Source organism: Metopolophium dirhodum, chromosome 1 (genome assembly GCF_019925205.1).
Source record: "Metopolophium dirhodum isolate CAU chromosome 1, ASM1992520v1, whole genome shotgun sequence".
NCBI classification, from domain to species: Eukaryota; Metazoa; Arthropoda; class Insecta; order Hemiptera; family Aphididae; genus Metopolophium; species Metopolophium dirhodum.
Window position 1 is genome coordinate 2,501,343 of NC_083560.1, and position 72,089 is coordinate 2,573,431.

General features: G+C 28.5%; 2 protein-coding genes and 3 long non-coding RNA genes across 5 annotated transcripts; 3 read left to right on the forward strand and 2 right to left on the reverse strand.

The window, feature by feature from the left end:
- Positions 1–3,531: 3,531 nt before the first annotated feature.
- LOC132937231 (PHD finger protein 7-like) lies at positions 3,532–17,106 on the reverse strand. The gene is given in 7 exon segments (XM_061004045.1): positions 3,532–4,129; positions 4,197–4,305; positions 4,308–4,320; positions 5,039–5,140; positions 5,205–5,374; positions 7,197–7,433; positions 16,624–17,106. Coding segments are annotated over 6 exon segments (714 nt in total). The 5' UTR covers positions 7,219–7,433; positions 16,624–17,106; the 3' UTR covers positions 3,532–3,831.
- On the forward strand, positions 11,538–12,286 carry LOC132936942 (uncharacterized). The gene is made up of 2 exons (XR_009663558.1): positions 11,538–11,684; positions 11,809–12,286. It is a non-coding gene; the product is annotated as an uncharacterized LOC132936942 (long non-coding RNA).
- An 8,921-nt stretch (positions 17,107–26,027) lies between the features above and the next one.
- On the forward strand, positions 26,028–49,566 carry LOC132937279 (lysine-specific demethylase 3A-like). The gene is made up of 7 exons (XM_061004118.1): positions 26,028–26,390; positions 28,246–28,453; positions 45,655–46,844; positions 47,023–47,889; positions 48,030–48,225; positions 48,693–48,790; positions 49,303–49,566. The coding sequence occupies exons 1-7, from the start codon at positions 26,028–26,030 to the stop codon at positions 49,564–49,566; spliced, it is 3,186 nt and encodes a 1,061-aa protein (XP_060860101.1).
- Positions 49,567–50,155: 589 nt separating this feature from the next.
- Positions 50,156–54,882, reverse strand: LOC132936858 (uncharacterized). Its single transcript, XR_009663550.1, has 3 exons — positions 54,415–54,882; positions 50,438–50,778; positions 50,156–50,337 (listed from the first exon to the last, which is right to left on the reverse strand). It is a non-coding gene; the product is annotated as an uncharacterized LOC132936858 (long non-coding RNA).
- An 11,083-nt stretch (positions 54,883–65,965) lies between these two features.
- On the forward strand, positions 65,966–67,521 carry LOC132937474 (uncharacterized). Its single transcript, XR_009663679.1, has 3 exons — positions 65,966–66,178; positions 66,672–66,917; positions 67,073–67,521. It is a non-coding gene; the product is annotated as an uncharacterized LOC132937474 (long non-coding RNA).
- Positions 67,522–72,089: the final 4,568 nt, after the last annotated feature.

Below are 72,089 nucleotides of genomic sequence, written 5' to 3' on the forward strand. Positions count from 1 at the left end.
CTCGACATTAGTTTTATAATATTCGCTCCGACATTAAATCAAACGACACAACAACTACATATGAATGATTCTGCTAAACGTAACGCGTAACTCGGAAAGAGAAATAAAAAATTGTGCGGCCATATAATATTTTATATTCCTATCAAATATATAATACGTACCATCAATGAGGCTCAAGTTTAGAGCCAGTTAATGTTAAAGGGTTTTAGGTGTAAATGGGACTGGAACATTCGTGTGTGTAATTCGTAGTACCGATCATGTTGTATAGAGGCATCATAGTGACCGGACATTATAAGCCTCAAGTATAACTTAAAAATACTTCGAGGGCCATGATAAACATTTGAGTTATTAAGGCTCTACTGTATCTAAGAAAATCATGCAGATTTATTTACTTCATTAAATGACCATTAAATATACCTTTCGAAAGTTCATTAATTGGAAAGTTAAATAACCTATGTACGAGGTAACGTAAAGTATCTATACTCCATTCACAATAAGGAACAATCGGCAGCAACCAGTTTTAGTCGGGCAACACAATATGTAAAATATATACCATCTGGATACTGCAGAGTGCAGGACAGAAGCAACCTATGACAAACATCAACAGCCCTATCTACACAGGGAAGCTCAAACAACCAATACCCTATAGGCATAATATGTCAAGCCCGTATCATTGTCAACTGTATAAACTTATCGTAATTTTGTGACAATTTTGTTTTTAAACTTTGGCAGTTTCTATTCAAAAAACTAACAAACAATCAAGTAGTGATTAAAGAATAATAATCCTTTTATTTAATATTGAATTTTTGGAGAAAACAACTAAACAACTTGGAAAATAAAAAATAACCTTATTTTATAGTTTAGGAATTTAGAACTGAAAGTACTTAGTACAAACACAAAAAAGTATAAATAGGTAACAAAAAGTTATATACACAATAAAAAAAAATAGGTAAACAATGTCTGTTAGTTAACCATTGTTAGGCTAAAACTTCATAAAAATAATTAAATAGCAATAATACAAAAAAAAACTAAAACTAATAAAACAAAAGATTAAAGATGTTAATTCCTTACAAAATTATTTTTATCTATACGATATGTATACATTTTATCGGATCGTAATCTCCGATTTCTTTGTGTAAATCATTGTATCTACCCCATTGCTCTATATTATCGAAATATCGACGCATGGAACAGCAGTAGATTTCTTCCTCTGGTTCATATCTAGAAAAAAAAAAATAATAGTTATATTAATTAGGAATATTTTAATCCTATATAAACAGAAACACACACACATCAGAATCTAAAACACTATATTATTCAAATTTAAAGGTAATATGCAGGAAACTATAGAGGCTTTTTAATCATTGACTTTTCAATTAAAAATTATGAGCATTTTAAAACAAAATTCAAAACTATAATATCAATAAAAGTCTCAGAGATGCTCTAGACAATCTTACTATTAAATTGTATAATAGGTACCTAAATCCACTATAAGTTTTAAAATAATTGATTAAATGTATTATTTGGAACGTACATTTTGCTATGTTGTACATTTATAACAAAGAGCAAACACATAATGGGGAATGGAGTTCTCTTAACAAAATTATAATAAGAAGGTACTTACCAATTATTGGTGTCCACTTTGTCCAGGATGGCCATTATTTAGAAGTAAAGTGTTCATTCCACTGAACTCTCTAGACAAAACATAAAAATTCAGATATTTTAAGATAAAAATATTTTTTTTATATACAATACAATATTCAAACACATAATATTTATAATTATAGGGACTATTGGTGTAACATAATGCATTTGAGCAAATAGTATAATAATATTGTTATGTTTAGTTGGTTGTCCATAGTATGCTGCAATATACCAACAAAATTATCGATGAATTTTGAGTCTTGTGTTAACAGACTTGGAATCATTTGTGAATTGCTTTACCATTAATAAAAATGTTTTATATATATTTACAAAAATTTTATGACACTTTTTTTATCTTGAAATGTCAATGTACAACTATTGTAAAATTATGTTAAATAGTCTTTATCTATTAGTTAATAATTATTAATATCTTACCTATTACCATTTAACATAGCACTAAAGTTTCGTACACTTATAGTTCTAGGTATTGAACTAGAAAAACAAACATTGTGATTAAAATATTGTAAATTTAGACATAATATAAATTTCATATGTAATAAAATAATGTGTTTCTTATGATGGTAAAATGTCATGGTTTATTCCTGGAATGGTATATGTGCTTTTAAGAATGTCTAAATCATCAAAAGAATGGTAAAAATGCATAAAATTCTTTCTACATATTGATCAAGTGGGTTCAGATTAAATAACAAAAATATAAAACATAACTTTTGTGATAAGACACAAACTATTCAACATGTTTCTAATTAGTTATAATCAAAATAATTCTTATATTATCTGCATAAATCATTATAATTAGATTTTTTCAGTTGTACTAAATAAATACTTCAGACTACAAGTAATACAACATTTTTCTGAAGTTAAATTTAAGTTACATACATTTTTTATAATATGATATGGTTACGTTTAACAACAAATAACTATTATGTTTTATCTAAACTTACATTTGGGCGTAGTAATAAACATTCTTTTGACCACTGTTGTAAACATGTATAACAAAACAAATGTTTACACGCATTTGTATAACTTTTGTTGTCAATGTCACCTAAACAAATTGAACAATCTTGGGACATGTTGAAATTTTAGTCTAAAACAAAAAAAATAATTTAAAGAACATAATATTATTATAATAATTTAATGTTAATTTGAATACCACTGCAAAAATTTAATTCCCTTCCCCCTTAGTGCCATCATGTCAATAAGAACAGAATAGTAAAGAACACAATTAAAGATATATTTAATATCTGTGATAAAGCATAAATTCTGATCATGATTATATGCTCGGTTACATTTTAAATTTTACATTGTTTTATTTGGGTCTATTAGGTTGGCAACAAAGAATTCAGAAATGAAAAATATTAATTTTGTAAAAATTAAATATTAATCTATACTCTCATTACAATTTTACCTTATTAAAAAAAATTATAACTAAGCCAAAATTTTAACATATTTTAATTTAATTTTATATAATGTAAGTATGTGTATTATTATTATTATATCATTAAAATAAAATCATAACATCCCTAACCACTAGATATTGCACTGTAAATTACACATTAAAATTTAAGTTCAAAAAAAACGTTGGGTTTTAATGATAATTATTTTATTTGGTTGAATTGAAAATGATTGCCTGTACTAACTTTTTAAATATATATATTTTTTAAACTATTTCTATCAGTTTAATATTATGTCAACATTTCAAACAGTTTCGCGCCATTTCTTAAATATTATACATTTATTTTTCTATATTTTATATTTCTTTAAGTAATAATATAATAATAATAATGAAATTTAATGCAACAACAACATAAATAATACAAAAAAGAATAACATAAAATATCATAGGTTACATTTTGGCCATAAAAGCAAAGCTTGTGCTGGGGGAGCGAGTTTTCATCACCTTAAGAATACAAAAAAATATAATTGAAAAAACAATCTGTTATTTAAGTACAGTTTCTTATAACAGTCTTATTATAATGATATAATCTTTGAAAAATCCTTAGACTTAAGATGGGGTTTAAATGACATTAAATTATCAAACTGATTAATATAAATATTTAACAAACGACATAAATCAAGACCCGTATACAAGACACTTTTCTGATGACACCATAGTATTATTAAAAGGAAAATCAGATGACCTGTTATTTAAATTAGGTAATACATAGATTAAATTATAAAGGCGTAGTTTGATGGTATATATATGCCAAGAGTCAGCATTCTGCACTTCAATATTTCGACATTGTTGCATAATGGGCATTTAAAATAGTAGCCTGTATTTAAGGCCAAATCTTGAACACATTCTCGGTGAAACCAAGCATCACCTTTGTAACACGGTGCCCAAATAGAAGTTGGTACCGAAGACCGTACAACATCATTTTTACAAATAGCACATTGAGTAGAAGTAGACTTTTTTAACTCCGATAAATCTATAGTTGGCTTAATACGATGTTGTTGGCAAAACGATCTAAAGATATTTTTTTCAATAAGAATGATATAGAAATAGGTTTACAAATATAAAATTAAATACGTACTTAAATGACTGAAAGTATTGATGCATTGATCCGTTTTTCATGCCACAAGGTAGATGAAACACTTTTTGACATTTTCCTCGACAGCATAATATGGAAGCGCCTTTTTTTTGCAATAAAAGCAATTCTAAAACAACAATGATGATGTAACTATAATCATAACAGCAATTAGGTTGTAGCTTGGGGGGGGGGGGGGGGCTTAGCCCTCCCTGATTGAATTTAAGCCCCCCCCCCCATATTTACTCATATTATATTAAACCTTGTTTTAGTTGATCTAATATTAATTTATCATGTTTTATTGATAAATTGTGCTAAACAATTTTATTAAATGTTTGAATGTACTTTAAAATAATATTTGACATATACTTTTTTACTTTTTAAAATTAATTTGTAAAGAATAACTCTTAAGATTTATGAAGTGTTTGCAGGATTCCATAAGATCAGAAATTATTGTTACCAAAAATGTTTTAAAAGTTATTGATTTGGAAATTCTGCAAAACCCCTTAAGTTCATTGAAAAACTAACAAATTTTTCCAAATTATTATAAACTATTCATTATAGCAATATCTTTGCTACTTAATATGAAAAGTCATTTTCGGCCTATGCGAATATTGAAAACATTGATGAGATAAACAATTTATGCTACAAGAATGATTTAGTTGTGTTCTTCCACCCTTTCTCCCTTCTATTGCAAGTTTTTTTCAATTCTTTGTAAGTTCCTTTATCTAAATCTAACATGATTTGTTTCATATAAGACCGTCTTCCTGGTTTTCTTTCAATTTTCAAATATTTTCAACTATTGATGTCTATAATACTACACACTGTATAATATAGGAAGAACATACTTGCTTAGATGCTCGAGACAGTTCAGCTCTTATGTCTTTTAATAAAAATCCATATATTCCATCATTGTCTGCACCATTTTGAATGGACCTTGATGATAATAGCTGAAAACAAATTTATAGTTATATTTTACTAATAATATATTAATGTTTTATTAAATCCACTTACAATACAAAAATGATGAATAACAACATCATCCAATTTGAATAGTGGTCCATATAGCTGTTCACTTATCTCCTTACGTCCACACACCATACATGATTTCTTATCCCTTAAACTGAGCTCTACCTTCACAGGTCTGGGTGTGGGTTGACGAGCTGTTGGCTTCAACGCATTACCTGTTAAAATTATATCATTTCATTCAAATTCAGTTTTAAAAATTAACAATAGTTGTTATATTTTAAATAAGTAAATCAACATTTTCAAGCATTTAATTATGCAACTGTTGCACATTATCTATTTAGAGTAATCATTTTTCATCACCTTTTTTTTTTTAAATTGGTGTGACAGAAAACTTATTTTCTAAACTGATAAGAATACAACACCTTCTAGATATTGAGAAAATTATATAGGATACGATATGGAGACGACATAATGAGCTAAGAAATAAATTGAAATATCATCGGGACAAGGTGACTTAGAAATTTTAAGGAAACACACTCTATCGACCATCAGTAACTGAGTTAACTGAAATGCAACTATGAGAGGGTAGATACTGAGAGAGTGTTCATGCATTACAGGGTTGGATTGGGGAGGAATTTCTGTTAGAGGTTTAGTTTTATATACTGATGAAAAATATTTTATGATAAGGTCGAATATGTCCTCATCATTTCTGGCTATTTCCACATCTAAATGTAGAGACTTAGAAATAGTTTGAGAACGCGTATTGTAAGATACCCACTTCCAAAAATATTTAGGATCAGTCCCGTACGTTCTGAACAATGTATGAACTCATTAAACACTAATTTTTATTGAGATTTCTTTTGTGATCTTTTTTTTTTTAACTAAAAACCATGTATAAAAGAGAAGCTTTTAATAATAGAGCATCCTGTAATAGATGTGAGAAAATGTGTGCACTTAGGTATACCTGATTTTATCTTTAGCCCACAAAAGAGATGTAATAATATTATGTTCAGCAATACATACTATATACATATATACTTTTTAACTCAATATTCAATTATGTCCTCCATAGGTACCATATTAATTAATTAAAATGTATAATGATACTTAAACCAAGAATTAATAATGTTTATGCAAACTTAATTTAAAGTAATATATTTTTAACTTAACAATTTATTAATATGGATATTAATTTTAAGCTCAACACTGGTAGTAAAAATTAAGAATATTACATTGTATTTCTTTTTTTGACTTTTATTTTTATTAAATAATTACGAATAGTTAATTTGGTGTTCTTATTTTTTAACTAGTAAAATTAGTCATTTACCTATTAAATACTTTTAAATTCTCCAAAAAATCAATCCAAAACTCATAAATTTGTGTGACTTTGTAGATTAAACTTCATAAAGGGCATTGTTATACAGTACATGTTATTCATTTTTCCAAATAGAAGATACAAAATTAAACTGTAATTATTGTTACTTATATTGTTTAGTTGTATACATATTTTATCATAGTGGTTTAAACACTTAAAAATTTTTTATTATAGATATAGAAAGGGACATAGGTATGAATGAAATAATACTATTTTCTAAAATTATTGAGAAACATAATCTATAAATTATTAATTGAAATGTAATTGCATTTTATCATTAGTGGTGCCTACAAAATATAATATTTCAGACTGTTGTTTATGGGTGCTGCAGAACCATACTCTTGCCCCCACAGAAAAATTACCGTGGGTGCTAGTGTCCTCCCCTCTCAAATACAACCACTGGTTGTAATGACCCAATCTAATGATTTATGCATGGTTTTATACATGACAAATTATATAGCTGGAATAATAACAATAATAAGATAAATATGTTTTTCCACGACAAAACATTAATTGTACGTTCTATAGTTACTTAGCGACTAGCGACAGTTCCAGAAAAAAAAAATCAAAAATTGAACGTCCAAAATTCGCGAGTAAGCACCGAAATTCGAGAGCAATTTTTGAAAATAAAAATTCCGGCAAACCGGACGGTGGATACTCACTTGTTCTAGAAACCGGCGCCATGGATATAATGAATATTTGTCCTCGTGTGGATACCCGGTCGTCTCCTCTTCCGTTGCTCTGATGGTGACAACGAAGAAGAATGCAATTTGACTTGTAGTGGCTGATTCCGATTTTTGACTAGGTACTTGCTACACTAAAATTACGGCAGAGGTTACTGATGAGTGATGACGGACGATCACCGCTCGGAAGCACTGACACTTTGTTGTAGTGGAATTCTAAAATATTATTAAACATTCATTTATATTTTCATAAAAATTGTAATGTATGTCATCTACCAGTACGATATTATTATATTTTACGATTAAAATTAATATTTTATTCAGATTTTTTTCACGTGAATACCTACTTAATTTCTTCTATTTTGGAAACCTTTTTTCTAATATTATTCACTATATACGTAGGTGAGTACACTTAGCCAAATTAATTTTAATACGCAAATTATATAAATTATAACACATGTAAATTTACATGATTGTTGATTTTAATAACTTCTAAGTCTTGTACAAAATTAATATGCATTCACTGATACCATAGATTAAATAACACTTTAATATAATATGATATAGGCAACACCAATGCAGCCATTTGTCACTCATTATTCGGATTTTATAATAGTTTGTACTATCTATGGTGTTATTTAATCTACGCTTTAAATTATTTAATACTATAAAACGTTTCAACAAAAAATTTATTCACAGGGACCCCTCTTGGGAAACTGTACCCAATGCTTTTGCCAAGCTCTCAGAAAGGCGAAGAAAATGCAGTATAGAAACATGTCTATGTCCATACAACGAAGAGTATCAACTCCCATCGTAAGTAATTTTTTTTTATAACAATAATAGTTTTAATTATTAAGCAAAAAGAACTGGGAATTCAAATATTTTTTCCAAATTAAAATAGAACTTTTAGAAGTACAGTGTACTGTCGGTAACTCAAACATTAAAACTCGACACCTCAAACGAATAAAATTCACTACCAAACACCAATAACACAAGATTTTGATGACTTAAATTTTTTTTCTATGAGCTTCGAGTTACCGAGAGTTTACTGTACATATTTTTATCATCTACATATTGGATTAAATGCACAAAAAAGCAACCAGCTTTAAACTAACAGCATTAATTAATCCATATTATGTACGTAAATAACATACAAAATATTTGTGAAATTGACATATTAAAGTAAATTTAATTCTTATTCAAAAATATTCAACTTTTTGTTATAATATAGATAAACTTAAAATTTAAAAAAAAAAAGAAAAATTAAAATAAATATGAAAAAATAATAATACATGTTGCGTTAATATATATTATTTTTTATTTTCTAAGCAGCGGACCATGGGAAAACCTTTTGTGCAATTCATGTGGATCAAATGGAACACATAGGTTGTGCAGTTATCTTGAACAAGAGTGGTGCTGTTCAGTTTGCAAAGGAGTTTCAGGTATGATTTATTATTATTGCATTAATTTGTTATATATGCTAAATATATGAAACTCATTTAAAAAAATCAATAACCAACTGATTAATACATGTCTAACCTAACACAAATTCCTAAAATAAAGGAAGAGGGATTTCGGCCCAGGAGAATAAAAAAGTACTGGCCCACATACTAATTTACCATATATTACATTTTAGCCAAATGTATTACTATATACATTGATACTAGCTTTGAACAGCTAATGTTTACAATAGTTTACACATTGACAATATTGTCTAAGTACCAATATAACACAATACAAGTGGATAATTTGAATTATTAATGTTAAAATAATTTAATATTTCATTGGAAATCTTATTCAATAATAGTGTGCTTTTAGACATGAGTATTTTAATAATAATTATCTATTTCGTATAGAACATATTTTTACTTTCCATTCTTGCAATTTTATAAGTTAATATTTGAGCTAATTTTTATAAAAAAATTTACTAATCTATGTAGGTAATTGTATTAATTTACATTTGGACATTCTATTTGTAAACACGTTTTTCTAAATTTTATTTAATATTTATTATAATATAGTATACAGAAAATATGTAATTATACATGTCAACATAATTACTACAGCGCTTATAGATATTCAGATAACATAGCGTTTGGATATGTAAATACATGCTTTTAATTGCTTAAATTACCTACCAGTCTGTTAACCACCAAATAATATATTTTCATACTATAATAAATTGTTCAACTATTTTTAGTGTATATCTGACGATGAACAACAAGTTGAGCAAATGCCTCAAATACAGTTGCCAATAATATCTAGTTACGGATCAATTCAAGAAGGCTTTATGAGTGATTTTTTTAACAGGCATGGATATCCTGTTTTTGCAAACCATTCAATGAGTAAGTATTCTAATTAAAATATTATTAAATACTTATAATATATAGGTAATAAAATATTATGTATGATATATACGTGTGATAATTATAATTTAAATTGTATGTTATTATACTATACAACGTCTCATATAAGAGTCACTTCAGGAAGCGATCAATTTTTTTCCTGTTCCATCAGGCCCAGAATGTCATAAACAGTAATTGAATAGCCCCAGTTAATACTTTAAGATTGACATGCCATACTCTCAATTAAATCGGTTTTCATTTACGTTAGTTTTTGACAACTGTCCATGGACGGAAAATGGCATACTATTAGCTAGGCGATTGAAATAATGAAGTGAAGTTCAGTGCGCGTTAGCATTGCCAATTTCCATAACCTATTTCTGTGAGGTTACTCTTATAAAAGAAAAATATGGAAAATGCATTTTTTTTAATCTGTATGAATACTAGAATCTAGAAAATATAAACGCATATTTTTCAGAATATATCAAATTTATAATATTGATATTGCATATGATGTTTAAAATTTAAATAGATTGTGCGAATATTGTTTTTTATTTAGTATTGATAAGATTGAGTATATAATATATATATTTTGTCATTTTTCAGGTACCTATTGATTTAATTTCAGATGATGACGATGATTAAATATTGTGATAATGTTCAAGTTAAATGACGTTTACTATGTGGCAAGTTATACAATTGAAGACAATAGATAGATTTTTTTCACATCATTTTATTTTCTGCAATGTATATTATAATATAAGCTAGGTACCTAATTACTAATTTGATTCATCAATCAGAAATTAAATCTTATAGTTTCTACACAGTTTTATGTATTGTAGCTATTACTTATTCAGTTATAAAAATGTGTTTAATTTAATTGTTTATTTAAAATATAATAATGATTTCTCAGATTAATTAAGCATCAAATATTAATTACCTACCTATTGTTAAGCCTATATTTTATTTTCGTTAGGTGAATCATTTAGTTACTATTTATATTAATACTAATTGATACGCATCCAATTACAAAACCCGTTCTGTGTATACGCACTCGGCAGTAAAATATATATTATTTTCGCATGGACGTAGTTTAAAACATAATTGGTTTGTGCTCAAAATACGTGTTTTATTCGCTTTTGGGTAGTATTTGGGCCATATTTTGAGCGTATAACAGCTATTGAGCTATGTATAATTAAAGTACCTAGCGGTGTAGTTTGAACTTTTCACCAGGATGCTAGAATAAAATACATTTTATGTATCTACATGTCCACATTCAAATTTAATACCATACAATTACAGTGACCCACTTCTGACCTACTGTACAGCAAGCGACACCAACTTATCCACTTTTTTTAAAAATATTTATTAGCATTCAACAAAAAGTTATTAAAGCTTAACAATATTCACAGGTTTTATTAGGACATTTATTTGAAAAGAATATTTTTAAATTTTATTGTAGTTTACTAGTTTTGGGTAACGTATATTATTCATATAAATTGGATTCTTAATTTGTTAGGAATATTGGACGGACAGTTCAATAATGATCATAGGCGTGCGCACGGGGGATGCCGGGTATGCCATGGCATCCCCTGCGGAGGTCATCTTTATCATAGTTTATGGTTGTAAATATTTTGATCAAAATTTAAAACATTTTGGTTTTTGACCAAAATATTTTTATTTTTACTTACAAAAATGTTTAGAGTTTAAATGATATCTAATATCAATTAGATTGCGAATGATGCTCATATTTTCTATAGATAATAGCTGATAGTAGATACCATAACCATGATGTTGGCATAATAGCTTGATTATGTGAATTATTATTTTTACATTATCTTAAATCGTGTTCACAAACGACCACGGTTACCACGGTCCGCGATATAGGCATATACATGATAAAATAATGTTCTTTTATCATGGGCATATATTTAATCATATCTCATATTCTCATTGTCACTATTAACATTATCAACATTCTCATCATGACATTACACCACAGAATTTTATAAAAAAAACGTTATTCTGTCATTATTCTAACACACAATAATCATGGCAGCTAAAAGTAAAAAATTGAAAACTTTGCATGAGTTTTTTATGCCAAACACATCAAAACGAAATTCCGGTAAGTTTATATTAATTATATTAGTACTTTAATATAATATAATCCACATATCCACAGTCTATACATATTATGTAAGCTGTTTTATTTAACTTATGAATTAATAATATTCATTTTATTAATTTAGGTGACAATGATCTAGATGATCCAGTAACATTAGAACAGTGTAGTCAAACAGTTGTAGAATCCGAAAAAATTACTGTACATGAGCTGTTAGGTATTTATTTACAATTATTTTAATAATGTATTACCTAATGTTTATGTTCAGTTCTAGACTGTATTTATAGATGCATTGTCTCTAGTTAAATATTTAATTTATAACTTATAATATATTATGTAATATGTATATCCTAATTCCTAATGATTTTGTTTCATAAATGTCTTATATTGTGAAATACCCTGTGGCCTGTATGGCTGTATATTAACATATTAGTTAGTAGTAACTTAGTACCTGTCTATTGTCTAATATGTATTTATTTAATAACATTGATGTTAAATGTTGTAATTAAATATTTTGTATATAACTTAAAAAAATTGTGTTGTTTATTTTTTTTGTGTTGCTCTGTAAGAGTTAATATAATAAATAAATTATAGTTTATAAGGTATCTATTATTTAATCAGTGAAATTGCAAGACATACATTTTTTTTTGTAGGTGAGTAATTTTTACGCTTGAGTTTTAATATGACTTTAACCTGACATATTTTTGCTTATAGTAGGTAAGTTTTATTTGAACTTTTAACAAAGTTTAAAAGTTTTAATAATGTTAAACTTTTTTTGCATTTATCATGATGCATTTCAAATTTCAATATCATTACCTAACATAGTAACATGTACATATTTATCAAAATGAAATAAAGTAAACATTTTTATAAGTACCTAGTACCTACCTATTTGTGTTGCTGTCTTTTATTTAGCATAGTATATTTGACAAGGATGTTGCATGATTGTATTATATTAGGTACATATAAATTAACAAGTATTTTACTTTTCATCTTTTTCTATTTTAATATAATAATACAGTATTCTGTATCTTTAAATAATTATTAGACTCAGTATGTGACCATTATGATTGTGACCCTGAAGATCCAGCGAATACAGATAATACAGCACCAACTTATCGATTAGAGCGAAAACAGAGAATACATAAAGGGCCATTCCAGCCAAAATTAAAAATGTATCCCAGGACACAATTCGGTAATAGAGCTCGAAGTTTCCAAAGCGCCTGGTATGATGATTTTAGCTGGCTAGAATATAGTTTGAAACTTGATAGAGCATTTTGTTTTGTGTGCCGAATGTTTAACACAGCTTCTGGGTTAAATGTTGGGCAGATAGATTTAGCTTTTACAAAAAAAGGTTTTCAAAATTGGAGTTCTGCTACTACAAAATTTAAAAAACACCAAAATTCAAAAACCCATAATTTCACCATGACAGCGTATCACAATTTTTTGAGTTCAAAACCAATTGACGTCACCTTGGATGAATCTAGAGAGCTGGCCATAAGTGAAAGAGAAAAACAGAGGTTATACAATCGAAGCATCCTGCATAGATTGATAGACATAACATTGTGTTTAGCTAAAAGTGGCAAACCATTTCGTGGACACTTTGAAAATGATTCCCATGTGTGTAAAGGTTTATTTTTAGATATTGTGGACATATTGAAAAAATATGATTCAACATTACAAACACATTTACAAAAAGGGCCACAAAATGCCAAGTATATAAGCAATCATATACAAAATGATTTATTGGCTTCTATTAATAATGTAATGAAACGTTGTATTGAAAAAAAAGTAAGTAACCGTCTTGTTACGATAATGGCTGATGAGACTAGCGATGTGGGACATCACGAACAGATGTCTGTGGTTATACGCTACTTTGATGACGAAGCATGTAAACCTGTTGAACAGTTTATTGGCATCCAACGTTTGACTGCAGTAGATGCCAATACTATATTTAATAGTTTATCAAACAAAATTGCTCAGTTTAATATTAATTGGAAATCAGTCATAGCTGTATGTTTTGATGGAGCCTCAGCTATGTCTGGAAAATTTAACAGTGTACAGGCCAAAGTCAAGGAAATTAATCCATGCGCATTGTATGTTCACTGTTATGGCCATTGCTTAAATTTAACCTTGGTTGATAGCTTAGGGAATAAGAACCGGATTATATTTGATTTTTTTGGCTGTGTTCAACTTATATACAGTTTCATTGAAGGAAGTCCAACGAGGCACGCTGTTTTTGAAAAAATTGTTCAAGAAACAAATTCTAAATTGAAAACTCTTTCAACCAGGAAACTTTAAATATTATTAGTTCAATAGGCCGCTTAATACAACTGAAAGCTGAACAGTTTGATATTGATTTGCTATCTCAAACATTTTCACTCAATAATGATGAATTAGAAGGCGAGCAAAGTCTTCTACGTTCCATGCCAGATTTTATACCAGGCACATCAACTAAAACAATTTATCAATGGTTGGAAAACTTATCAACAAGTCAAAACTTTTTAAACATTCATAAGGCATTGAAACTTTTTGTAACAATTCCAGTTACCAGCTGCTCATGCGAAAGAGCTTTTTCTAAACTCAGTTTGGTAAAAACGAAATTAAGAAGCCGTATGAAGCAGGAGAGATTAGATGATATGATGATGATTTTCATTGAACAAGAATTAGCATCGCAGATAAATCCCGAAGATGTAATTGACGAGTTTAAGAATCTGCATCCTTTTGAGAGAAGATTAGAACTCTAATACTATTTAATTTCTTTATAAATATTGTTAAATATATAATTAAAAATAATAATTAAAAACTATGTTTTGTATATATATTTGTGATGATTCTGATTTTTGGATTCGATACATTATAAATCATGCTCTTTGACTATCACCTTTTTATTTATAATATACAGAGTTATTGGGGAGTGATTTTTTTTGTATTGGGTTAGGTACTTTTAAAAATATTGGCATCCCCTGCGAAAAAAGTCTGCGCACGCCTATGATAATGATTGCAATAAACATTAATATTATAGACTATAATATATATGTAATATAGTTATTGGTCATATCCCATAGACAAGGCCGTTTCTGATGGGGGGTCCAGGGGGTCTGGATTTTTCAAAAATTTACGATTTTACGTATTTACTAACGCACTTTGCTTTCCTAAGTTTTCGTATTGGATTGTCACCTCTTATTAATTATGTTATTTTATCTTGTTATAATATTCTCTAAAGTAGTTTTGATGAAAATGTAAATTAATATATCTGTGACCAGTGTGACCTATATGAGGTGGTTTTACATAGCACGTCGGGGGATATTTTTAATTTGTGGAGCGAAGCGACGAGTGCCGATACACGCGCAGTCACTGCCGAGGGATATTAATATCACATTGTGATATCAAGCTGTGATATTGTGTAAATTTTGGTTTCAATTTACGAGTTTTTAAACAGCTAATACGATTATTAAAATCTATTAGCATATTTCCATCCATCATAAAAAACATACAATTTTAAAAATAATCAAAAAGTTTTTTCGATGTTTTTATTGAGGATATCACGTATTTTTGAAAAATTTACTGTTTTATAGTTTTTTTGGTATAACTTTTTAAGTAAAAAAATGCGAGCATTTTGGAATTGGACTTTTGTATTCGGTGCTTTAAAACACACATTAAAAAAAAAAAAAATCGAAAAAATCACGTAGGAACTAAACTGCATTTGTTCCAATACAACAATTGTTATTATTTTTAGATTATAAGCATTATAAAATGCATTAACTTTTTAATCGTAAACAATGGGTTGCCAAAATATAATAACACGGCGTAAAAAAGCTCACCGACAAGTGACAATCATTTTACTGACTTGGACGAGCGACAACGGTGTCATATAATCAGCAAAACATAGATGTTTTAAATACCAATACCAAGGTATATTGTTTCACCCCCCTCCCCTACCACTCACTCGAGATCACTTACTTTTCGACGGTTCAATAATAATTGTTGGGTTTCATCTCATCGCAGATGTTTGTAGATCTGTTCACGAATTTTGTATACTTATTTAACGTTAATATTATTTTTATAATATTTACTATATGCTCGTTGGTAGGTACATATATCATTTAAAATGGTATAGACTTTAATGATCACTTACTACGCACACAATTTACACGACCTGCATGCACACAAGTAAATAATTGCCTATATTGAACACCTTAAAAACCGTCGGTATTCATACCCCTGAAGTCAACTAAACGAACTATTGTATAATAATATTAAGGGTAATATTATGTAAAGCCGAACCAATCCGACTAAAATTTACGAATTTATAATAATACCTATAGGTACTAAATATGCACCTACCATACGAGACTAATCCAAAAATTAGAAATATTTATTATTATAATAATATTAGAATTTAAGCCAATTGTAATTTATTATAATTGGATAAGCGATAGTAAATTAATAAATAAACATTTAGCTGTAATTTGTTTTATTATTATTTTTAATAAAAATAGTATGTATTTTAAATCCATGGATTTAGAGAGCTTATTTTACCGGAAATTTATTAATTTTAAGTGCGTGAACGCATATTTTAAGAACATAATATTCATGATTTGTTAGTTTATAATGTAAATCCGTGCCCAACTTAAATGTGTAAATTACTAACTTAAATTCCGTGCTCAGCGATGACATTTTTTTAAGTTTTTATACTTTCATATTATTCATAAAATACACATTTTGCCCCCCCCCCCCCCCCCATATATGAACCCTTAATGGGCTCCTGGGTAACCAATATATATATAAATAATAATACGCATTAAATGAATGACAATAATATACTAAGTAACACGACAAGTGTGCGAATGATGGCCGGTGAAGACGTTTCTTCCCGAGCGCAACTCCAAATAATAATAATTAATAATTAGTAATTACAATGATAATAATAATAAATTACCTGTCGGCACATGAGCCGCGGTGGGTGGTGGGGTGGTGTATCGGCGGCGGCGGCGCTGGACGACGGCGAAGGACCGGATTACGTAACGCGCCATGTTACGTAATCCTAGCGATATGAACGGCGTCGCACGAGATACGCGGAAACGCTAACTTCGACGGTGGGCGACGAACTACACACACAATACCTACTCGCCTAATTTGCCGTGGATTGCAGCGCGTCGGGCTCAGGTCTGTCGATAAACTGACCAAAACCACAGCGAACAACCACAGACGTGTATTGCGAGGCGAACACGCGAGACCCAATCATAATACTCGACGCAATTGGTGACGGATCGATGAGAGTCGGCACAACGTCGGCGACAATAACAACCGCGAAAAACCAGCAGGGTGGACACGTTCGTCGAAAACCAACAACGCACTTGAAACTTAATAGGTACGCGAGTACGCGACACGAGGTGAACGGTCGCTCGACTCGGGCGCAACAGAAAGACAATTTAGTGTCGCCGGCGGCGACTTGGCCGGAGCCCGACGTCCACGGGCCGCGCGATGCGCGGTCTCGCGGATCGGTTGCCACACGGCGTAATGAAAACGGCGGCAAGTTCGAATAAAGTCAGTAGGTACCATGATCTTTACCTACAAAAGTAATGAATTGTAATTTACCTAGCTAATTTTCCAGTATGATATCGAGTTGTCATCAGTTATTATAGATAATTAGGAAAAAAAAAAAAAGATAATTATATTATATTATATAGAATGACATATCGTATGATTCTGAAACCCTATTTTAGACTTATATTGACGTAGGAACTATCGCACTCGCAATTTGGTAATTAAGATAGGTGCATCACATAAACAACACTTGTCACCCTAACAACATAGTAGATACATTATATTACAAGTATACGACGACGATTAACGCGATAAAGTGATGCACGGTGAACTTAAGAGGACCCCACGGGAGAAAATACCGTACAAACATATACCAATTTCGTTCCAATAATACGGCTTACTGAATGGTTTTAGAGCAAAATATCTTGGTTAAAAGTTGTAGAGGAGATCTAATTTTATATAAAAATCTGTAACAACCCCTTCAAAAACATTTAAACATAATTTCTAAATATATATTATTTTTTGTGTTAAAAATATAAGAATTAAAACATATCTTATAAAATAATAATTATTAGTGTATTATGCCAGATATACTGCGTCAAATAAGTCTATTTGGTGTAAACGGATGTGGCGACATCCGACAAATAATAAAAAGTTGCATTTAAAAATATCATTGTTTGTATAAAATATAATAATATAGGTACTTAGAACTTTCATGTACCAATAAATAATATTTTTAAATTATAACAAAATATGAATTTCAGATTACAAAATAATTATAAAATGTTCACATTTTTCAGCGAAATTATCAAAATTCTAACTTCATACGCACATAAATTATTATTTTGGATTTACGCTCAACTTTTTTTTAATTTCCACTAACAACAACTATTATGAGTAACCGTTTATTAAATTTGAGATATTTTAATATTATTTATCGACAATAATTCAAAAAAATCGAATATTTGTCATGGTTAGCTAAAACCACTCAAAAAGAGGCAAAATATTTTGAATATCATGTATATTAAAGTGTCATATAAATATTTGGTGTACATTTAAGGTATCAACGATTATTATTATTTTTTGACTTAAATCAAAAAAAACCTTATAGTTTTTGTCAAAAACTGGTTTTTCTTTGTGACAATGTATTTTTAATATTTTTCAATTAATTGCCATGATAACAATTATTTTTTAATTGGTATATATGTTATATTTTTAGCTAAAGCTTATTATCTATGGATATCTTAGTAAATTTTAATTTGCATTCCAAGTTAGATATGGTTATATTAAACCACCATGTCTTGTAAGTTTGTGCACTAAAAAAAAAAGAATTCTTAAATAAGCCATAAAAGGTTTATATCTTGAATCTGATTTCCATATGACACTTATTTATAACTATATAAACAGCAATAAGTCCTGCTTATAACATAAACATAATATTACTATAAAATGACCTTAATAGTAACATATATTTTAAATTTATAAATAATCAGTATAAGGACATCAATAAATCATGTTGATATTTCATACTATAATCATATTCATAGTTGTTGTACATTATACTTACAATATTATAGATTCATTTGCTTAAAGCTCGAGAAATTACAAAAAAAAGTTTAACTAGAGCAGATATATCATCTTCCGAAGACTATGATAATGTAAAAACCAAGCGGAAGAGTAAGTCTACAACATTAAAACGACATTGGGAATAAAAGATGAACATTTTAGTACAACATTTGCCAATCTAATAGCTATATTTGGGCATTTACAAACATTTACCGCCTATGACGTCTTTGCCAATTATTGTCTTTCATTGTACATAATATAATATTAATATGGAACATTATATTATAATTTATAAACTATAGCCTAATTTACAGTTACAGAAATTATTACTAAATAACTATTAAACAATGACTATACAATTGGTAACGATTGGGACAGTGTTGGAAATAATAATGACTTTAATATGAAAGATTTTTACAAGTTGATAATAATATAACAAAACCTATTGAATCTCAACCAGGTAAATTAAACTAATTATTTCTAATTAGCAAAACTTATAATTACATAATATGAATTAATCATGACTAGGTATTCTAAAAAGTTACGAGCATTTAAAAAAAAAAAATGACAATTTTAATTCATCTGCTTCTCCAGTTAACCAAGCATTAACTAAAACAGTTTCATTTTAATCAGTAGGGAGTAAATTACATTATATGACATAAATTAATAAAAAAAAAAACAATCATAAAAATTTGGTTAGTCCGTTGGCACACCTATAGTTTGGCATTGTATTTACTATAGGTTCCCGGAACTTAATTCAACTGCAGTCGCAGTTTCATTGATTGAGTTGATTAGGTACTATTAGGCGTCGCCATAGTTTGCTGCGTATAAGCCTACGTATAAACCTACGTATATACAATTTTTTTTTAATACTTACTAAAAATAAATTATTCTATTCTTTCTTATTTCGTACTAGTTTTTGTATTGGTTTAGGAAATTACAGGTTTGCTAAAGTAATGTCAATTAAATTGCTTAATTAAAAATTATTTATTTGTATATTTTGCCATTTTGGTATATTTTGAATTTTTTTTACTTAAAATTATTATAAAAAAAAACTGTGCTTAATAGCTACAGTGGCGGTTTTAGAGGGTCGCTTCACCTGTAATATTCACATCTACAAATCTATTAATATATTCACGTCTAGCCATAACAATGTGTAGGTATTTACTTAATATTACCAAACATTTCGTACACAATAAAAATATAATGAAAATATAGGTACTGCACACAATAATAAAATATAATATCAGAGAGAGAGAAAGGAAACTCACAGAAAAATCAAGTTAGAACGCAGTTAGTTACCAATAGAAAAATAGTAATACATTGTACTTGAGATAAATTACTAAACACGTTTAATCTTAAGTTGGTTCCTAAGAAAATTGAAGACGAGTAAAGGATGCAACCTTAATTTGTTAAATCGTTGGTACCTACCATATTTAAGTTTTTACATTTTGTGACGACGAAATGGCACGGACCGGTCAAATTATAGATTTCCCAGGCCGAATAGTTGCGCCAGACCACCCCTGCTACGACGTTTTATGCCGTTTCAGTCGAACCGCTATCGATAAAATTGTTTTGCCTGCCGTTGATGAAATAAACATACTGTTTAATATAATAATATAAAATAGTATTACTAATATTTATAGATGAATTAGGTACAAAGTTTTAAAGAAACAATAATAATAAGTAGCTGGTCGTAGAAAAAAAAAAATATTAATTCGAAAAAACAGACAAAAATAATACGAAATTAATTAATTTCTGTTTTATTCCTAGAATACAACATTGATATTAGGCCCCTTTGCACTATATTGTGTACTATAAATTGACCAGAACTAATTTTGATCAAGATTGAATAATTAATTTAAAAGGTGAGTTGTTTTTCGTACCACCGTGCAGGAAATGTGGTTATTGAGTTGAGACATACGTTACTGCAGGTGGCTATTGGTGCGACATTATTATGATATCTGTATTATTAGTATTAATATCATAATATTATGTACAATAAATTTAAATACACACGGTGTCCGGAGAATCAAGTGCCGCCGTCCCCCACCCGGGCGTGGCAGATACCTACGGGTGCCCAATCAAAAATCTGCCAAACCCTACACACACGTGTTCCTCCCCCTACCGACAACAGTAAAGTACAAAACCCAACCAGGCTAATAACCTCAGCTGTTGAAGCCTTAAACTTAATAAAAAAAAAAAAAAAATTTAAATACAAGGTATTGTAGGTAGGTATATAATACATAATAATATACGGCCCAGTATACTTCGCGTTATTATTATAGTTGAGTAGGTTTGAGTTATGAAATAAAATATGACATACCTACATTTTTAATCAATTTACGTCTAAAATTATTTTCTTTTTAGAACCAACAAAGCTAGTTTTCTTCTTAGCCTACAAATATCGCAACCCAATTTTGTGTCGCCACCCTTAGGTTGAGTAATGCTGCCACACTCATATGGTGGGGGTGTGGTGACCTAACCTAGCAGGTATGGATATTTTTTATTCTATTAGGACTTATGCGAAGGTGCACGTAGTTTGTGGTTGTCGTGTCATTTGTTACATTAGTGACATCAGCGGAACTGCGGAACCACCATTTATTGATTAGTACACAAACAAATCCTTAAAATATTTATAATATATTTTGTGTTAAATATTAAATCATATTAAATCATTGTGTGTACTACTACCACGGTTATATCTCAGATTAGTATAATATCTAAGTCACTTAGACTAAGCGAACGTCGTACCACCGCATGTTGTTTCCGTCTAGTATACTACTATACTAACGCATAACTGCATAAGTGTTTGGAAAGAACGTCGTTCATGAACACGAATTCACGAGTGAACATCACTCGTTTTTTTCAAATAGAGCGTAAAGGTGAATGACGTTTATATATTTATTGAATTTTTAAGACGTTCATATTTATTTATTATTTATTATTTAATAATTATTGATTGATACTATTATGATATAATATATTACGAATTATAAAAATAAAATAAATGAAATTCCAGTGGACATGCCTGCACATAAAACAACAATAATATTATGATTTCCACGAATTTATATTCATGTTTAAACGATACATTAAAATAAAATAAAATAAATTAAATTAACGCATTCATATTTTCAAAGAACATAAACGTGAACGTGGGAAAATTCAATTTTTTAGTGAACGTTCCGAACACTGTAGGTAATGCATAATATACTAAAATGTACTAGCAGTTCAAATTTTGTGTTGATAGCTTAAATATTGGAGTGAACTGAAATCTAATAATCAAAACTTAAATGTAAGAACATTATTTGTGTTTTGTCAGTGGTTTCTTACAATATTTTAATATTTAAGTCAGTCGAGTTAACTAAAAATTAAATGTAATATTAATTTTTTATGAGTTTTTGAATTCAAAATCTTTATAGAAATTCACCGGTAAATTACTAGACTAATAATTACTATATTATACTAAAATATTTGATGTGTAGTATTTTTATTTTATTTTAATAACAATATAATTATAATAATACACATTGTATTTATTGCTGTCAACGATTATAAGATATAATCTTATAACATTACAAAAATATATTATATTAACATACAATAATGTTTGACAGTTCTTGAATTGGAGAAATAAACAAACTTTAAAAAAATAGCAATGTTAAGACTAATGTCATTAGATAATCTAATTCATGTTCTACTCTGTAGAATTTAATTTGTAAAAATTAATGTTTATACTAATGTTAATTGAAGTATATTGTACTTTATAGTTAATATAACTTTTTTATTTTAGAATTAAATTGTCAATATGGATAAATGTTCAATTTGTTTATCTGATTTAAACAATACATGTTATACAGAAAAATGTATGCATTTATTTTGTTTTAAATGTTTAAAAAGATGGTCTAAGAAATGTTGGAAATTACGCAAATTTAAAAGTTTAGTAAAAACTTAAAGGTTATTAATTATTAAACATACCCATATCATTTTGTATCAAAAATGTTTTAATTTTTTTTCTCATTAAAAATAAGAAAATTAAGTAAATTTTATTTGTTAAAACATTTAGGAATTTATTGAATAGTTTCATACTTACCTATATTTACTCCTTAAACAACAGTTATGTTTTTATATATTTTAGCGTGATCCAACTTGTCCAGTATGTAGGGTGGAATTCAACTTCATTTTCCATTCATTTAATGATGAGAACATCCCTCAAACATACACGGTTCCAGGTCACATATTGGACTTATACCAATAACCATCGTAAGAAACTCATTAATACAATATTATAATGATTAAATTTACAATGTTTTTTTTCTAGTCCAAGACCAATAATAATAATTTGTGGTCGCATCTCAGTTTATAGTTTATACATTTCAACATTTCTTTTAAATTTCAGGTCAAGCAATGAGAATACCTAATGCATGGCTGAACATTTACCTGATAGAACTGACAGTTTTAGAGAGTCAATTAAATGTCTGAAGCTTTTTGTTAGTCACTTTACCATAAAGTAGCTTCCCTTATGACAATTGACAATTCCGCAGATTGATTCACAGTTAACTATTTATCTTAATTTTTTTTTAAATTTTAGTTTATTCTTGTATTAATTAACTAATTAAAATAATATTAATAATTGTTTAATAACTAATTGGTTTTTTTTAATTTTGCCACAACAATTATTTAAAAAGTACATAATTTGTGTATTGCTTGGAATTTGTATTTTTTAAATTAGATATTAAGGTAACATTAAAGCATGACAAAAGATTGTGAAAAGTATAGGTAATATTTATCTCGAAATGAAAAAAAGCAAAATTAATATTGAATTTCTCATTGACATTGGTAATTATTTATCTGCTGTTGATTTAGAACATTGATAAAGAGTTGCTATGATCTACAGATTCTATTGCAGATAGTTAAAAACATAGATATATAGGTAATTGAAACTGAATTGTATAGTGTAATTGTATTCACCATACAATGAACTTTAACCTAACCTTATTTCAGAAATAATAAAAAAAAAGCCAAAAAGGTACTTCTATCACCTATTTAAGCTTTACAATAAATCTATAGTAAAATCTTGGTAATGTTTATAAAAATGTAGGTATGGCATTAAGATTTTGCTCACAGCTAACATTACCAGTTACTGAATTACAATAACAACAGCTTAGGGATAATATTATATATAGAAATATATAAAAACAATTACCCAGGGATTACATTTAATCAGTAAATAAAACCAATTTAGCAAATTTGAAATAGTTTTTTAATAATGATTTATGTACTTTATAAATACTATGAAAATATACAACAATTAATGAAAATAATAAATACATAATAATATTATGTGTATGATGCATTGGTGTAAAACGGTTGAGAGAGGTAGGTACCTACTAATACAGGTAAAAGGTAAAAATACCTTACTTATGTTTAAATTTTTTTTTGGAGTGAGGTTACGGGCATACCTTATAAAGGTGGGTGGTGCTGTAGCCCATGAACCGTGGTGGTCAGTGGCGGGTGTTACACTGGGGTAGATGGTAGTGACTAGTGCACACTATAGGCTATCTACTAAGTTTAAATATCCAGGGATAAAATAACCAATGGTATAGGACAAAATATCCAATTAAAAAATAAGTTAAAAAGGAATATTAATAAAAATACTTATTTAATTAGATACATTGCATATTTTTAAATCAAATTTTAAAAACATTTAATAATATAACAATAAAATAATAATAATATTATGTCGCATACAATATTTCATAAATTAATACATAATTATATCTTTAGTTAGTGTTACACTAAATCGTAATGACATGTGTCAGTTATATATACTATTTAAATATAAACAGTCAGTTCAAATTAATAATAACAATAGCAGCCAAATCTTGATAATATTATTTTTTATCCACAATGTCTTAAAATATGGATGAGATAAAAACAGCAGTAACCAAAAACTTATTTCCTTGTTCTTTTTTCGATTTCGAAAACGTGTTTCAAGTTTCAATGCTTGTTTTGATAATATTAACAAATGTTGCACAATAATTTAATATCTTTTTTATAAGCATAATATCATCATAATTTGATAACAATATAGAAATAGTAGGCAGTAATAAACTAAATACATGTCTTTTCACCCATAGAGGGCAACTGCCCCAAGTTCCATGATAGTTATATAATCTTCCATAAATTCAATATCTTTTTTTTTAAAACGCATAATACCAATTGAGTCACACAATCTTACACATTTTGAAAAATTCACTTTAATATGATTCAATAAAAAGGTAATGGAATCATAAGTGGAATTCCATCTAGTTTCATTTGGAGTCACTAGATACACACCAAAACATTCTTTAATACTTTCTGCAACTTGAGTGGAGCAGTTTTGTTGGTTCCACAGATTAATAGTCTTAGCAAAAGTAGCTATAATTTGCTGTTTGCAGCTTTATAGTGTTGAAAATTTACCTTTTACAGAAGCCAATTCTTTTTCTATGTCCTGAAAGTATAAGATAAATCATTCAGTTTAAATTGCTATTTGCTAGATAAAAGATATACGTTAATAAAAATGTTATTTCTTACATTATATCGTATTTCATTACCTTAGATCTTCTGTTTTATCAAATAAGTCTGCAATATTTACATAAGCTTAACCATTTGTATTTTCATCACTTATATCATCAATTAAATTTTCCAAATCTTCACTATCAGTTAAAATAGTGATATTATTTTCAATTGGCGTATCAACAATCAACATAATTTTTTGACCATAAACTCTGAAAAAGGATATAACAACTATAGTTTACTCTGATTAAGACCGTTATTACTATGAACCAAATATAATAAATAATAAATTACATATAAATTCAACTCAATCATACATACAACTATTAACAAAATATGATCCATTATCTGTAGTTGAGTACACTATTTTATCATTCATGTAAAAAGAGTATATACTGGTTCCATTGCTCTAGCCAGTACATCAAAGTATATTCACCTTTCGAAGGTTTTATGATTTCTCATGAAACAATTTTCTTATTTTATTGTAATTAAAAAACGAATAACTGTAGATACTTGAAAATTTCACTAAATGTTTATATTAGAATTTTCTATACACCATACAATTTTGAAAATATTTTGAATCTTTTTGAGCTGTTTACGGACATTGTCAGTTTTCAATTTTTTTAGTTTTTTTTTCTATAAATAATTGGATTGGCGCAAGCGAAAAAAATGAAATTATTCATAGAAAATCAATTTCCACCTCTAACAGTTGAAACTACAGTGAAAATTCCAGTGCTTTGTGTTGATAGAGGAAAAGTTGATGCGAATAATGTGTTAGGTGTTATATTAAGTATTACTGACAATGGATTCTGTAAAATAGGAACTAAAAATGGAGTTTTGTCATCACTATATGGCAGAAACCAAAAATTTCAGTGCCAGGAACAATTAATTACTAGCGATGATGTACCGAATATCGAAATACCATTGAGGACTGCTAGTATTCAAAATTCATTAACTGGAGGACAAGGATTTATTTTTTGTTTTTGCAAAACTAAGTGTACTGCGAGAAGATGCAAATGTAAACAACAAAAGGTGGATAAGTGGATGTCGCTCTGCTGTACAGTAGGTTACAAGTGGGTCACTGTAATGGATGGTGTTAAATTTGAATTCAATGATATAATATCATTGTATAAGAAAAACGATTCTGAGCGAAAACAGTCAGTCAGCCTATAATATTACCAAGTATATTTGATGATATTATTGTGAATAAAGTAATTTATATATAACCTATTTACTTGGAGCCTTGTTTTGTACCAACTAGATTCACTTTCCTTTCAGTAAATTTACTGTTGAAGAAAATCCAAGCATTTTTACTGTCATAAACGGTGATGACAGACACAAAAAAAAAAAAATAAAAAAAAAAAAAAAACACACATCATTGTAAAATCAATACATTCATCGCTTCGCTCAGAATATAAAAAAATTGTGTAGTTCTAAATGCCATAGATCTAATATGTGTAGCAACAAATAAACAAAAATATTATTTTTTTATTATTGTTTATGTGTATTCATTTATATTTCTACAATATTTTATGATTTTATTTTATTTTATTTATTTGTATTTAATATTAGTGATGTTATTTAAGACGCTGGTTTTGCCCAAATAAGGTCTATTATGTATTAATTTTTTTAATTATTAATTTTAACATTTTTAACATTAAAAGAGTACCTAATATTATTATTTGTTTATTTTTATATGAGTACTTAATAAATAACGTTTATAAGACACTACGGTTTTGCCATTACGATAAAAGTCAGTATACGGTTTTGCCCAAATGAGGTTGGTCATAACTAGGTTTGCCCGGTTAAAAGCCGAAATGTGACATTTTGCCCAAGGGTTATGGGCAGTTCGCGTTTTGTCCGGGCATTTTTGAGGTTTGACCGATTTCGACTTTTGCCCGTAACATATATATTACACGGAATTGATTTTTTTTGATTCCATTACGAAAGAATAGCTGAAATGACAATATTGAAATGTAACGTACCTACTTACTTAACGCATATTATACGCGTCTCACTCACTATAGTATAAATTAATATAATAATATTACGAGAAACGATTAGATACATTTACTTGGGTACCCACCGGCTACTATATACCCACCCCTTTATTAAGAAAAATCTCAGAAATAATTGCCTCTGAAATTACCGTTCTGCACCTGCACACCACTGACCCAATGTATCGCAATCGTATTGTTTATAACTAGGGCTGGGATTTGTATGTAAATACATATTTTTAGTGAAACACGATAAATTAATTATTGCAAATGATAAATTCGTTTCACGTGATTTGCAATAAAATAAGACATATTTTATTTTACATATTTTTACATATTTCGTCATAAATACATATTTTTACATACTTTGTAAAATTTTCGTTTTTATTTACATATTTCGTAAATTTTGACAATTTCAGTGGTTTAGTAATATTATAATAGTATTTCGATAACGGTATTCAGAAAATTGTAAGTGTATAATGCATATAGGAAATAAGTAGGTTAAAATAAATAATATTAATAACTTGATTTTAGTTTATCTTATCTGTTTCTGTTCGATAACCATACCTTAATGATGTTAGATTATACTTTATGTTATACAATTATTTGACAAAATATATTTACGAATTTACAACAGTACCTAACAGACTATCAGTTCTTGTGTTCGCGTGGTAGTGAAAACATTTTTGCATTTCGAGTTATAAATTATAATTTAAAACTAAAGACTTAATAATAAATTAGTAAATATAATGCCTAAAGTAGCTCGATCTATTTCAACTAAAATTTCAAATGTTATCCGTGATTTTCCTGACGAAACTTTTTCGAGTGATAATAATGTACTTTACTGCAATGCGTGTGATATAAGTGTTTCAACTACTCAAAAATTTCAGATAACTCAACATATCTCAACATCAAAACATAAATCTAACAAAGAACGATTAGTAAAAAAACAAGTACAATCAAAGCAGCAATTTCTTACATCATCTTCAAGTAAATGTAGTTTTAATATAGAATTATGTCGTGCAATGATTAAGGCAGATATACCTCTTGCTAAATTAGATAATCCACATTTCAAAGAATTTTTAGAAAAAAACATAGGTAAATCTATTCCAGACCGTAGTACTCTTAGAAAAAATTATCCCTTACAATTGATTAAACAACAATTTATTGTATTTTTTTAAATTTTTCTTTGTACAAAATTTTTATTTTATACTACATATTTTTTATTTTATACAACATATTTTGGCAATTTTAATTACATATATATGTACATATTTTTGGTTTTTTATTACATATAAATCCCAGCCCTATTTATAACTATTGGCACAATTTTATACGTCGGAACGTCATCGCCGGCGGCTAACGTACGCCGCCTGGTACGACTAAAGATGAGTAAAGCCGTTGGTCGACTCCAAAAAACATTGCTACTTGTTAATATAATATTAAATAAACAATAATAATACTATAATATTTTATAATACCAATGTAACTGTGACACGGCCGTATTGCAACGAGACTTTTGTTATTGCCCTCAAAATATAATACCGAACGCTGACGCCGGCATAACTGCGAAAGACGACAGTAGTACGACACTACGACACGTTCCACCTTACTGGCCTGTGGATTTATGGGGGGGGGGGGGATGGGGTCGACGTTGCACGGTCCACCTACTGAGTGCCGCCGCCTACAACGACGACATATGCACGCGGGTTTGCCGCCGACTTCAATGCGCGCCGCACCTACCATCCGAGAACGGCGCGCGAAACAACGCGCCGCGGTCGTCTACCCCACTAAATCTTATGACACCGCCGAGTTCCCCCCGTCCCGCACGACCCGACCGATGATGATAATCCGCGCACGCGCATGTGAGTACGAACGGTACCTACTTGCATTGCAAATTATTCACGTGCACCGGACGTCACCGCCACAGGCACCACCCATAAATATAAATACGATAGAAATATAAATCATAGAATGTCCACTGCAATAGACAATACTCTGAGTGTTGTCAACTTATTTCGTCCAGGTCGACGGCGATGAGAAATATAATTGAAAGAAATTAAATTCGTATTTTGTATATTAATTATTTTGACAATCGACACAATTAACTGGACGGGAAGTAAACCTGTTTACAGTTACATTTTCGGCAGTAATATTATTTCCGCAACGGTCGCGGTGGTTGGCAATAATAATATCAAATAATATTATTATTACTAATATTATCACCGTGATGACGGAAATATTATCATTATTATTTGTATTTATTATTATTTCTACTGAGTAATATTTCCGTCACCGCCGTCGCACAGTCGTATGAAAGCCAGTTTTAGGCTGAAAAATTTTTAAATTTGATTGAAATAAATATTGTTTTGTATTAATCCAATATAAATATATAATATTATATTATATTATATCATACGGAATATAAAAATATTATCTAAGATAATATTGAGCTCATTAGACTGCTCAGGCGATCGATAGTAAAAGTAGATGATGTTTTCGTGTAACTGTTAATTTAGCATTCGCGTCACAGCAAGGCGCGGCGACTGTCGACAAAAATTGAAAATGATACTGCTCCGCGATATGAGTTATCTTTATTTCCCTTCACCATCTACGACATTATTAATATTATATTTATGATTTTATGAAATTAAATTATTTTAAGAATAAACTACAGAGCTTAACATTTAAATTAAAAGGTCTTTAAAATTTCAATAATTGACTATTAAGTACCGTTGACAATGTGACATCGTTGATGGTTTATTTCAAAATGTTCTCAACTTTGTATGGATAACTACTTAATAAACCAATTCTATAAAAGAAAAGCTTGCATAGGTGCGTATAGTGTCGTGGACTATTGGGAAAACAAATTAACAAAACGCGCTCTGATGGTGACAATTTGTACCTTCCGATTCGGCGGGGTATATAGATATAGTATTATATCGGTTATTTTACTTTTTCTAATAAATTAATTTTGTTATTGCAACTTAATACGCTGGTAAGTACAATTTCTACTAATATTATCAAATAAAGCACTTCACTTAAAGCAAACCGTATACGAAATGTCGGGAAAATACATACAGACTAGTACCTATAGCCACCTAGGTAATAGTATCCCGACTCCGCGTAGGGGGGAAACCGCCTAACCATCAGTAGATTCAGTACAAAAGGCGCTTTCGCGGCGGTTTGTCCAATAATTATAAGTAACAGGAACTTATGCCGAGATCGTGTTGCCCATTAAACCAGTTGCAGCTACCGTCACCACTCGTCTCCCACCCACACTTATTGCACCGACAACGACTCGGCAGACGACCTGCAGGTACCGTGAGTGGTGAACTCCGTTTTTCGGCGTCCACGGTGATATCTGCACGGTGTAAAAGCATGTCGCGCGTACCAGTGGAAGACAAATTTTGTTGAAAATACTTTTAAAAAGTATTCAAAATACTTAAAAAATACATTAAAAATACTTGCATTCGAATACTTTATTTTGGTATTAAACATTTAAAATGCTACCAGACATTTTTATATTGACGAAAAACATACAAAAATGTTTAAATGATACGAATATTATATACTATATGGTAATAATATGTCAACCAGGGCACTCATCATATTCCATTCATTAATATCAATGATTGTACCTAGTACTCTTTAACTATATATAATTAATAATTGATAAATAATAAAACAACCATCATTAATATTTGTATTAACAGCAATTTCAAAGTTTCACTTTTTTGTGAAATACTTCATATTTCATATACAATATTAGCATACATGGTTTTTATGATACAAATATATAATATCATGAAATAATTAAACGAATTAAATTTAACAATGCGAATAATTCGCGTTGGTAGCCCGGTAATAAATAGTAGGTACCTCTAGAGAACAATACTGCCACAACTCAAAATCCATTGACTGCTTTCGAATAATAAAAATGTAGTTCTATTAAACGCAAGAACTCCAACAGTGTTAAAACAATTATTTATAGGTAGGTGCCTTATTTATTAATATACCATAATAATACAATATTATACAAAACCTACCGTCTCTAAGCACAGTTTCCAATAGGCAACTGGCTAATGTTTCATCAATGATCCACCAATCATTATCTATACATTTAAAATTTTATAAATACATCAACAAATTATATATATTTTGTAACTGTGTTGGAGTAAAAGTGTAGGTATTTAATATATTATGGTTGCCTCATGTAAAAATATATGCCAAAACCGCAACTGTATTGCAAATGTATAATATAAAATATTATTATTATGAATTATGATACAGTGGCGTCATATCTGCTTAAAATATATTTTATTACTGAGGTGGGCAAACTAGACATGACAATATTAAAAGGTGCTAAATGTATATAAACATGTACACGACGACAATATGTTGTATTGCCATAATATTTTGGTTATCGGTTTATGTATATTGTTCAACGTGTGTGTCGCGGATCCAAGGGGCGTTGCGAATATTTGTCTGCGGGAGGGAGCCGTGACACAGACGAAGCTACTGTGCTAAGAAGCTGGCCAGGAAGAAATTTAACCCTCTCTAAAAACTAACCAGCACACCCATTGAAATTTGTAACAAAATGTCACATGTTATTTTTCTAAGAGTTAAATTAGTAATTGTATCAATAATTATTATTTTTAAATTATGTCAATTGTTTTCTACAAATTCAACAAAATTTATTTTGTAATTTGTAAAAAATATAATAAATGTTTAACGTGTCTACTAAAGTAATTATAAATATAATCATAAGTGATATTTGTGAAGGGCATCATCAAAATGTGAGTCGGGGAGAATCAGGGCCGGATTAAGCCAAAATTATACACTAGGCAAAACAATTTAGGCGCCCTTAAAAGATTCATGTTACTCTATACACTTAATTTTTTTTCTATTCTTAATACTAGGTATCTAATTGTTTCACTTCATCATTCATAGGTTAGCAGGTCTTTGATATCTCAATAATGTTATGGTATTATTCATCCTCATTACTCATATTTTATATTATGTATGTTATATGTATTTCTTTAATACAACTTATAAATATTTATACACAAAAGAAATGTTACAAACTTACAAATATTAAAATATATTTTTTGAAGGTATGAACTATGAATATACATTTATGAAATGTATATTATATTTAATAATTATATATAACTTATAAGAGAAACTGTTTTTTTTCTTGATTTTGAGGTGGCAAAATCATTTATAATTTCATCTAAATTTAGTATTTTTAGTAAATCTGACTCAATACTTAATCGAGAAAGTGCATTTAAACGGTCATCTTTCATTTTAATAACAATATCAACACAATATTCAACTATTAATATATTTACACTTATGACAGCCTCAACAGTTTTCACACAATATTTTAATTTGGTATTTATAATAACCGAACAAAACAACAACAATACACCACACATTAAATAAGACAAGAAATTAGAAAAGAACAAAAATTTGTTTGAAATTAAAATTTAATCAGTGACGATAACATACAAAATGATAACTCAAAAGTATTTATCTATTCTGTGGTATTATCACAGAACATCTGTGGAATTATCACTTAATACCGATTACCGATATTCTGTATTTCTGTGGTGCGTACGGAACAATATTATTATTACTATTTATCACAAGATATTACATCTATTATGTGATATTACCATTATATAACCACTATCCTGTTAAGCAACGTACTGCTGCCTCAAATGATACACAGGCCACATCTTTTCATTTATTTTTAAATAATTGGAAGAGAATTACGTATTTTTATAACTAATATATTTTATTAATAGTATTATGTCTGCGTAATTTCATAATATTATTATATTTTTTCAATTAGGTACATATTGACCATTTTTTTTTGTTTTTTGTGTGTAGTTAGTTTCTATGTTATCCATAAATATGTCATTCTAATATTCTATATTATTTCTCGTCTTGAGCGCCCCTAAAATTTCGGCGCTCTAGGCAAATGCCTACTTTGCCTATACGTTAATCCATGCCTGGGGAGAATACTTTCTAATTCAACTGAACCAGTATAATTTTCTTATTCATACCTTATTTATGGATACTTGCTTCACGAGTACAATATAAAATTGTTGTTTTTTTAATTTTCAATGCCTACTAAAAATAAAATATTTAATTTTTTATGAAGATAATGTTTTGAAAATAATAATCGGCCAATATTTGTAAATTACATTTTTAGAATAATATCGATGATAAAAACGTTTATTCAAGCCTAAATATATTTGTTTTGGAGTCAATAATTTTAAAACGTAAATACCTAAATAAATTATTTGAAATATTCTTTTTGGGAATTTTCAGACAAATACTCACATAAATATACAACTGTGTAATAATATTAATATATTGCTGGAAGCTATTGTTACACGATTTCGTAGAAATCGGACGGCCGTGTTCACGATATAATATCATGATTACGATTACCAATACATCTTCCGGTATAATAGTGATAACTGATAAGGTTGTTATAATATATTATTGGAATTCGTGTTCATTGTATTCCTTTAAAAATAATGTAATGTGCTATTAAATAAAATAAATACTAATATATTGTTATACAGCGGCGCCATATCAGTTAACAATATTTTATAACAGAGGCGGGCACAAAAGAGTCGTGGATTGAAACAGTTTGAATGTCTCTGGCTGGTAGTAATAAATAATAATATTATATAGGTGGGCAGTATTCGAATTATAGTAGGTGGTGCGCCGGAAAACGGAGCTCTCATACTATTTTTATTTTTATTTTGCGTACCTACCCCTGCTATTATTTCTTACTTGGACGGTGGGTTGATAAACTGACTTGAACAATGTTCGTGATTTATACAAATAAAATTTAAAAAGGTAAAAAAAATATATTTTTAAGTATAATATGTAATTAAATTTGAATTAAATATATAATGTGTGCATGGGTCAGATGTCGGAAAATCAGGTGTCGGCAAAATAGTGTTTCGCGAATTGATTTGTCACTCATTCGTTACGTCACGGTCATCCTATGCTATAGAGGTAGGTATAAGTATATATTATTTTTAATTAAATATTAATAATGTGGTAAAATATTACACTAATAATATCGTTTAAAAATATTTGTTCTATCACTTTCATATGGTTGTGAGTAATATTATATTCTGAGATTTTTTTTCCTAGGGTGGGTTTTTTCCGGAGACGAGTGTTTATTCATGGGGATTTTTATACCGCATTTCATATAATTATATATCCACCCACTAAATGTATGCGATAATATGTTTTTTTTAAAATTAACTTCCCAATAGACTATTTCGAACATGCTGCCGTTTTTATTATAATATTTGGCAACCAGTCCGTGAGACGCCAGGCTCCGCTGAATTATTATTATTTTGAGTTTCGCTCGGTAAGAGACGTCTTCGCCGGCCAACCTTCGTACGCTTGTCGTGTTATTTAATATATTATCGTCAAATATTTAATATATTTTATATGTATATTGAGTCACCTATCCCATCCAAAGTTGTAAACACCACCTTTTTATTTTATTAGTTGCCCGGCCAAATGCCAGTAAATAGCCGGCAGCCCAAAAATAGTCCTACATCGAAAATTTGGGCACACTATTGTTAAAATATAGTCTTGCGCTGCTATAATACTATAATATTATATTTTAAGAAACGGCTAACTTCTTCGGACGTTAAAATCACAATATTGTTATATCAAAATGTCCAAGGTACACGTTTTAGATACAGGCTGCTGGCACACCACCTATAGAAACTCCGAAGCAAAAATTGACAAAGACCTATATTCGTTATAACTTTTTTGACCCATATTACGTTATATCTCCCCGGACTACAATATAATATAGGTATTTAGTGTCCTCTGGCTTACTGCGGAATACAAAAAACCATTTTCCTTTAAAACGAACATATCAAACTAGTTTTACTGCTCGGGAGGTTGGTGGGATTAACGATTACGTACCTGTATGTACACATTGTATTCTGCGTGAAATAAACGTTCTAAAAGGCACAATTTCAAAGCCGATCGAGACGGCGTCAGCCGTGCCACCAGGTGGCCACCTTTTATCAAAACAGACTAACGAGGGACTAATATTTTATATTTGTTACGATATATTATGTACTATGTAGGTACTTACCCACCTATATAATATAATAACTACCGAGCTGGGGCATTCAAACTGTTTCAATCCACAACAATTTCATGCCTGCCTGTGTTATATAATATAATGAACCGATATAGCGTCGCTATATTACAATTTATTACCTAGGTACACTCATAATATAATAACAACCCTCACTATTATACCCGGCGATGTATCGTCATTGTATTATATCAGGACCATAGCCGGCTGATTTCTACGAAATCGTGTAAGTTAATATATACGTTTAGCGCCTTTTAATATGGCTTACCTAAGGACACGTCTCAGTAATAAAATATTGTAAACACAAATGCCAATGCGTATCATAATTATATTATACATTCATGCTTGTAACGCAAGTATCCATAAATAAAGTATAAATAAGAAAATTTTACTGGTTTGGTGGACACCCGCCATTTGTAGAAAACAATTAACATAATGCAAAAAAATAACTAAATATAATAACGCATACGTTGAACATATATATATACTATATACATATACTGATAACCAAAATTTATGACGATCAGCACATTATCGACGTGTACATGTTTATAAATATTTAGAGCCTTTTAAAGGACACACCTTTGTCCGCCTCAGTTATAAAATATTGTAAACACATATGCCAATGTATCATAATAATATTATAACAGCCCTTGCTATTTTAGGTACTCGCCGATGTGTTATTAGTCTATATTATATTGTAGCCGCCGCAATCCTATGCGGTGAGCTCTACCGACTTGTAACCTAACCTAGCCTATATATATTTGTCATTTGCGCAACTGCAATCATTTAAAATACCAATAATATATTATATTTCTATCGTTGAATTAAGTTCATCAATGAATGTTTTCAATATAAATTTTTACTAACTTAACTTTTTACCTGATAGATAAATTATTAACTATACAATATTATTACGGTATATATATATATATATTTTAAAATAGAAATACCTATACAATATATGAAAATTGAATATCTATAACGAGAATAAAATAATATAGACATGTGTGAATTAAAACTTAATAATGTGGTAAAATATTACACTAAAAATATCGTTTAAAAATAGTTGTTCTATCTCATTCATATAAATGTGAGTAATATTATATTCTGAGATTTTTTTTCCTAGCGTGGGTTTTTTCCGGAGACGAATGTTTATTCATGGGGATTTTTATACCGCATTTCATATAATTTTATATCCACCCACTAAATGTATGCGATAATATGTTTTTTTTAAAATTTACTTCCCAATAGACTATTTCGAACATGCTGCTGTTTTTATTATAACATTTGGCAACCGGTCCGTGAGACGCCGGGCTCCGCTGAATTATTAGTATTTTGAGTTTCACTCGGTAAGAGACGTCTTCACCTTCGTACACTTGTCGTGTTATTTAATATATTATCGTCAAATATTTAATATATTTTATATTTTTATTGAGTCGCCTATCCCGTCCAAAGTTGTAAACACCACCTTTTTATTTTATTAGTTGCCCGGCCAAATGCCAGTAAATAGCCAGAAGCGCAAACATAGTCCTACATCGTAAATTTGGGCGCACTATTGTTATAATAGTCTGGCACTGCTATAATACTATAATATTATATTTTAAGAAACGACTAACTTCTTCGGACGTTAAAATCACAATATTGTTATATTATCAAAATGTCCAAGGCACACGTTTTAGATACAGGCTGCTGGCACACCACCTATAGAAACTCCGAAGCAAAAATTGACAAAGACCGATATTCGTTTTACCTTTTTTGACCCATATTACGTTACAATATAATATAGGTATTTAGTGTCCTCTGACTTACTGCGGAATACAAAAAAACCGTTTTCCTTTAAAACGAACATACCAAACTAGTTTTATTGCTTAGGGGTTAGTTGGGTATAACCATTTCGTACCTGTATGTACACATTGTATTGTGCATGAAATTAACGTTCTAAAAGGCACAATTTCAAAGCCGATCGAGAGGGCGTCAGCCGTGCCGCCGGGTGGACGCATTTTATCAAAACAGACTACTGATGGATGAGTAAGAGGTGGGGGGTAAATTCTTAGTCACTAGCAGCTCAAGTGTCCTACGTGTTAAGGCAGTCGGTTCATTGCGTTTTCCACTGAGATAACTGTAAGACGTCCGCACATGCACCTACGAGCTGGAGATTTCAACTGGTGAGTACGGCCAAATGAAATATACTTTTACTTTTTAATATACTTTTATAAATATATAATATTATGTAAGGGCTGTGAATTGTTGGAAATCGCATTAGTTTTAGTTATTATTTTAAAACATAACATAGTAAACACAAAATTTGCTACCAAACACGTAATTTAGACAGGAAGTGGGATGGGACGCGGGTGAATTTTTTTTATTATAGCGCATTCATATCCTCATTCCGCGTTTCGGTTTAGATGAAATCACATATTATTACATTATTTTTAACTAATTGTTGTAAGGTATTAAGTAATATTTTATCGGATGTTAAAATATTTATAATTCAATTAATTTAATAGGCGCCTAATTGTTCTTGCTATCTAATATTTCTATATGGATATTTAATAATATTATGTACCTACTATCACAGGCGTCTAATATTTATTGTACAATTTACAGTTTTAATGACATACAGCATTATTCAAACCGGCTCTCAACCATCGGCAGAATAACTGATATTTATCGAGAGACAACGAAGCGGACGTTACTCGCAGTACAGAGTTTTGCAATTGATTTCAAGAAACATACACTTATCGTAAGTATATTTTGCTTTATTTTAAACATTATACCGTGCAATAATACTTTGGTAAAAATTACTAACTCACTAAATATAATACAGAATGATTTAATTGACCACATTTCAAATGCTTGATTGCCAAATTTAATTTACTTAAATCGGGACAAACAGGAAAAACAAAACAATGATTAAGAAAAAACGGCAATTTTTACGCAAAATCGATTTTGGTTTTCGGTGTAACTCTTTGACCGTAGAATTTGCACTGATTATTTATTTTAGCATTTTCTATACACGAAAAATTTTTCAAAATATTTGGTTTTGTTTCGAACTGTTTACGGACATTTTCAGTTTCCAATTTTTTTTTCTAAACGTTTAAATAAAATTTTATTTGTTGGCTAAAAAAGATTGAATAGTGAATACAAGGTTTATAATACTTTATTGTTACAATGACAATCACAAAAACGTGCAAATTATTAAGAGTTAGAAATTCATAAAAAATTATTTTTTAAATCTAAGTTTTTAAAATGTAATACAAGATACCTCATAAGTTTGTCTTCTTCGATCAAAAAATAAAAATGTCTATGAGAAAATCAAATCATATATTTTTTCCTAGGGTGGGTTTTTTCCGGAGACGAGTGTTTATTCATGGGGATTTTTATACCGCATTTCATATAATTTTATATCCACCCACTAAATGTATGCGATAATATGTTTTTTTTTAAATTTACTTCCAAATAGACTATTTCGAACATGCTGCCGTTTTTATTATAACATTTGGCAACCGGTCCGTGAGACGCCGGGCTCCGCTGATTTATTATTATTTTGAGTTTCGCTCGGTAAGAGACGTCTTCACCGTCCAACCTTCGAACAATTGTCGTGTTATTTAATATATTAACGTCAAATATTTAATACGTTTTGATATTTATATTTATATTGAGTCACCTATCCCATCCAAAGTTGTAAACACCACCTTTTTATTTTATTAGTTGCCTGCAAAATGCCAGTAAATAGCCGGCAGCGCAAACATCGAAAATTTGGGCACACTTGTTTTAATATAATCTTGCGGTGCTATAATACTATAATATTATATTTTAAAAAACGGCTAACTTCTTCGGACGTTAAAATCACAATATTGTTATATCAAAATGTCCAAGGTACACGTCTTAGATACAGGCTGCTGGCATACCACCTATAGAAACTCCGGAGCAAATTATGACAAAGACCGATATTCGTTATACCTTTTTTGACCCATATTACGTTACAATATAATATAGGTATTTAGTGTCCTCTGGCTTACTGCGGAATAGAAAAAAACAGTTTTCCTTTAAAACGAACATACCAAACTAGTTTTATTCCTTGGGGGTTAGTTGGGTATAACGATTTCATACACATTGTATTGTGCGTGAAATTAACGTTCTAAAAGGCATAATTTCAAAGCCGATCGAGACGGCGTCAGCCGTGCCGCCGCGGGTGGACGCATTTTATCAAAACAGACTACTGATGGACGAGTAAGAGGTGGGGGGTAAATTCTTAGTCACTGGCAGCTCAAATGTTCTACGTGTTAGGGCAGTCGGCTCATTGCGTTTTTCACTGAGCTATTTAAATTACTAGGATTCCTTTTCAGTTATAATTATGTTTTATTGTCTACTCAACACTTACAAATATTAATACTCACAAATATATCAACTATGTTTATTATACTATATAACTGTCTACTATACGGAGTCCGGTAATCGTAGTGTAACCTATCCTAACCTAATTGAGGTCTAAGGTGCACAGCGAACTAACTTACTAATACATTGTGTGTGTTTGCCATAGGCCTTACAATTATGCGTGTGTTTTAATATTAATGTATCGGTCAGCAGTTAATCGTACATACGGTAGAGTTCGTATTATATATACATAGGTGTCATGTAACATATTTATATTTATAATTGTTACACCATACTTACAATATCGGAAAATATTTTTATTCGTAATTTTATTATTACAATGTAATGTAAGAACTATATTGTATATTTTATAACTACGCAGCTATTAGGGTCCGTAAGAATTTTGTCTGCTATCTGCCAGCTGTTTACCCGAGTACACCGCCATTGATCGTGGGATTGGGATATGTTCACCTTAGTCACCCATTGTCACCCATAGTCATACATTTGACCTTTTTTTCCTCACCTACCTACACCATATCGAACACAATGTATTCGTGTCCGACGCTCCCACCTAAATGCACTGACAACTCCTACTCCTGCACACACATCAACAAGTATTTTGTATTTTATTTTCCAGCCATCGCAATCCGCATTGCCGAGAGACTGTCATTTCACGGTTACCTTCGGTGGTACCTATAGCACATGAGGCATATACCCAAACATTTAAATGTTTCAAACAGTTTAATATTTTTTATGAATGTATTTTTCATCGAATCAATAATAGTATGCAGTGTGTATAAATCGACAATTGTTTTTGTACTGATATTCGAGTTTTTTATATTTATATAGGAAAATTAAACGAAGAAGGTAAGATTTTATTATTATTATATTAAACTGATAGATAATACTATGAAATAATAATGATATGTACTATACATATATTATGATGTCGAAATGCCGAATAAATGAGACAAATCTTGTCTAAATGTCCTAATACTATATCCATAATATTATGTATCATTGATCGTCTTTTAATTTAGACGTGTATTAGTATTATTATTATTTATTTATTTAAGAGGACGCCACACCCGCATATGATGTGTTGTATCCGTCTTTCAAATGCATAACATAGCAAATTTACTCTCAGCAGATCACGCTTAGCTTCGTTAGTTTAAAAATTAGAGTGAATCGACATATCATGAAACTTGATAATAAGAACGTTATTTGTGTTTATTTGTTGGTTTTTTTAATGTAGTTAAAGTTTTTAGCAAGTTATGCATATTATATGATAATATAGCGTAAATTAAAAATGCTGATAACTCATTTAAAAACTGAATAATTGTAAAAAACCAACATATGAGCACAGATAATGTTCTTACCATCAAGTTTCATAATAGTTCGATTCACTCTAATTGAAGTAAACTACTTTCTTGAGGTGTGAGTGGAAAAAAAAATCGGCGCTGCACTCGAGCGTCACGCGAAAAATGCTAATTTTTTAACCGTCAGGATGGGTCCGTGACCGTCGAGTGTTACGCCGGTCCCATGTTCTGTTCCTGACTCAGCCGACCGAGTTCGTCAATGGTACATGGCCGACGGGGCGCGCTGGCGCCGGTCGGTCGGGCGGCTAGCCGTGTCAGAAACAGAACACGGGACCGGCGCAACACTCGACGGCCACTAACACGGCGACAAGACACGGACTTACGACGACAGAATGCTGTGGCTTGGAGAGCAGCGGCGACGAATGCTGCGGGCGACTAACGTTATCGCCACCGTGCGGCCACGCGCAATATCCGATCACAGCTCCGCAGTGTGCGAGACCAAGCTTATAAATACGATTGGGGAGTACAAAATCTTTCAGTTTTTTATCCTACTTTTTTTTAATGTATAGATTTTTTTCACTCTCTCCCTAATTCACTTATAGTTTTACGGGTCCCAATGCTTATGAAAGAAGTTTTACTTCTCTAGAGTGTAATGGAGAGGTCACACACTCGTTTTTTTTTTTTTAATTAACCGTAAATTTGCTATGGAGCGCACTTGTAAGAGAAGAGACAACACATGTGAGTGTGGCGTTCTCTTAATATCTACTATATTATGTAATGATAACAACAATAGCATTATAATATATCTTTACATATTTTAACAAAATATTAATTGATATACATTTATAAGTAAATTATAAATTTATAGTAAAAAAAAGAAGGATTAACAATATTGCAGCACTCTAAAGTAGAGCTTGTGCTGGGAGAGCAAGTTCTCAAAAGAAATAAATATAAGATTTAAGTACTCTAGTAACAAATGATAATTAAAATATAAAAAATACATTATATAGTAATACTAGGAGACTTAATTAAACTAAGCACAAAAAAATATAATAGAGCATGAAATGGGGTACAAAATCAAATAGCAGTAGGCCAATAAAGAAAATAAATAAAGTAGGTATATAAACAATAAGTGAAAGATATGAGATAAGTAATAACTAAAATTAAATTTAAGTGCGCTAACAGTATCTATGAAATCACATTACCGCCATCCATTAATATCATAGATATTAATTTCACTTAAAGGTTAGTTGTACATAGTTATTATAATTAATAACAAGCAAAATTAACATTCTTACATTCTTACATTCTTACATTCTAACATTATTTCTTATAATATTGTCTATATTTTTGAAGTATCATCCATTTTATCAAGTATTACAAGTATTGACTTTATTTAATGTTAAAAATATTTCTATTTAAATTTGCAGTGGTAAAATTCTACTTTGCCTTGTTATTGACTTTGTGATAGGGGTAAATTGTTTCATGGCTTCATTTTACCATTATACCACTGCAGTGTGCTGTCCTGGTTTTACCTTATAGCAAAAAATGATAAAACATAAGATCTACCACACTATGTAATACTTAACAATGATTTTTAACAATATTTTCGAGTACTTAGATTTTTGACAACATATAAGGAGTATCCTTGTGGCGATACCAACTTTGGTTTTTCAAATGACAATCAATATTACGTTTTAAAGCAGATAATTTCTCTTAAAATTATAATGGATTGTAATTAACATTTTAATGAAAACTTCCGGAGTTATTCTACTTTTATTGAAAATAGTCCTGTAATTTTGAGCTTATAGAAGAAAAACATACTAAAGAAACATTAATTTTTTTACTGTTTATAGATATTTCAATTAAATCACTTGATTACCCTATACCACATAAAACCGTACTTATCACATTGTCATTAAATTATACCTCAAGTGTAGTTATATTTATGTTCTGTCTTCGTATTCTTTGTTGCAGTGCGTTAAACATTTTTCTCAAACTACATTTTATTGGAGATACTTCTATTTTTCTTTTTAGTTTCCTCTTCTGAAGAGAAGGTGTATATATTGGTGTATGTAGTGGAAACCTAGTATCTAAAATAAAATAAAAAATATTAAATAACTTGTCCATAATATGTTAAGACAATTACTGTATCCATTTCATTTAAAGGTGTTAAATCTACTAATAATTTAATTTAGTATTAACATTTTTACTTTATATATCGATAGGTAATTGATAATTGGTTAATATATCTGGATGACTGTTATTCTGTACTATTTCATTAGGTAAGCACAGGGGAATAAACATTTCCAGTTAATGTTTTCTTTTTGTATTTTTTAATGGGAATGGAAAATAATTAAATTACTAGGAACTATATATTTTTTTAAAACTAATCTGCAGATTAAGCATGTTTGGATTTTCAACAAAATCATCGGGATTAAAATGTGCACTATACAGTCTACAATATTTGGTTGCTTTAAAATATTTTCTCTGGAAGACATTCACCCATTTTTTCATTTGAAGGAAATCTTTAAAATAAAATAAGTAAAATAATAGATAAATAAATTGTTCATTAAATATTTATAATTTTACCTAAATAACTTGATATTTTGGTCACTTCATCGACATTATTACAACCATATGCATATTTATAGGGCATAGTTATTTAGTAATAATTAAACAAATTTTTACTACAATAAAAAGCATAAACTAAAAAAAAATAGTTATATAAAAACCAAAAACATTAACAGGACAACAGGTAGTTTTTATTCATGATTTAATATTGTGATAATAATTGATTAGACTTCTGGCCTCAGATAAAATGGCATAACTTCGCTTCACGGCTTATCAATAATTAGCAATCTAGTTTATTATATATATCTGTAAAATATAATATACACAATGTACTGTGTTATTTTGAAATGTGCTATAAATATGGTCTTGTTTGATTTTCATATAAACATATAAGTTTCCTATTTGTAGATATTTTTTCTGATTAGTTAAAAACCCACCGCTTATATCTTAGCATTATTTAAGTACCCTTTTTGTTTTAAATAAAACAACTTTATTACGGCCATTGTAATCTGATAGATTTGAAATATAATGTATATCAAACCAAAGGCAACTAGTATATATAAACATTATTCAAAGAATATATATCTTACTTATTAGTAACCTAACATTAATTTTACTTTTAGAATGAAAGTCATAAGAGAATATACGTAAGTGATCCGCTCTTCTGGTGCAGATAAAATTATTGAATATAAGTGTAGTGCATTTATTGTTTTATTTACTTGGTCAAAAACAGTATCTGTTATTACTTAGTGATATAAGAATCCTCAAAATTGTCCAAATAAATTGTTATTTTCGGAAAATCATGTATATTAGTCAATTTTGAATATAAAATCAGAAAATAACAGGAAATTTCAGTTTTGAACAGAAATTTTATTCAGCAATTCTATGCAAAAATGAATTTTTGGTTTTATTCAATTTTTAAAAAGAGTGATCACTTGTTAAAACTGACTAAGGTCATTTTAGGTAATTTGTGTAGAGCTAAATATATTTAAATCTTGGGTAATTTGTTACAAATATTATGTTTCTTACTTCATAAATACATGGAACATGACATGACACAGTGTTGTTAAACTACCTTAAGCCTGAGTCTCGAGACTACTTCATCAATTAGTAATAACCAGGAAACCTGACAAATACTTTCATTACATTACATTTTCATATTAACCTATCAGCGTTAACATATAGCAACAAAACAATGATTTTAAAAAAAAATGTATTTTAATATGAGTGTATTTACAGAAGTTGTCAACAAAAATTTATTGAAAGTTTAAAAAAAAAATAATTTGGGCGCTAATGGGTTAAAAATAAAGTTGTAATTTAAAAACTTAAGAATTTTCTTCTTTACCCCAAATGTTGATGACAGACAAAAAGAAATGATTAACGTAGCATGCTACCCCATATTTTCCACTTTGAAGACAATTTACGATTCATAAATATGTATTAATAAGTAACCAGTATACTTAGTGGGAATTATGTATTTTTTATATTTTATTCGTTTCTATAATGATAAACAAAGCGTTACGCAAAATCGATTAGAATATAAAAATATCTGTACCCAGCCCAAAAACATATTTATATTTAAAAAAATAGACATTTTTTCAAATAACTTTACAATAGCTTTAAATTGGTACTTATTGGTTTTTGAATGTTGTTTATATAGATTAAATTGAAGACTATTGAATAGTTCGAAGACAGAACATTTACAAATTGATAAAATTGTATACCAATAATGAATAGTAATCAAGGTTCAAATTCAAGACGCAAAATGTCTAAAGTAGAGTTATCCCGGACAAGTAATTTAAAATTAAAAAAACCAATATTTTTTAAAAAAATTTTTTGTATAATGAATCATGTATGTTTTTTAGGTTATAATAATGGTATTTTTTTGAATAATTCTGAAATAAAATACTTTAGAAAGACTTGTAAGACGTTTTTACAGAACATAATTTGTCTTATTTTACCACCATATATTGATAAATGTATTGAATGTCAAGATTACCAAATGAAAAATAATTTGACTACACATGGTTATGATAATATTACGTGTAGATTTTATGACTTCCGCCAATTAAGATTTAAAAAGTCTGGAATATTGACCATTGCTGGATATCCAGATCCTCAAAAAGATATTGAAAATAACGATTTGAGTATTTGGTTACTTAGTAGCCATTCATCTGATCCCAGTGATTTTAACATTCAAGCATCAACAAAAATTTTGAAAGATATAGGTGGTCAGTTTTGCATGTTTGTCAAGGATGAAATGGAAGCATTATCAAAATTGAATTTGCCATATAACGGGGAACCACGGCAGATACTATGGAAAAAATATGTTAGTGGAGTTAGAGAAATGTGTGATGTTTGTAGAACGATAATATTCAACCACCACTTTTGTTGCCGTAAATGTGGGTTTGCGGTTTGTGTTGATTGCTTTAAGGCCAAATTCAAAAGAACTCTAGTGACTGAAAAACAAACCATTGTACAAAGAAATTTTAACAAAAAAATTTGGTTACTTTGTTCAAACCAGAAAGAACATCAGATTGAAAAACTTTTCATAACCCAAATACTGCCTGGGAATGCTTTAAAAAAGATGTCAGACATAATGCATGATACATGTCGTACTCATAACATACCTTTAGATTGTAGTTGCAATGAAACATCGGAAAAGATTTTTTCTCCTAACTCTACTGATCCTGTTTTTGACAATCTTCTTAATATCTTTGAACAATTTCGCCCTAATGATACAAATGATAATGATGAAGACACTTCAGGATTAAATGCTTTATTAAATAAACGATGTAAAAAGTATTTGAAATATGATTCAACTAAAGTAACTGAAGAAGTGGAATCTGAATATGAAGAGAGTAAAAGTAATCCTAGAAATAATGTTGAAGATACAATTTATACAGTTGGACATATCAAAAGAAAAGAATGGTTTTTACCCAAATTATCTTTGTTGTCGGATAATATAACCAATGCACCTTATATGTGGCTATGTGAAGGACATCTATTACGTTTATTAGATCCAGAAAATGACATAAACTATACAATGTTTCAGGTATTTAAAAATATTTTTTTTTTTTATATTTTTATATTGTATTAGTATTATTTTAAACTTTTTAAGAAATGTATTAATCATTTATGCATGATTTGAGAAAGCAAAATATGAAAGAAAAAATAAAAATATTAATTACACATATTTTTAGTTACAATTTAATGTTTTGTGTATTTTGTAGGAACAATGGACGCGTGGGCTACCTGTATTAGTGAGTGATGTTGGCAATAAATTAAACTCTTCGCTATGGCATCCAGAATCATTTTCTCGTGATTTTGGTCATCAAATTCATGACTTGATTGACTGTACCACTAGTAATTTTATCTCAGACCAACCAATGAGCATGTTTTGGAATGGTTTTGAAAATTCTGCAGAAAGATTGTGTGATGAACAAGGCAATAAAATACTACTGAAACTAAAAGACTGGCCGCCATCTGCAGATTTTGCAGAAACATTACCTGATAGATTTGAAGATTTGATGAAATGCTTACCACTAAAAGAGTACACACACCGTAATGGTAAATACAACTTAGCTTCTCGTCTTCCAGATTGCTATGTTCGACCAGATTTGGGACCAAAAATGTATACAGCTTATGGTAGTGCAGGTACGATGCACAAAAAAGTAGGCACCACAAACCTGCATTTGGACGTATCAGATGCTGTCAATGTTATGGCTTACGTTGCAATCACAAAGAACTGCAAAGAATATGATTACGATTGGCACGTGAGAGAAGCATTAAAAGTGATTGAAGAAGCCGGCTGTGATGATTTGACATTAAGACGAATGTATGTGCATGGAGAAATTCCTGGCGCTCTGTGGCATATTTACCAAGCCTCAGATGCTGACTCAATTAGGGATTTGTTAATCAAAGTCGCAGTTGAACAAAGAACATCTCTGGAACAAATCACCGATCCAATACACGATCAGTCCCACTATCTAGACAAACACCTTAGGAAGCGCTTGTTTAGAGAATACGGGATCAAAGGATATGCAATCGTTCAGTATTATGGTGATGCAGTATTCATTCCAGCAGGAGCTCCTCACCAGGTACATAATATATCTGTAAATTGGATAGTAATAACTAATAAATAATATTAATTTAAGGTTTGATTGAAAAACAATGTTTAACATACATTATATTTATGTTATTATTATTTTTTGTAATATTTTGATTGTCTTTTTTTTAGGTCAGAAATTTACACAATTGTATAAAAGTAGCTGAAGACTTTGTATCGCCAGAGACCGTCCACCATTCATTTCGTATGACGCAAGAGTTCCGGCAACTAACTGACAATCATACTAACCACGAGGACAAGTTACAGATCAAAAATATTGTGTTTCATGCAGTCAAAGACTCAATTTCATACCTCCCAAACACTATAAGTAACTCACCGATGTAACAACATTTTTCACATTATTCTAAATAACATAATTAATTATTATTAATAATACATCAATTATTTTAAATTATTAGGGATGTGTACATAAATATTATTTATTTTCATAACTTATAATAATGGTTTATGAAAAATAAATTTAGCTTCTATTTTATTATTATTTCTTAGAAAATAATTTCTGTATATGATAAGAAAATTTACTCCCATATTTCATTGATATTAATCGTCACTTCAGACTATATTTATTTAAATTAATGAAGCAATAATTGACTAATTGTTTGTAAAAATATTTTTAAATGAATATTTTTTTTCTATCATGTAAGTAATTAATGTAAATAATTGCAATTTTGAAAATGCTATTTTTTAAATGTATTGTATCAATTATTTTTAGAAAAATTTAAAATTAAAAAATTTTTGAATTTAAGCCGTCTTGTTTAAAAAAAAAACGCTTAGGGCTGTTCTTACAATGTCCGGTTGAAGTTAATCAACACTTAACTGGCCGAAGTCTGCCTAAAGGTCAGTTAGTGCTAACGGACACTTTACTGGACATTGTAAGAACAACCCTTAATCTTATTCATTTAGTACCCAAATCTTCCTAAAATTTTATCATTTTATAAAAAAAAAATAATAATCTCATTTCTTGTACCTATATACGATTAAAAATATATCATCTAAAATGGTTGGTAGTTTTGGTTTTTGATTTAGATAATATCCAGATAAAAAGCTTTCTGCATTACCTACATTAACAATAAGTACAAATTCCATGAACTTACTAAATTATAAACAGACACTAAATAGAATATTAGTTGATTTCTGTAAGTTATATAATCTATACTGTTATATAAAGAGGAGTTGTTAGTTACCATTGTAGAAGGTAATCTCTGGAACTACTCAACCGATTTCGAAAATTCTTTCACCAGGAATTTTGAGATTTACAATATAAAACAAATTAACAGATTTACAACATACAATATTTTTGTTTATTAATGGTTGATATGGGTTATAGGAGTTGAGAATAATATTCATTTCTTATTATTATTTTTTAATTTGAATATTAATTAAGCGTCTCAATCTCATTCGTTTCAATCAGTCGAAGTTACGATCAGATGAGTACATCCACTTGCGTGACGCTATCGCTACTGAAGGAGACGCGGCCAACATTGGTTGTTTGACCATTCTCTTAGTTACTCAGGTTGGAAGCCCACGCATGATGCATTCAATCGCGAATTGCAACGGGCGCAAGACTCTGATCAAGATGAGCTGGCTGAAAGAGTCGAATAAATGTGCAAAAAAAAAGCTAAACACCATCTTCCTCTCTTTTGTTTAACATAATCACAAATCAGTGGAAAAATATACCAATAATTATACCACTAAATAGTTATGGTGAAACTTATTTACTAGAATGATTGACGTATATTTGATCTTGATGGTATTAAGAGTAATTCTCAATATTTTCTTAAATCCGGTCATATTTTTGACTCAAACCATCACCAAGTAAATAAAGTTTCACCATAACTAATTAGTAAAATAATTCACAAAGATGCCATGTCTGAATGTTAAACATTTATCAAGTAATACACTATCATTGAAATATTTAGTTTCTAGACATACATTATTTAATCTAAAATTAAGGTAAAACCGGTAAAAGAATAAAAAATATTAAGATAGTAGATCGTAAATTCGTAAATCCAATAATAATTTTATTTTATTAATACATCCAAATTCAATTTGATTATATTACATACAAATATTTTTATATTATAATTAATTACTATGACAGAATTTAAAATTAATAACACAATTAACTTGGTAGTATGAAAAGAAAAATAAAGAACACTGATCTCAAATTCACACTTAGTAATCAGTAACATTTATGAACATTTTCAATTCTACTTTATTTATATCTAAAACAGATTCCTGAATGTTTGGTGAGTTATTTGATTTTTTTTTAAGGCTGGCAAAATCTTATTAATATCAATATTTCTTAACAAATCCGGTTTCTTCATTTTCAGTTAATTTATTATTAATCTAGCATCAGCTTCTACAGCAGTAGTATGTACAATATGTAGTATGTTTCATCTGTGTATAACAGGCGCACCTAACAATCAATTATATATTAATTTTTTTATTATATAATTTATGATTGAAATATATAACTATAATATATTATATTATATTATTGACTGTAAACAAAATACCCTTATTTTCCATCACTTGTTGGTGGTAAAAATTATGAGTCGACATGTGTAGCATATTGTTTACCAGAACTGCAAGTAATTTTGTTGCATATTATGTCTTTTTCTTTAGCAAACTTACATTTGCAGTGATAACAGATTCTACACTGAACAATCGATAAAATTAATAAAATATGTACATAATGGTGTTACAATAATTATCTAAGTCTAAACTACAAATGCAACTTGGTCACCATATGAGTACTTCAGTCATTTGGTTTACACTCATGGTTCTAACTAGTACTTCTGGAGATTTTTCTAATTGATCACATCTGTATAGGAAATGACTTTCTTCCTGACATTGCCTAAAGAAATTACATTTTTTTATTTGCACATATGATAGACAAAAGTACCAATAATAAATAATCATAATATTAGTTAATGTTTTGAAAATGAAATATAGTAAAATCTTATAACACACAAACAACAGGAGTCATAAAATTGGAATGCCATTTAAAAAAATTAAGTTCTATTTTTAAAATTATTTAGAAGTTTAAAATTCATAAAATTTTCCCTCAAAACTATTATAATTATTTGGTTGTATGTAATTTAAAATAATATTAACTATTGACTTTTGAAAAATGTAGATGGTTTGGGCTTACAATATTCATACTATATTATACATCTTTCATTGTTTAACAATTACAGTGCATATATTATAATATCATAGATAAATAATTATATTGATCACTAGTTTCCAAATTGTCATCATCTCTTAAAATTTTTATGGAGTTGTAGAGTAAATTGTAAATATGTGCAAAATTATTATAAATAATTACATATTATTATATTAAACAGTATTGTATATTTCATCAACTGCAGAAAAGCCATTTTATCGATAGCGGTTCAACTATATTACGACACGAGTTTTATTGTACAATTGTATTTTATTTATTTGGTTTTATTAAATATAAAATATATAATGCATACCGTTACATTATTAAAAATATTTTATAGATTCTGAGTGGACCGATGAATGTATTGATTTTACAATGATGTGTTTTTTTTTAATTTTTTATTTTTGTGTCTGTCATCATCTATTAGGACAGTAAAAATGCTTAGATTTTCTCCAACAGTATCTTTTTTGATAGGAAAGTGAATCTAGTTGGTACTTTGGCAATACAATTTTGACAAAATACGGAAAAATCACGAAAATTAGCAAATTATTTTGAGTTGAGAATTCATAAAAATTTTTCTTTTTAAATCTAAGATTTGAAAATGTAATATAAGATTACTCATAAGTTTGTCTACTTTTATCAAAAAAAGAAATGTCTACAAGAAACTTAAATTAAATTTTTATGAGCGTCTGAAATTTATATTTTTATAACATTTGATATTCACTCGATTTCTAATGTAACAATTTTCTTATTTTATTGTAATTAAAAAACGAAAAACTGTAGATACTTGAAAAATTCACTGAATGTTTATATTAGCATTTTCTATACACCATAAAATTTTGAAAATATTTTGACTCTTTTTGAGCTGTTTACTGACATTGTCAGTTTTCAATTGTTTTCAATTTAATATAAGGTTCCTGATATATCGTTCTAATAGCAGTTGAAAAATATTAAAGATACATAGGCACAATTTTTTTTTATAAGCATTTAAAAATCAAATTTTGACAACATTTATTAAATTTATAATTTATTAATTATTTTGTAGTTAAAAATGTATAAAATGTTTAACTTCTATGACTAAGGATTGAAAATTTAAAACAAGGCTCCACGTAAATAGGTTATATATAAATTACTTTATTCACAATAATATCATCAAATATACTTGGTAATATCATAGGCTGACTGACCGTTTTCCTTCAGAATCGTTTTTCTTATACAATGATATTATATCATCAAATTTAACACCATCCATTACAGTAACCCACTTGTAACCTACTATACAGCAGAGTGACATCCACTTATCCACCTTTTTTTTTTATCTTAATTCCAAATAAATATAATGTAAAATTTATGAAACCAGTGGTTCAAAAGTTATAGCGTTAAAAATTTCAAATTTGTGATAGGGTGTTAAACATAACTTAGGCTTATCAATATAACTCAACTAATAGTTACTCAAAATATTTATTTAGAAATTAGAAGAAAAAAAAGAAACCTATGCTGAAAGTGGAGTTTTAATATTCTTCCAGTCTGAACCATTTGCTGTGCTAATATTAACACCAATCATGAAACGAGCCCATGACTTACCTCTATCAAAAAAAATAGTATTTGTTGACTCAATAAGTTCATGAGATCCACAGAACCATTGTGTAACTTTTTTATTGACACCATGTGCAGCTGCTCCTTTAGGTGTGATAATTACATGGTTAGAGTGAAAAAGCATATAAAAGTGGATTCAGTCTAATTAAGAATAATGTAAGAAATGCATTTGGAGAACAAGGCTATCCTTCTATATTTTTAACTGATAACTCTGATGCCGAAATAAATGCTTTAATGACAGTATGGCCAAATTCAACTTCACTTATATGTATTTTTCACGTTATGCGAGTAGTTTGGAGATGATTACATATAGAATAGCAAATTTTTTTGGGTTTTCCAATGAAAGAAAAGCTACAGCTTGCTTATATTTTGAAAGCATAATCAAGAAAAGTAATTATGTTACAAAAGATAAAATTACTGTAAAAAATGAGCATTACCATGTTCCTAGTCTAGGCGTAGACCAGGGATAACAAGAGGTAGCAAGTGTTTACCATCAGGTAGTTTATAATAATAGACATATTACAATAATATTGTGCCTTAACAAATTTAATTATGTTGTAGGTAGACCAGCTTTAAGTGATCATTGTACATCTAAATCTGGTTTTTTCGTGTGTTGTTTTTTTATTTGTATATTATTTGTATGTTTGTTTAATTTAGTTTTTGTACTTCCGCAGCCAACTCTGAAAAAACGATATCTGTACCCACCCCATTATATGAACTGACATACCAAGACTGGATTGCACTAATAAATAATTTAAACCAGCAAGGCTACATCTTGGATGAAAGCTTTGATGTATCTATTTATCTTTAGATTATGATGGACCACGTCTGACAATGGAAGAATTAAATGCTATCACTTAAAGAAGGATCTTCAGAGAGCCGCGGAGGAAAATGTAGTTTACATTTGGAATTTATTGGAAAATAAATATTAGAATTTTTATAAAATAAATACATAAATATTATCTTCTTTTTTTTTTTGATTCCTTATACACATTTGTTTTGTTCTGGTTTAGCTATATGTACCCATTATTTTAATATACATATTATTCTATTGGACATAATATTATTATTATAGGAAGTCCGAAATACAAATACACTTAACTCGGTAATAAATGGGCATGTTTATCTATTATTAAACATTTTGGATTTTTACTTAAGTATATAATAAGTGCAAACTGTTGACTGTTTTGATTAATATATATAGATAATAATGAAATAGGTATAAGATTATACTTTATCTATCTCAAAGCTGATCGTATTACCCTCATACGAATGACTCTCACCTGCAACGACTATTGGAACTGTGATGTTCCTTATAGAAGGTATAATAATGTAAAAAAAAGTATTGGTTAAGTTAATTTTAAAAAAGAATTCGCTCACGTTCTTTTATAATTTATTTTTACAATCTGAGCGGTTGTTATGATGAGATTGTGTTATTACAATATGTAGGTGTGTATATATTATGTATGTGTGTACTTAGCAAATTAATGGACAGCTAGGTAACTCAAATAAATAAATGGTAACTAAAATTGTGTAGTGCACTATAGGTAATAATATATGATAAATATCAAACAATATAAAGATAATAATAATAGGTATGCAGCCCTTCAAATAATATAATAATATAATAATGGCACGACAAATAATAAATTATAATATATTGATAAACAAATTGGCCTGTTTAGCACTACTAATTTAAATATAATATTAGCAATAATAATAACTCACAGTTTGTCGATGTTCAGCTGGTCAGCCGCTACCGGGACTTGCAATGATAGTAAAAATGATGACATAATTCACACACGTAAAAAAGATGTACAACGGTGGCGATTAGCACACTCAAACGAATATAATAAAAATGCATGATTTGCGGTCGCAAAATACAAATAAGAAAAAGTATAAAATAATAATAGGTAATATTATTATTGAAAATAATATTATAATACCGTCCGTGGCGATTAACACACACGGCTGATAGCCACAATATAGCTATATGAATTATACAAAGGTAATTTTCTAGGTGGCGATTCGCGCGCGCATTAAAAAAATATAATATTAGGTACCAGATAAAAGTATAAAACGCAATCTTTTTGTAACGCACATAAAAATAAAATTAAACGGTGATTTGCGTTCGTTGGACTGCAATAGTACAAATTATATTAATTTACGACGATTTGCGAACGTTAAATACGTGAAGCCGCGTTGACCGTGTGGAACTGCAGGCCGTGTTAAATGTTAATTGTTTCTCGTTCAAGCGAGACGGTGGGGGCTGATAGCACGTCGCGCACAATCTACATACGTATTATCATTGATTATAAATACTAGTATTTATAATCAATGGTATTATGTAACTCACATCTGACACGAACAATTATAAACAAAAATAAAACGATCAGTGGCGTATTTACCAGAACCACTCCGAAAAAAAAAAAGAAAACTAAACGTTCTTACATATTTGCATACCCCGATATATGTAGGCGCGCGCGGACATGATTTTTTTCCGTGAACAAAATATTTATATGAAATTTAGTTTAAAATAAGCTAATAGACGCGGCCAAACGCCCAAAAAGCCGCCGTCACGCGTAACTAAACTAAACTTTTCCTTGGATTGTTTGTATAAATGGTATTAATGCAGCGGTTCTCAACCTTTTATATCCGCATACCACCTACACAGTTTGAGAATTTTCATGTACCACTTGTCACGTGACCAAATAAAGATTATTTTTTTGCTTATCAAAAACGAATACGTTATTTTACACGTATGGACATTTATTTTAACTACAAAATTATGATAATATAAGCATTTAATACATAAAAAAACCTGGCGGATGTGAAACATCAAACATTTCCTTATGGTAATAATGTTGAAAATTGAAACGCCACGGTCGAAGGGTAGTCGACATATTCTATAACATTGCCCTGGTCCATGGTTGAAATATAAATATAAATATTTCAACCATGTCCTGGTCGTCGGTGTCGACTACTCGTCCACAAATATAGTGTTCACTTTGATGGTTCATAGTTTTGATTGGCGATGAGATAACGTTTTCAAATATATTATAGGCGATCAGTTACTGTCTCAAGAATCTAATGGTATAAACTATTATATATCTAATTGGTTTTTATTGATTATTTTAAGTGTGAGTATTTTAAGTGTAAAGTATTTATTTTTTCGCCGAAATGACGATGTCTTCGAACGTCGATAACAATAAGTAATAACATACCATAATTATTTACTCTATTATTGTTGTTACGTCTGGATATAATTAATTTAATAACATTAATAATATTTTAACGTAACATATCTTGTATACAGCATGTTTCTTCAATATACAGAATGATTGAAAAATATAAAATTATTTTCATCACTAATTATTGAATTTATTTTTGAAGTAAAAATTATTACGAGCAGTACCATCAGTATTTATATTTTATTTACTTCTGCTCTTTAATTATTTTTACATCAATGAGATTATTTATTATTAATTATATACAGAGGATATATTATATAGATTGCAGAGCGCGGGTCGTCGGTGTCGGTGTCGACGAATATTCGACGTATTTTCGGCGCGGCGATAAGGGCTACGCGCCGATAATAGCCGCGGAGCTCAACGTGATAAATACATAATAATATTATACTGATATACCTATATTATAAAGCAGCGCGTGAGTACGCTGATACCACGGACTAAGATATAATGGACTTGAAACGAGCAGGTTATCAGTGACCCTCAAATGTTTCGGCCAAGGTGGATGGATTTATAAATCCACCTTGGTTTCGGCGGCTCATTAAGATGGGGAGTGGTGGTGTCGAAACATTTGTGGACCGTTCATCTACTACCCTCCAACCTTTTCGATACCAGTCCAGTATATCTTAGTCCGTGGCTGATATTTATAACTTATACATCATAGACGTAGACCTAAAGGTCTATGTTATACACAACACAAGTATTAAGATAGCTCATACCGCGCGTGGTTGCGATACACCGACAAAACTGGAGAGGCGCAGAGCAAGTATTATAGTGGCGAGCGTATGCGTGCGGAAAGAGGAGATCGCCGAGCCGAGGCAGATTAAGAGGATGTCAGCGCACTATCTATTTGTTTTCTCTCTCTGACCCACGCCCAACATAGACAAAAGGCATTTGCGCAGAATCGTTTTTTTCTATGTTTTTAAGTAATTTCAGAGTAAAACAACCCATTACAATAAAGATAGAGAGTAATATTTTAGAGGGAATGACATATTGATTTTATATTTTATTGTTATTTGACTTTATATTCGACTTTCAAAATAAACAAAAAAATGTTGTAAATTTAAATTATGTTTAAATCGTTTTGAAACAATATTTAGAGGAATCGATATGTCATTCCCTCAAAAATATTATTCTCTATCTTTTTTGTAATGAGTGATTTTACTCTAAGATTACTTAAAAACATAGAAAAAAACGATTCTGCGCAAATGCATTTTGTCTATGTTGCGCGTGGGCTAGAGAGAGAAAACAAATAGTGCTCTGAATCCTCTTAAGCCGACGAGCCGACAATACACGACGTATTCCGCGTCGTAATACGCCCGTCGTGCATAGCTGCTCCGATACGGAATACGCAACAGTCGGCCTCACTCCGTACCTTGTCATTAGATGTTTCACATCAAAAAGAAAATTAAATATGTACAATATAGTTTTTTATATTATTATTAATATCAAATAAACCAAATAATATTTTTTTTTGATCCATTCCAATTTTTTTTATAAAAAGGGATTTTCTTAGCACATCACTTACGAGTTTTCCACGTACCACAGGCCGAGAAACGCCGTATAGTGTATTACCACTTTATAAAATACCTGTATCCGTATGGTCGTATTAGATAAACATCAATATTCCTCGTAACAGTCCAAACATTCTCATCGCAATAAATTGAAGACGCACACCGTTCTCCAATAAGATATTTCTACAGAAAGCTATTATTAATCTATTTGAATTTTTGTTTTGTATACAAGGCAATTTGTCGTAGAATCATTTACTTCATGTTTGTATTTCCTTACCGAACGACGGCGGCGCAACGGCTACAAGAGCAGTTCATATTTCTTCAATACAAATATAAAATAGATAATATATATTTCGTATGTAACTATCAAATAGTATAATATAATAAATTAGTAAATAATAATAATAGCTCATTGATCTGATGTGAGTCGTAAGGAATATATTATCATTGATTATAAATACTAGCATTTATAATCAATGATATTATTTTTTATAATAACATAAAGCATTAATGTAATCTGCGGCGTCAACTGCGACAATCATTTTCTGCATAGATTGCGAGTGATATAGACGATTGTTGTCTTAATGTCATATTTCTATAATTTAAAATTATAAACCTTTAATTAGTTTTACGTATTAATGAGAAGTTGACAACATTTTAAACTGCTATCGAAATAATATCAATTGTTAACGTGTTCTGAGAATAATTTATTATTAATATTCGACTATAGAGGTACGGGACATAGGTATTTCACTATTTCAATATTCATATACAACCTAGTATACAAAATCATATTATTTATTCTTTAAAAATCTATCCGTATAGCTCTATCTATACTCTGTGTTTCTGAGATGTGTGTCGGTCCATAAATGTCTCTGATAGAAAATGCATAGTTATCGCACAGAATCGTCTTGCAAATCAACGAATCCGCTGATTTTTTTTTACTTACCTTTTTTATAAATTAGTTAATATATAGAATATTTATTTTTAAATACAATGGTCTCTAATTTATGATATGGATACAGATTAGACAAAACCTAACGTCATTTCATAATTATTTATTAAGTACTTTAAAATTTATTTTTTTATTTTTGTTATAGTTGTTTGCTTGTATCTATTGTTTGAAATTGGATTAAATATGTCTAAATAAAAAAATAAAACAAAATTTATTGAAATCATTTCTAACAATTGCACCAGTTACGTGTCCATCAGATCAGACAGTCGAATAATCTACAACATTATTTCGGAATTATTGGACCCCCTCCCCCAGAAAAAAATTAAAAATACGCCACTGATACAATTAATATAAACATGAAGATGTGTTGTGTGTATGCGTGTGGAGCCGGTCTGCAGAGTATTAAAATACTATAATGATAATATTACGAGTACGACGGTGAAGGCAATTCGATTTGATCCATGCTTGTCCTGTCTGTCCGAATAACCAACGGCAACTAATAATGAATAAATACTAAATAACATACCTGAAAAATTACGCTCAAAAATGTATGTTATATGCCGTTGGCTTAAAAATTAGAGTGAATCGATTTATTATGAAACTTTATGGTAAGAACATTATCTGTGGTTTGTTGGAAGTTTTTTTACGATAATTCAGTTATGCGTGTATAATAAATGTAAATTAAAAAGACTCATAACTCACTTAAAAAATTAATCATCGTAAAAAAATTAACAATAAAACACAAATAATGTTCTTACCATCAAGTTTCATAATAGGTCAATTCACTCTAATTTTTAAGCTAACGGCATAAAACGTGAATTTATGAGTGTACATTTGGTATGTTACGCGTTTGGAAGACGGAGACAACACCCGCGGGTGTGTCGTCCTCTTACATTGCGAAAGAAAAAAAAACTGTCGTAGGCCGTTAAAAACATTTTGTATCGGAATTTGGTGCAAATTTTTTTTCAACCAACAACCAAGTGTTAATCTGTAAATATTATTTACATTATTTATTTTTTAAGTGCATATTTTAAAAATATTGTTGCATTTAAATCAGTGGTGGCTCGTGGGTTTTTAATAAAGTAGTACACATTGAAAAAAATTTGTTAAGAGGACCTAACCATATCCCAGCCCTCCTCCCCTACAGCATATCCTGGTCGTCTCCGCTAATCGCAAATTCAAACATAGGAGCGCTACATGCAGTATGCATCCTATTGACTGTACACTTTTCGGCCACTAAACATTAAATATAATTTGCTTCTATTACAAACAAAATACTAGGTAGTTGAAACGAAGGTATCGAAATGTATACAACATGAATATTATACTTCTCACACAATAATATAAATTATAGGTAATACTATTAGGTATCTATATTCTTTTCAAACGTAATGAATAGGTATACTTTTTAGAATTAATAGGTATGTTTTCTATGTATATTCAACAATAGGCTAAATAAATTAATAGAATATAATTATTATATCACAATGTCTTGCTTGAGATGAAGTATGCATACACTCATAGATTCTATTAGCATATTCCTTAGATAGTTAGATATCTAAGACAACGTTTGGAAAATATTTATGGAATATGGTACCTATTGGTACCAAACACAGATATTAATTTGATATGCAATAAAAGATAGAAATCTCCATGGAATATCTGTCATTGAACAATACAATTAATCTAACAATACATATGTATACAAAGGTGTATACATACATGAATAAATCATTTATATAGTGTAGGCACCTACCTAATATAAATAAATAAAGTAACATTATTTTTATTAAATTATCGATTGATACATACCCATATCAATAAAAAAAATTTCATATATTATAATATATAAGCTTAAAATTATAAAAAAAAGAATAATGCTGAACATCATTTATTAACATTGCAACTTTTTGTTAATCATTTATAATAGGTACATATAAAACAATACTTATACTATAATAATATGTAAATCTTATATATAAGTTTCAAAATTGAAAAAAATAAAATCATCTTTATAAGAATTTAGTGATCGATTAAAATATTAAATACCTAAGGTAGGTAATGCAAATTATACCAAATATCAAAACAAAAACTACATTTATATATTATATAATATAAAGTTCAAATTATAAAAAGAAAATAATCACATAATATATTAACATTGAAACATTAAGTTAACCAATTTTATTTTGTACTAATAATATTGTTAAAAAATGCGACTGACTATAGTCCAGTGTTTTAAATATAATATAGGTATCGTTTAACTTAAAATGTACACACCTTGCATTTAAATGATGTGATTTAAAATTTATTTATATAATCATTAATAAAAAAAAATATATAATTTTAATTTTTAGCAAATAAAACACATTGAAAAAACGAATGTTATGACAATAACTAGTCCAGATCAACATTTTAAATATAAGTTAAGTAACAATATAAATGTATATTACTTATTTAATTTATATAACAGATATAAAATAAGTATATTTTTTTAACTAAATACTTGCACACCTCACATTTCAATTATGTGATTTAAAATGTATTTGTATAACAGGTAATAATTTCTAAATAAAAACTATAACCCACTATAAACTTAATTTTTAGTAAAAAAACTAAATTACAATATCTAGTATATGTACGGATTAACATTGCTTCATGTTAATTAATTATTTAGTTAAAAAAAAGTAAATTCATATGAATAAAAAAAACATTTACTAAACTTAGGAATCAGCTGGTGTTGTTGTTTTTAGTTTTTCGCTTTTGTGAGCCAAATAATAGCAACAATTTCCATATCTTTGATTCTTGTGGTGTTAAAAGTAGAATGTAGGTACTGCTTCTAAAAATTTTTAGTAAAAAAAATACATTAAAAAAACTTAATTACAATAACTAGTATATGTACAGATTAACATTGCTTCATGTTAATAAATGATTTAGTTAAAAAAAAATGTAAATTAATATAAATAAAAAAACATTTACTAAATTAAAAGAAGAAGACTGTATGTAGGTACTGCTTCTAAAATTAATTTCTTAAATAAAATAAATAATTTCAATACCTGCCAACTGGCCAATAACTTATTAAGAAGTAGAGAACATAATTACTATTTTACTAAATGCCTCGTTAAATGCATTTTTATTGTCCTTATGGCTGGTATAGCTATTAGTCAACAATTTAGTTGAGTTTAGAACTATATTTGTAGATCAATCTAGACAAAAATGACTACACTGCTTTTAGTAATAAGTAACATAATAACTAATGCATGATGTACACATAAGTAATATCATAATTTAGTGCCTACAGTAGGTATGCTAAAATACGGCTATATATACAAGTGATCTATTGGCCTTGTAATTGAAACATTTATTTCGTGATTCGTACAACTATGTTGTTATTATTGAACAGTATGATGTCACTTTTTATACAATATTCAACACAGCCCCGTAATTAATATTCTATACAATAAAGAATTAATGTAATTTCCAAAACTAACCAAAACTTTGACTGTTTCGTATGCCGAATTATATTCTGCTTCAGTTGAACTGAACGTTACTATGGATTGCCTCTGCGCTTGCCATGACAGCCCTAGCATGAACAGATGACCTGAAATATTCCTTCCTTTTTAATAAATTAAATTTGCTAACTAGTGTATTAGTAAAATATTTGTTTAATGTATACATAATGATCCGTCAAAACATCTAGTTCTTTCCATACCTAGAAAATAATCTAGATTACCTTGTGTTATTTCAAACTATTGTTCAAGACCTTGTAATAATATATTTATTTTTATTTTGTTGCTTGACAATCAAACCATCATCAACAAAAATAGCTAAAATTAATGTCTCATTATTATTGTGATTAAAATAAATACACGGATTCTATGTACCTACTTTGTTCTATTTTCAACTCAAATAGAAATTGCCTAAATCTATTATTCCAACATCTTGGTGATTGTTTTATTTAGTAACTTCTATTGGGTTTGCATACTCGTTCTGTTGAATCTACGAATCCAATTGGTTTACAACTTGTCATGAGAATATAATATTGGTTACCTATAATGGCATATAATGGCAGTGGTAAATGTATCCATAGTTTAGTGGTCATTATCAGTTATTTCATCCTACAAAAAACTTCTCCACTCGCTTTTATTTTATATGTTTCTGAATAACATGTATACATGACGTACACATAAGTAATATTATAATGTAGTACCTACAGTAAGGTAAAAGGCGGCCTTATGTACAAATTACCTATTGACCTTGTTATTGTAACATTTATGGCGTGATTCACAATTTAGGAATAACAACTATGTTGATATTTATGTTCAATATGATGTTACTTTTTATCCATTATAAGTGATATATTCAAACAATTTTCTTAAAATTTTTCTCACAGTATCTTTATAACTGGAACCGCCAATTTTGGAAAGCATATTTACTTTTTTAACATGTTAGAGAAATAGATATTACCTATAGTATGTAAAAAAAATATATAATAAATTTAAAATAAATATATCATTACCTAAGTAATAAAAAATTAATAACTAATAAGCAGGGCTCGAGACTTCTAGCACTAAAAAACCTCGGAATATGCGCTATAATATGCCTAAAAAAATGATAAAATATGCACTGTAATATGCTCAATAAAAAAATTTAAAAAAATTTATTTTGAATAATTCTAATCCTAAATATTCCAGAGTATTTTTCTTTTTGTCGTCCATTGTACATGTATGATTTCTTCATTCTGTAAACATTTTTGGTAAAATTCAATGAATCAGTAAGTAAATAAATATTATAGTTATTTATAAATTATAAATTTTAGTTTATACCTTGAAGATTGCACTGTATTATTACGTGTTTGTGAATATTTTCAAATTTGAACGATCTTCTATTATTGGTCAGAAATGTTTTGTACGTTGAGAATGAACGTATCTATTTATTGAGTTATAATAAATTACGCATGTATGAAAAAAAAACATGTTAAAACACAGATTGTGCTTCGCTCTGTTAAATTGTTAAAATGTTTTCATTTTTATAATAAATGATTATAACTCATATTCAAATTATTTTATCATTTTTACAAGTAGCAAATGTATTTGTAATTATTAATTACTTTTCACAATTACTTACAGTTTGTTCATGTACCTGAGGCATCATTACATAAAATGTCTTAAAGTATTCAATGAATCTTCATTTGGGTATTGGAAGTATTTTATAAGCATTTTCAAACTCATGATTATTGCATACTGCAGTGTTCAGTTGAATTAAAAGTTTTTGTTATTCATGCATATCACTTAGAATCTTCATAATATATTTACTCTTTCAAAATTATTGAACACAAATTTTAAATTAAATTATGTCTTATATTTGTCGGATAACCTGTAATATTATATCTGTTAAGAAACAATAACATTTTAAAATCTATTAAAATCTATGAAACATACACATTATAGGTATGTATTTATGAAATAAAATATAATAAACAGCAAGTATTTCATTAAAATCATTATAATACCTGCTGGATTTACTTAAAACAGTTTTGAGTTATTATCCCCATTCTATCAGTGTTTTCAAGTATAGTTACAGATATTTAAAAAAAAAAAAATAATGCCCAACAGTTATATTTTGGTTATAATACATTTTTTTTTTTTGTAAAAACATATTATGTACGTACCATTTTATTGAATTTAAACATTTGAATTTAGCAGAATTTTATCTTTGTTAATATCATAATTATTCATAGGTAAATATATTAATTATTGAAACATTATTTATCCAATTATCGTTGGCCAGTAAATTCTCAAGTATACAAGTATAGAATTATGATTTTTATTACTTACCTATTTGAATATAAAAAAAAAATATTATTAAATCAACTTAATTTTTTTGTAAAAATATTGTATTTCATTAATTAATAAAGTAACCTGTTTTATCATCTGGAGATGAATTTACATAAAGCTAAAAATATTTTTTAATAGTATTTTTTTCACAAACATTTATTGAAACATATTCTTTGGCATTGGTTAATGGTTTATAATTTGTCAGTTTCTAAAACTGTAGGTACACTTTATGACTGAGAGTCTGTGAGTCTGTGACCTCCTCTTATAACTTAACAATTAATATAAATAATATTAAATTAAACAAATTGTTTATTAATTTAATAGTATAATTATTATGAGTTACTTGTTTGCTAGTTGGCGAAACGTTTACCTACTCAAATTATTTTTATTTAATGCATACTGGTCAGTCAAATACATTTTGCATCCTAAATAAAAGTATATCTATTATATCTTTTATGACAAACAATACACTTGGACCATGAAATTGTCTTCAGCTTTATCTGCAAACAAAACTGCCAATAAAAATAATCAAATTTAGAATTATAAAGTAAAGTTTTAAAATATTTACCAACTTTCTTTAAAAGTGATTTATCACTCTTAAAATCCTTTCCATCTCACATATTAACTTCATTTAATCTAGTATCCAAGCTATGATGTGTAAATTCTTCCAAAATATCATCATAATCACACATGCTTCTATCATTGTAAGGCTTAAGATGTTTGAATATGGTTTCCAACATATGTTGTTGTCTTGACCGATTTAATGTAACTTTGTTATTTTTTGCATTTAATGAACTAGTAACAATATTGTAAAATCGGAATTTCTTTTTTTCCGGTAACTAAAATGTATACAATTTTTTATTATAACCAAAAAATATGTATAACGAGAGTTCTTTTAATCAATTTGTATTGTGGTAAAGTATTTGTACTATTTCATGCTACTTGCCCAAAACATGTAAAACCTCGTATAGTACTGTACCTAATATGATGAAAAAAATTATAAATTTTTGTACAAAAACTGCAGCGGCTGTATAGTGTATAGTGAGTTGTATTATTACACTATCAATAATTGTTTGATTCCACTCGCGCGTATACGTTTATTCTTACGATTATCACACATAATAATTTATATAATTTTTATATTTCTATTATGTTGTATTTACACGTAATAATATTCCTTTACGAATTATTATCCTTTTTGTTTGTACATTTTCTTATTTTTTAAGAATCGCGCAAAAACGAGATGTTTTCATGATTTTCTGTATGCACGGCGACGACACCGGCGCCTTCGATAAACGATTTTCGATGACTGTCACACAATCACAGAACGCAAGTCGGCGGCTCACAGTCTGAGCCTCAAACTTCGTGCACGTATATTATTAACGTAAATGCAGTTTTTTTGAAAACTAATGGACATTATAATTCTTTCCATCAATTCTTCAGATTAAAGAACACGTAATTTACTATTAAATTTAAGAGTGTTCCGTTAGCGTCGGTAGACGCGGCATTAAGTGAACAGTAGCCCGGCAAGATTTTAGATTCATAATATATTATCCATCTCAATGTAGGTGTGATAATATCACAGAACTAAATATGATACAAATATTGATAATAAACCTTATCATGTCATCGCCTGCGAACCCTATTTTGTATGTTTTTCATCGGATGCATTGAGAATTCTAGAATTTTCCCGTACAAAATTATAAAAGTGCGTCCTCATTTGAGTAAACTTACATAATTTAATTAAAACCCTCGGTTCCACGGATTGTGTGTGAGTGTGGAAAACGTAAATTTCTACTACATAGTTTTGACGTGACTTTATATGTTTTTTAGTTATTAAAGATAAATGCTGTTGACACAGTTGCCAGGAGCGGTGCTGAAAGTAAAGTACCTAGTTGAAATACAGGTGCCCTTTCTGAGAACAATATTTTTAATACAGTGAGTACAGATTAATGTGATCATATTGGTTCATGCCATTTTGATTCTATTAACCAGTTGATTCTATAAAGCATCTTTGTTTTCAATATAATATTTGGTTTAGGATTTTCATTTTTGATTCCAATAAATTGTTGATTCTATCAGTAATTTTTTAATTTATTGTAGTATGTATTTTCCTTCTTTGTTAATTTCCATATTACGCACTATTCACTACTTCATAATATAAGTATTGAGCAATACTCTTGCTCTGTACATTTATGCACAGAAATAAATGCAATATGTGTTGAATATATATTTTATAAATTAATATTGGCGATTTGATTTTATCTACGGCAATATAACATTATAATATTATATATTAACCGTGTTGGTTGTGGAATATATCGTTATATTATGATAATATTCACAAACTAAAGTTTATATTTAAAAAAAATATAACACAATCATTTTTATGGGAAAGATGATTAATGTAAATTATTGTTTTTTTTTGTAGGTACTTATAGGGATGATCACTTAAACTATGGGTGGTAGTTATTTTTACTGAATCAAATTACTATAGTGTGATACCAGTGGCTTATTCAATCACTTGAATTGGAGGAACAATCAAACACTCTAACCTTGATTCAGTTCAGTATTGTCAATGGCTACCATTTAAATTAACCAATATTGAGTTACTTAAGCCAGTGATCTATGCATCTTGGGAGTTATTTAAGATCAAAATTATTGATAATAAAATATGGTGGGTACATATGTTATACATAATACACACATAATATTTCTGTACCGCTAGTTGGTTAAATTTTAAAGTAATTAAGTAGTTTAATTTAAATTTATAATACCTATAATTTTTTTTATTAAAGACTATAGTTCTAAGTAAATATATTTCTGTTACAGTTAATTTTTAACAGCTGGTGTGGTCCAAGCAAAGTTGATATGTTGATATGTTGTTTACGCTAGACGCTAGATGAAATTAAACAATATAAAGTCATAGAACTTCAAACTTTTTATTATATCCCTGTCAAATTGTTCTAAAGGTTAACTAAAAAAAATATTTTTATTATAATTTCCTATTGTTGGTTAATGCAATTGGAATTTTAATTTTAACTTATTAGTTGTTATGGACTGATTTAGTAATTAATTTAAAAAAAAACTAATTTTGTTTGTAAAGCAGGAGGGCCGAAGTAATGTAATGTGATAAAAATATTATCAAGTAATGCGAATGTAATTAAAAAAGAAAATATTTAATTTAAATCTTTTTGAAAGTAATTTGCCTAACACTTTTTACTATACTATATGTATAGGTATACACTTTTTATTAATTGTATTAATTTAATTATACGAGTCTTAAGATTGTGCTATTATAATTATTACATTAAGCTTAATTGTTGTTTGAGTATTTATGTATAGTTTTTCTTTTTCAATAATTTAATTTCATTTTATATTGATTTAATATAACATAATTTTACTATTTACATATTTAAATCATTCAAACAAAATATATTCTTTTGTTTATATTATATTATTATTAATGTTAATTTGTAAAGTACATTTTTAACTGTTAACCTATTCAACTAAAAAAATTATTGTTGTTTTTAAAATAACTGTAACACAATTTGTAATGTCCCATGGTCAGTGTTGCGTTGTAATGTAACCTTGAATTACAAATTACTTTTGCAGTAACGCTGTAGTTATTTCATTATATTTTATTTCAATGTACACAAAATTACTTTTTAAAAACAATTTATATGAAGTGATGTGTTATTTTCATAGTACTTAAAATAAGTTATAATGTAAATGTATGACAAAAACTAGAGGCTGCTATATCCTTATTAAGAAAAATTTTAAATTAATCCAATTTATTTACTATTCCTTAACCTAACCATTTATAGTCTTTTTAAATCATATTTATCGAATAGAGTGCAATCTGTTAAAATAAACAATAGGTACTTATAGCAACCTACTAGAAATTAAACACGGTGTTCCGCAGGGAACACTTCTTGGCCTTATTTTATTCGTTATATATCGGTTTGTCATAAAATATTAATATAATATTGTCATAAAAGAAGTAAAGGAGTGGTTTGACAACAATTAACTAGAGTTAAATATTAATAAATCAAAATATATCTATTTTAATAATGAGCTGATACTTCTTAACTCAGATCATGAACTGTGATACTGTGATCACTCAAGATACTGTAATGGTATTTGTAAGAATTGCATAATTTTAGAACAAGTACGCACTTTTAAATATTTAGGTGTAACAATTGATTATAAGTTAAAATGGAATGATCATATTTTTTATTTATCTAAGGTTGTTCAAAAATGTTTTTATGTTTTTAATGATATTAGATTTATTGTTAACACAGATTTTAAACTTATGCTATACTTGTCTCTCTCTCTCTCTGCTATATTTGCATATGGGGTCAAGCATATGACTATACAATGTATCGTCTAAAAATTTCTTTAAATAGACTAATTAAATTTGTATTGCTTAAGCCTATGGTTTTATAGCATCAATTTAGCGTATTTAGAACTTAATGTAGCGTCCATTGATAATCTACACCTAAACACCCTAATAAGTTTATTCAGATTTAAACAAAACATTACCCAGGTGGATCACTCATATAATGTGCGTTATAAAGATAATGTTCATATACCTGGGCATCATTTTAAAAAAACAAATTGCTCTGAAATGTTGTATATCCGTTGCTATTAAAATTTGTAGATTATGCAAGATTAATATTTATGACTTTTTTAATCTATTTATGTTTGTTCTTTATAAAAGAAATAGATTTTTCTAAACCTTAGTTACTATAATCCTATTTATATATTTATATTTTGTTCTATTCTCTACTTAAAAAAAAAATATTTACTATGTCTTTTTTTCTTTATTATTATACAGTAGAGTCTCAATTACTCAAATTTTTTTTGTCCATAGGAAAAATTAAAAAAAAATTTGAGTTATGTAACTCGAAAAATACACAAGTTGAATTAATTTTTATCTCCCTTGAGATTTGAGTTATCGAGACTCGACTGTATAATGTTTTTTTTCTTGTTTAATTAACTATACTGTATATACTGAACTCAAATTCTTAATCCCCACCACAAGCATTACGATTATATGGGAGTTTGCAGCTTGTATTAATTTGTTATTTATTTTGTATTTTGTTGTTTGTAAAAAATAAATTATATTTTTATTAATTCCAAAAGTTTTAGATAATAATCAACAATTTTATTGAAGATCCCAGTAATTAATACTTCTACATTTTGTTAAAATGTGTAGAACTTAAATGGCACTTTGCATGGAATTATTAAAAATTAAATATGACACAATGTCTTGACTCTTCATAACTGCCAGTTCTATCAGGTAAATGTTCAGCCGTGCATTAGGTATTCTCATATTCGCATTGCCTAACCTGAAATTTAAAGGAAATGTTGAAATGTATAATTTATAAACTATAAACTGAGTGGAGACTACAAATTACTATTATTGGTCTTGGACTAGAAAAAAAACATTGTAATACAAATATTGTAAATTTAATCATTATAATATATTAATGAGTTTCTTACAACGGTTATTGGTTTAAGTCCATTATGAAACCTGGAACCGTGTATGTTTGAGGGATGTCTTGATCATCAAATGAATGATAAATAAAGCAGAAGTTCTCCCTACATACTGGACAAGTTGGTTCAGACTAAAATATGTATAAACATAACCATTGTTTAAGAAGTAGGTATAGGTAAGACGGTAAGTATGAAACTATTCAATAAATTCCTAAATGTTTTAACAAATAAAATTTACTTTAATTTCATATTTATAATGAGAAAAAAAATGAAGACATTTTTGATATAATGTGATATGGATATGTTTAACAATTCATAACTATAAAGTTTTTACGAAACTTACAAATTGGCGTAGTTTCCAACATTTCTTTGATCATCTTTTTAAGCATTTAAAACAAAATAAATGCATACATTTTTCTGTATAACATTTATTGTTTAAATCACAAAAACAAATTGAACATATTATATCCATATTGACAGTTGAGTTCTAAAATAAAAATGTAATATAAACTATAAAATACAATATACTTCATTAACTCTAGTATAAACATTCATTTTTTAAAATTAAATTCTACAGACTATAACATGAATAATACCTTGCTATTTTTTATTAAAATTTGTTTATTTCTCCAATTCCATCACTGTCAAACATTATTATATGTTAATATAATATATTTGTGTTAGGTTATAAGTTTATAAGTTATAATCGTTGACAGCAATAAATACAATGTGTATATTATTATTAAAATAAAATAAAAATACAACATATTAGATATTTTAATATAATATAGAAATTATTAGTCTAATTTATCAGTGAATATCAATAATGATTTTAAATTCAAACACATAAAAATTAATATTACATTTAAGTTCTTAGTTAATTTTCTATTTTTAAATCTTAGCTATGAAAAAAAAATGTTAAATGAATTTCTAACTTAATTACCTACACTATAAAAAAAGTACGTGGAACCTTATATTATTACATTTTAAAGTTTTTTGATCAAGCAAAAAATTATTTATCAACAAAAATTACGCCGTGCAGTTCCAATTCTGTATTTAAATATTATTGTGAATTGACCTATCATCAAACTTAAATTTATGAACATTATCTGTGTTATCTCGTACGTTTTTACGGTATTTAGATTTTTTAGTGAATTATAAGCATTTTCATGTGCAGGTACAAAAACGAAGGAAAAACGTGAATTTTTACGTTGCATATATACAATTTTTACGTTGATACAATATTCGCATTTTCTATACATGATAACATTTTCAAAATATTTTGACTCATTTTGAGATGTTAAGAGACATTTTCAGTTTCCAATTGTATTAGTCTTTTTTCCTATGAATGTCAATACATCTTTATTTGTTAGGTAAAAAAGCTTGAAAATTTAATACGAGGCTCCTACTATATTGTTACAATGATATTTGAAAAATATTAAAAATCCTTAGTCACAGTTTCTTTTATTAGCATTTAAAGTTCAAATCTTGACAAAATACGGAAAACACGAAAATTAGCGAATTATTTTGAATTGAGAGTTAATAAAAATTTTTACTTTTAAATCTAAGATATGAAAATGTAATACAATATTCTTTATAAGTTTGTCTACCTTTATCAAAAAAAATAAAATGTCTACAATCAAATTAATTACATTTTTTGAACGATGGAAGTTCATATTTTTACAAGATTGGTTATTCGCTCGATTTTTCATGTATAGCCATTTTGTTATTTTGTTGTAATTCAAAAACGAATAACTGTAAATGGGTATATGAAAATTTCACTGAATGTTTATATTTTCATTTTCTATACACCATACAATTTTGAACATATACTTTGACTCTTTTTAAGCTGTTTACAAATATTGACAGTTTTTTTTTCTATAAATATCAATAAAATTTAATTTGTTGGGTAAAAGAGCGTGAAAATTAAATGCAAATCTCCTGATATATTGTTACAATAGCAGTTGAAAAAAATTAAAAATAGGTACATAAAAGCATTAAAAGCACAGTTTTTTTATAAGCATTTAAAGTTCAAATTTTAACGAAATTTATCAAATTTAAAATTTAATTAATATTTTGTAGTTCAAAATTTATAAAATGTTCAACTTTTATAGCTAAGGATTGAACATTTAAAACAAGATCCGTTCCAAACCAACGCTAATATTTAGCAAATTAATTGCAAATCGGTTTTTAGAATACGATTATATGATTATATGATTTATTATTTGTATTTTGTTTCTCTAATTTATTACACCATGCTACTAAAGAGTCTCCAGCTTCTGTAATATACATTATTTATGCACTATTTATAAATATTTTACTTTTAATAATTTTCAATAAACATAAT

Bases quoted from the DNA above. Each gene is read 5' to 3' on its own strand.
- LOC132937279 (XM_061004118.1), top strand. From the start codon at position 26,028: ATGAAATTATTCATAGAAAATCAATTTCCACCTCTAACAGTTGAAACT. The intron at 28,454-45,654 runs GTAAATCTATTC...TATGTTTTTTAG, and splicing joins ATTTTTAGAAAAAAACATAG to GTTATAATAATGGTATTTTT. The intron at 48,791-49,302 runs GTAAGAACAACC...ATATTAATTAAG, and splicing joins CGGACACTTTACTGGACATT to CGTCTCAATCTCATTCGTTT.